Genomic DNA, 70962 nt, shown 5'->3' on the forward strand with positions numbered 1-70962 from the left:
GTGGTTTGATCGGGTGTTAAGCAAGTGTGAGCCAAACAATTATTCAAGTTCAATTAAGAGCAAGTCTAGAACTCGGATCACTCAAATAGAACAGTCCACTGTCGTGGTACTGCTCCCTATGCTGATCGATCTTGATACCTAAACTCTCGTTTGGATCAAGACGCGACAGCAAGCAATAGAGATCAAGTCCGATATGTTCACAAAACACCCTAACATCTACTTTCGCTGGTTAGGGATGCAATGCTCATTCATAACAGATCTAGCAACCTATTACACGGTTAATGAACAGGTTAAACCTAGGATCTAACATTAAGCGGCCAGTTTAATGCAAGCATTAAGAACAATTATGAATGAAGACAATCAATGGTTTCACCTATCTATGTTTAACTCACGGATCTAACACCCAAACACCCTAGACTAAGCAAGTTGACTACTCAGCCATGAACAGAGAAAACACAGAGACAGAGACTGAATAAAACATGTGTAGATAAAATAGAATAAGGGTTCAGGGGGTTCTTCTCTGTGGTGAGAGAGATGGAGCCTTCTCCCTTTATAAAGTATCAAATCACAAATCTCTAAAAGCTCAAGTCTGGTTCCCTGTGTAAAAAGTAGCGTAGAATGTAAAAAGAAAGAGAAAAATATGATATATCAAAGCCACAGACGGCTGGGAGAAAAAGATGGGATAATTAGGGCAAATCCCGTAATGACTTGTAGTTTCCTTAAAAATCTCTGCCGCTGGAACATGCACTTGGGTTGCTCCGCTCTATCCGGAACAGTCACTCGGGTTGCTCCGCTATCGGGAACAGTCACTCAGACTGTTCCGCGTGAAAATCTTCAGATTGCATTCTTTTCTGCATCTTTTGTTCCAACTGGTGCATCTCTCATCCAATGCAACTCCAGGCATGTAATGACTCGAAAAAGACTAGAAAGACTCGATAAAGACTTGAAAACCAATTATAAAACATATATCAATTCTCCCAGACTTAGATCCTTGTTTGTCCTCAAACAATGTCAAGTATCAAGAACAGGGAGAAAGGTTTGAAAGTGTGGAAAATCTCCTATTCTCAGCAACCATACTTTGACCACGAATCTCTGAACCATATAAACAGTAAAACTAGGACAATACACCCTTACCGGAACCCCACTGACTGCTGTTCAAAAATCGGCTCCATACTCTACATCTCAAACCAGAAAAAGCAACATTATCGAGACAGAACTCCCTACATTCATTTAAGAGTAGCGTGAGATTCTCATCACATGCACTATTCAGGGTAGACGGGCTAGGTGTTAAACAGGCTATTTAATGGTGGAGTTAAAAGTGTTTAGGGGCTACCATTTCATTGTAGAGGATGCAGGATATCGCACAAAATGGCAAGAGAGGATAGATCCATTTGATGTCCACAGCCTCTACTCGTTTTTGCTCTATCTGGTGAGACTGTTCTGATGACGGAACAGGCGACTGATTGTTCTGCTTTCTACTTTCCTCTACACACTCTTCAATACTTGGTACCAACTTCTTGCTCGACCTTCCCAGTGGCTCATGTTTCTTTGATTTCTTCCCATTCTCCATCTCCTTATTTTCGTTTTTTTTTTTTTTGGTGATATGACGGAGAAGGAGGTAATACATGATGGTTCTGAGTGCCACTAGTGGTTCTGATTTCGCAACCATTCTGGTTCTCCACCCCTGCTCTTTTGCAGTTCATTGGTTTTGGAGCGGTTGCTCCCTAAATCTGTTTGTTCTTCTTTCTGAATGAATTTCTGCAGCAGTAATGAGTAAGAGGTTGTATTGATCCTTTCCTCTCCGACCTTTTTGCACATATCTGCACATATGACACTGAAAAACAAATGCATGAATGTGGAATAAAGGCTAAGGTGCAGGGTGGGAACTAGCTAAAGATGAACTAGCCACTCAAGATCAGCAAGATGGATAAAAATGATAAGAAGGCCTGAGTGTGTTCTCGTTTCCCTGATCTAATGCTCATAACAAGAAGAATTTTAGTCAAGATTAGGTTCAAGTTAGGTGGAGTTAAGTCTACCCAGTGTAACATGATCGGCTGAGAACTTCTGGAGAATCAAGTGAGATATGTCAGGGTGTTCCAGGTCCACATGTGTGTCTTTCGCCACTGCTAAGGTCACTGAATAAGATAATTAAAACACGAGGTCAGTGATCAACACGGAATAATGTCATAATTCCCACAAAGTTTTGACTGACTCGATCATAAAATCTGACTCAAACTGACTCAAAAGAAAAACAAAAGAAAGAAATGAGTTAGTAAACGACGAAAACCCTCCCCCAGACTTACTTCACACCGTCCCTGGTGTGAAAATAAATCAGAAAGAAGGTGAAAACAAGAATAAAGGTTTTTTTTGTGTGAGATACTTACCTGAGTGGAGCGGGCACTCCAAGAAAATTCTGGGTGTTCCATCGCAAGATCTCCGCCTAGAGTAGTCGCTGCTTCAGCAACCCAGAATTTTTAATTATCTCGGATTTTTCTGCTTTTTGACCTGAGACTCAATAAACTAAAACGAAAAATAAGCAAACAAAAAACAAAACCAAGTTATATTTACATTTACCAGTGGGTTGCCTCCCACCAAGCGTTTGGTTTAAGTCGCTAGCTTGACTTGGTGACTGGGATCAGTCGGGTTGAGCATGAGGGCTTGTTCCAAAACAAGCTCCACAATAATACATGTTCAGCTTCAAGACTCTGCTCAACAACTCTTTTACAGCAACTTCCCCTTTCTCTTTTAGCTCATGTGTGAAAATAGCTCTGACTTTGGAGAAAGGTTTAGAGGTATCCTTGCACTTTACCTCATACTCAATGGATTTCTCATCACACAACCGAGGTATCAAAGTCATCATAGGGTCACCCTTAATCCTTTTCTTTTGGACCTTTTCATTCGCCTTTGCATTCCCACTGAGTTTCTTGGTATCAGTGTGAGGATCTCCATCCATGACTTTTTTGATCTCACCTTTTTTACCAAGCTCCTTCTTAGGAACAATTTCCGGCTGTTCTCCACTAACCACTGAGATACAAGAGGCGTATCGAATTTGTGATCTGGTTGGGACAGCCTTGTAGAAAACCTTCTTGTTGATGTTGGAGAAGGAGACTCTCTTATTACGCATGTCGACGATCGCTCCCTCAGTAGCCATAAATGACCTTTGAAGATCAAAGGCATCTCATGATCCTTGCTCATCTCAACAACCTGAAATTCGGTATGGAGCACACAGTCCTCAACCTGAAAACAGGAAGATTGCGAATTGTTCCATAAGGGACTGCCATGGAAGAGTTTGCAAAAGCCAGCTTCACCTGAGAAGGCTCAACATCAACAATGCCCAGCTAGTCTACAATCGCTTTTGATACAAGGTTCACACTAGACCCAGAATCACAAAGAGCTTCCTTGAATTCCACTCCAGCAATGGAACAAGGAAAAACAAACTTTCCAGGGTCATCAACCTTAGGAAGTACCTTCAGCGATGGTGTTTGTGCTTCAGTAAAGAGTGCCTTGATTTCCTCCTGAGATTCTCTGAAATTTTTGAAGAACATGTGCAATGGCCGAATCTCCCAAGCATGTTCAAATGAGATCTTTTGAGAAAGTCTTCTTACCATCTTCCTAAACCCAGCCAGCTGCTCTACACTAATATGATCCATCAGATGTTTAGGTAGAATTGGACAGGGAACCTTAGGAACATAGACTCGCACTGGTGGAGTCTCAGCAGGTTCGCTAGGACCAGTCACTCCAGAGCTAGCAGACTGCTCTGTGTTCTCTTCTGCGCCTAGAACAGTCTCAGCGAACGGCTACTCTATTGCATTACAGTGCTCATTCCAAGGATTTTTATCAGTTTTTCTAGGGAGCGTCCCTTGTTGCCTCTTAACACTCTCAGCTGTTTGAGCAAGCTGAACATCGATCTTTCTTATGTGGCTCGTAAGAGTGTCATACTTGGCATTCAGCTCAGTGAACATGTTGCCCATCCTGGTGTCCATTTCCATGGTTACCTGATTCAACACTTTGGCCTGAACCTGCTGACCCTGCAACAGCTGTTGCGTCATCATACCCACACCCGTCAGCTCATCTGATTGACTATTCCCGGTAGCTGGAACAGCTTGTCGATTGCTCTGCGGTTGTCGCTGGTTCTAGTTCTGAATATGCTCGGCCGTAGCTTGCTCCATGCTGAAGACGTGACCTTTGTTGTATTTCAGTAGCTGATCAACCTTGGCAGTCAGCTCATCTATCTTCTGGGTGTCAGAACTGTTCCCTTTCTTGGAGCAATCACTCTCCTGCGATATTCTCTGCGATAGTCATTAAAGCGCTCCCATGCGTCGCAGAAAGGCTCATCAGTGAGCTGTCTGAAGGAGGTGATCTTGTTCCTCAATGCAGTTGTTCTCGCCTTAGAGTAGAAATGGTTGAGGAACGCTGATCAGACATGTTCCCATGAAGTGAGAGAGCCGGTAAGGAGAGAGTTCAACCACCGTGCAGCTTTTCCATCAAGAGAGAATGGGAATAACATGCACCTGATGTAGTCTGGTGGAACACCATTCGCGCGAGTGAAACTGCAGACTTTTTCGAAGCTCTCAATATGCTCCATTGGAATTTCTGTAGAGAGACCAGAGAACACCTTTCTCTGTACTAGACCGATCAAAGCAGGCTTGATCTCGAAGTCCTGCCTGGTGCAGGGTGGGGGAACAATGGCAGAGTGCGTAGTAGGGATGTTATGCGGAAGGTTTCTCGTCCCGATCGGAACAGTCTGCGCCTGCTGTTCTTGATGTTGCTGAGCAGCTTGTTCATGCGCTTGAATGGTATGCTGCAACTGTTGCATCTGCTGATGCATGAGTGCCATTGCAGCTGTGAGATCATTCTGATTGGCGTGATCACCCATAGTGGTGTCGGTTTGCCTTGGTTGTTGACGATTTGTTATTTCTAACCTTGCTAGCTCTTGTTTGGTAAATGTAACAAATTCTCCTTGTGCGTTTCTCCGAGTATGTCTACTGGTCATGCACCTGGAACATTAGTTACAACAAAAAGGATATACCAAGTTAGATGTCTTAGACTAAATAAATAACCGAAAAATAAAGGTAAAAAGATGGTCCCCGACAACGGCGCCAAATTGGTATTACGTGTATACGCACACCAATTAACCTAATGTGCACACTACTACAATCGAATGGTATGTCGATGTAGCACTTTAGGATCGAATCCACAGAGACCAACGATTACACTTTATCTTTATGGGATCAATACTTAGCTAAAACAATATGGGGGTTTTAAGATATGAGGGTTTCGTGAGAAACAAGTAACAAAATTAATTAAAGTATTCAGATAATTAAAATGCTAGTCTGGGGTGGTTTGATCGGGTGTTAAGCAAGTGTGAGCCAAACAATTGTTCAAGTTCAATTAAGAGCAAGTCTAGAACTCGGATCACTCAAATAGAACAGTCCACTGTCGTGGTACTGCTCCCTATGCTGATCGATCTTGATACCTAAACTCTCGTTTGGATCAAGACGCGACAGCAAGCAATAGAGATCAAGTCTGATATGTTCACAAAACACCCTAACATCTACTTTCGCTGGTTAGGGATGCAATGCTCATTCATAACAGATCTAGCAACCTATTACACGGTTAATGAACAGGTTAAACCTAGGATCTAACATTAAGCGGCCAGTTTAATGCAAACATTAAGAACAATTATGAAAGAAGACAATCAATGGTTTCACTTATCTATGTTTAACTCACGGATTCAACACCCAAACACCCTAGACTAAGCAAGTTGACTACTCAGCCATGAACAGAGAAAACACAGAGACAGAGACTGAATAAAACATGTGTAGATAAAATAGAATAAGGGTTCAGGGGGTTCTTCTCTATGGTGAGAGAGATGGAGCCTTCTCCCTTTATAAAGTATCAAATCACAAATCTCTAAAAGCTCAAGTCTGGTTCCTTGTGTAAAAAGTAGCGTAGAATATAAAAAGAAAGAGAAAAATATGATATATCAAAGCCACAGGCGGCTGGGAGAAAAAGATGGGATAATTAGGGCAAATCCCGTAATGACTTGTAGTTTCCTTAAAAATCTCTGCCGCTGGAACATGCACTTGGGTTGCTCCGCTCTATCCGGAACAGTCACTCGGGTTGCTCCGCTATCGGGAACAGTAACTCAGACTGTTCCGCGTGAAAATCTTCAGATTGCATTCTTTTCTGCATCTTTTGTTCCAACTGGTGCATCTCCCATCCAATGCAACTCCAGACCTGTAATGACTCGAAAAGAACTAGGAAGACTCGATAAAGACTTGAAAACCAATTAGAAAACATATATACAAGATGCCAAAAACACCATATATCAGGCATCCCACAATCCGGTTAGTCAGATCTCTTCAGTATCAGATCACTCCTAGGCTCGAATAGCCGAGTATACATGATCTGTTGTATGCGTTTGCTCATGCCTAGGCCTGGGCATAAAATCCGGAACCCGAAATCCGAACCGAACCCGAACCGAAAAACCCGACCCATTATCCGACCCAAAACGTAAAAATACCCGAACGGGTCTTGTAGGGTGGTACAAAAAATATCCGAACCCGAAGTGTTATTAACCGAACCCGAACGGGTAACCCGAAAAATCCGAAATTAATAGTCAATATAAATATTTTGAAATATATACAAGTATTCCAATTATTAAATTCAATATTTGTGGTAATATTATATATAATAATAAATATTAAAATTCTAATAAATGCTTTAAGTACACAATTAGTTATAAATAAGTATTTTATAATTTGCTCATTGAAATAAAAAGTTTACTCTCTATAAGGCAATACATATTGTTTACAAATGATGTTTGTTTTCATGCTTGATTTAACATTTTATTGTTATTTTATCAATTTTATATGTGATAGATTAATTTTTATTTAATTTAGATGTTTTTCTTTATGTTTTACTTCAAAAAATTTGTTTTTTTACTTTGGTTATATCCGAACCGAACCGATATAACCCGAATCCGTACGATATATGATTACTTTATGGGTTTTATGATGCAATACAATTTTGAACCGAACCCGACCCGTACTAATAAAATTTAAGTATGGGACCTAGAAGCGTAAACCCAAAAATCCGAAAACCCGAAAACCCCGATCCGAATGCCAACGGGTACCCGAACGCCCAGGCCTACTCATGCCCTCAGTTCATCCGAACAGACTGATAGCATATGCTATCGCACACATCACACCCAAATCCGTACTCAGTATTCGATCGGGATTGATCAGATCAGGACATCGAACCCAACAGAAACGTTGTCTCCAGTCCCGCAGCGATTGCCTCTCGATCTTAACCACCGCAGGCTCTAGTATGCGTCGCGATCCATCAGTACACGGCCCTCGTCAGTACAGACTAAGCCGCCGGTCCCTTTCCCACGGCTTGCGCACCGTCCCATGGACTGTAACCACCGTATACCGCAGTAAGTACATCGCGAACCATTGCTCAGTCTGCAGTCTGTCTGGCACGACTCAGACCACACCGAACACACCATCGCTCGACTCTAGGAAAGTCGGATCAGAATCCGATCGATCCTTTTCGGCGATCTCCGTCTCTCTCCATCAGTTTCTCTCTCTCTCTCTGTTCTGTATCCCCCCAACCGTGTCCCCCTTTATGATCCGCGAAATCCCACTTAAGGGAAACACATGGGCGGTTTCTCCACAGTCATAACCGCTCATGCGCCCAAAACCGTCTGTAACTGTAACTGCTCTCGGCAGTTCCTAGTTAACTTCTCGGCAGTTCCATATCTATCTCGGTAACCGACCCGATAACCATTCCAAACTGAGTTGCTAACTGCTCTCGCAACTGTTCTGGAACTGCCTCTGTAACTGTCTTATAACCGTTTGACAGTTCACAATTCCAGTAACCGCCAGATAACCGTTCCCACCATTTTACTCGGCCTATCAATACATGATTGGCTCAGTTTCAGTTCCCGCCAGAACGTATGTCCAGTCAGTCTGTACATAGACTAACTGATCTCAGAAGACAAGTCCAACTACTTTGTATGAATCCGACCAGCTCAGTTTGACATGCTCAACTACCATGTCCGGACCTACAGTATTGTCTTAACTGACCAACACTGTTCTACACGACGAGTCTAATCCTGACTAAGTCGTCTGATCGATTTAACTGACTCGTCCTTAGACTGATTCAGCTCAGACCGCGGAACGGGGATGCTACGCTCGGGTATTTTCTATAATATTTATTTTTAATTCTATTTTTTATTTATTTCAGTATTATATATACATATATATACTAATATTATTAAAACATAAATCATTAGACAATTTTCAAAAAATGTAGGTTTTAATTAATATTTTTTGTCTAACAGATTTGAACTTTTCCAACTCAAAATTTGTTTTTTTTATTGAAAATCATGTATCTCATGATGAAAAACATAAAATAATTGAAGCTTAGTTTAATCTGAATATTTTTATCTTACTTATATAAGTTTATGTAAAATAAAACGTTACATGTACATTTTGTTTGAATTTTATTTTGGCTTTAGAACTATTAAATTTATAACTTTCAAAGATATTAGGAAATTTATCTTTCAAATTTTTTCAAGTGGTTGCTTACTGAGAAAATATAAATAACTATGCTAAAACAACACACGATTATACCTGAGTCTATGTATTGCTCCTTAGGGATGGTCTGCAGTGTATCCAATTTGGAGAGGTAAGTAAGAGACAGCCATGGACGGTGATTATTGTCAAGGAGAGCGTTGGCTGAAACAGATGCTTCTGAAGGGATGCGAACATTGGTGTTTATGGAGTCAGTATATATATATAATTAAGAACAATTTTTCAGACTGATCGATGTACCCAGGGCCGATCCTGGGCAAAGCCTAACGAAACATTGGTTTTAGGCTCCCAAAAATTTTGGAAAACATTACATAGAAAAAAGTCCCCAAAATTTTTTTTTTAGGTCCCTAAATTTACCAAAAAAAAATTTTTAGCTGTAATTTTTAAAAAACCGCCTACAGCCCCCTAAATCTCGGGGCCGGCCCTGGATGTACCTGAAATAATACACGGTCTTCCTCTTCCAAGTTTTTTCATTAGTTGCTTGTTAGCTAAAGAACGAAATAATGAGTTAATCTACTATGTATCTGATAATCAAAAAAAAAATCTGATTAGAATATGACAGTGACTAACCTAATGGGATTGGCTGCTTCAGTTTTGTTGATCGTCTGAGCATACGGGCTTGTCGAGATGCTCTTGCTGAAACTGCTGTATGATCACAAAAATGTAATAAGCATGTACAGGAATGTTGAACGGATGATACAAACTCAACTATGCAACATGATGTTGTGGTATAAATTGTTATAAATAATTTGTAAGACTTTCTTTGACAAACCTATTTTCTAAAAGAATATAAATAAGCTACACGAATCTGAGCTACAGACTTTCGTGACATCGGGAACGTTAGTTGTGTCAGCGTCGGCGCCCAAACCTCTTCCCGTGTTAACACCCAGATCGCCAGTATCAGATTCTGCGACACTTCTAGATGTATTATTCATCATTACTGAAAGCAGTTCTGACGAAATCAAGATATATATATTTATATATATATGCAAAGGAATGTACGACTGCAATGGGTCTGATTATATACATAAGACTGATGGTTGAGGTGCATTTACTTGACAGTTACAGAATAAGTAGCTTGGAAATGTGAGAGGTCAAATCATATCTTCTAGACAACATGCCAAACTAATTAACTTTTTTTTTTCCAAACTAATTAATTGTTTTACGTACTACATAGAATGGATGGATCCGTAATTGGTGTAGTTTCTTTGGATGGAAAGAAAGCTAAAGGACGCTATAGGATCCCAAGCGAACTGAATAGTCAGGCCGAGTAAACAAAATATGTATCCAAGATGGCTGAGGACGAAAACGGTGAGAAAACCTAACTGGCGATGAATGCGTGCTCAGAAGAGGAGCTTTGTTCGCCAGGGGCTTGGCAATAGTGTAACAGAAAGCTCAAAAATAGATAAAGCCTGACTCAATTGATTTCCAGATTAATGAAATGCAGTGCTCTACCTGCCGGGACACGTGTCGCAACGTCAGAGCTCAATTTTCTTAGGTGGAATCCTATGTGGCGCAAGGAGGAGAAAGCAAAACACTATTTTATAATAATAGATAGATAGATAGACTAGGATTGGCACGGGCTACGCTCGGGATTTTTCTATAATATTTATTTTAATTAAATTTTCTATTGAGTTCAGTATTATATATATAATATATATTAATCTTAATAAAACATGAATCATTAGAAATTTCCAAAAATGTAGGTTTTATTTTTTTTGTTTAACAGATTTAAACTTTTACCACTCAGAATTTTTTATTTTTTTTATAAATGAAAATTATGTATTGAGTGATGAAAAACATATAAAATAATTAAAGAGTAGTTTAATCTGAATATTTTTATCTTACTTATTTAATTTTATGTAAAATAAATTTTACATGTACATTTTCTTTGAATTTTATTTTGGTTTTGAGCCATTAAATTTATAACTTTTAAGGGTACTAGAGATTTTACCGCGCTACGCGCGGTTTGTTTGTCTATAAACATTAAACCTTAGATTTAAAAAAAAATTAAGTTTTTTTTAATATTATATCATTTATTTGTTTCGATATATTTTTTTGTTTGAAATATCATTAATTTATGTTAACATATTAAATGTCTCTATTAATTTTTTCGTAACCATGTTTAAATCTTTCTTAAAATTTAAAATACTCTACATTTAATAAAATAATATAAAAATTCTATCATCTTACGTATATTATATATTTTCTTATATATCGTCTAATTGTTTTTGAATTATTTTTTGAAATATAGGTAAATAAACTTTATTTCATATAAATATATAATTTTATAAATGTGCAATAATTTTGAATACTTAAATCTGTAAATTTTGATAACCAATAAAATGATTCAGCAATTCTTTGAGTTTTGAAGCCATAATTTATTTTCAATATTAAACTTTTGGTATTTATTATTTTGTAAATAATTATTTGTTATAAAAATGTGAAATATGTAGTAGATTTCAATATGAACAATTCTGTATTTAGTTACTACATAAAAAGATATTGAGAACCATTAACATATTCACAGATGGTCACTTATTTAACTAATCTTAAAAATTATCTCTTAACGTTAAAAATTCTTAAGTGTTGAGTTTCAGGATAGAATCTTGTTAACATATTCTCTCTCTGTTAGAAAAAATCAGAGACGTGTATGAAATCGGAAGCATAATATTGAAATATGGACATGTACCTCTTCATCAATCATCAACATCTCAAGGCCGAGAAGGATGCCTCCTTTAGAATTATTGCGAGCTTTCCAGAAATAGATTAGCTTAAAAAGCAACTGGGAATCTCCAGGTCTTGATGAAACCTAACTGAAGAAAAGTGGAGAATGAACTTGGGTGGTGGTGACTGCCGTTTGATTTGCCATAAAGCTAGGAATGAATTTCAGGATTTGAGCAATAGATTTTTGGCTTGAGGAGGCATCGTTATGATTGAGTAAGAGGAGGGATGTGGAGAGTTAGACGCCGATTTGTCTGAAGGAGTAATTAAGTAGCTTTGTTTCGTCATTATAGCCGTCGCAAGCGTTATACGGAGGAGATAGGAAGACAGTGAGTTCTGGAAGGTTTTCTGTAGACGTCGTAACAAAATTAGGTTGAAGTAAGAAGATGGCAAAACAAATGGGCCATTAAAGCTAAATGGTCTATTACGCAGCACAGATTCGTGGCCCAACAACTTAACATCCATGATGACATGGACAAATGATTGGTTGCGAATTTTTTCGCTGACGTGGACAGCTTAAGAGGGCTTCATATTCTCCTTTTAATAGTGTAAGATTTATTTGTTTCGATATATTTATTTGTTTGAAATATCATTAATTTATGTTAACATATTAAATGTCTCTATTAATCTTTTCGTAACCAGGTTAAAATCTTTCTTAAAATTTAAAATACTCTACATTTAATAATAATAAAAAAATTCTATCATCTTATGTATATTATATATTTTCTTATATATCGTCTGATTGATTTTGAATTATTTTTTGAAGTATAGGTAAATAACCTTTATTTCATATAAATATATAATTTTATAAATGTGTAATAATTTTGAATACTTAAATCTGTAAATTTTGATAACCAATAAAATGATTCAGCAATTCTTTAAGTTTTGAAGCCATAATTTATTTTCAATATTAAACTTTTTGGTATTTATTATTTTGTAAATAATTATTTGTTATAAAAATGTGAAATATGTAGTAGATTTCAATGTGAACAATTCTGTATTTAGTTACTACATAAAAGGATATTGAGAACCATTAACGTATTCACAGATGGTCACTTATTTAGCTAATCTTAAAAATTATCTCTTAACGTTAAAAAATTCTTAGGTGTTGAGTTTCAGGATATAATTTTGTTAACATATTCTCTCTCTATTAGAAAAAATCAGAGACGTGTATGAAATCGGAAGCATAATATTGAAATATAGACATGTACCTCTTCATCCATCATCAGCATCTCAAGGCCGAGAAGGATGCCTCCTTTGGAATTATTGCGAGCTTTCCAGAAATAGATTAGCTTAAAAAGCAACTGGGAATCTCCCGCTCCTGATGAAACCTAACTGAAGAAAAGTGGAGAATGAACTTGGGTGGTGGTAACTGCCGTTTGATTTGCCATAAAGCTAGGAATGAATTTGAGGATCTGAGCAATAGATTTTTGCCTTGAGGAGGCATCGTTATGATTGAGTAAGAGGAGGGATGTGGAGAGTTAGACGCCGATTTGTCTGAAGGAGTAATTAAGTAGCTTTAATTCGTCATTATAGCCGTCGCAGGCGTTATACGGAGGAGATAGGAAGACAGTGAGTTCTGGAAGGTTTTCTGTAGACGTCGTAACAAAATTAGGTTGGAATAAGAAGATGGCAAAACAAATGGGTCATTAAAGCTAAATGGCCTATTACGCAGCACAGATTTGTGGCCCAACAACTTAACATCCATGATGACATGGACAAATGATTGGTTGCGAATTTTTTCGCTGACGTGGACAGCTTAAGAGGGCTTCATATTCTCTTTTTAATAGTGTAAGATTAGGAAATTTATCTTTCAAAAAAATTTGTTCCTCCTTTTCCTACATCTTCTTTGCAAATGTATAACTAAATAATTATTTTCGAATCACATAATCGTATTTGCACAATACTGTAATTTTCAGAATTGGTTGGTGATCTAAATAATTATTAACAAAGTACAACAAATTTGTATTGTGGTTAAAAAAACGATATTATAGTTGTCTTTGGAAGTTTTTCACACATGATCTACGAAATAGACTTGCATGATCATTATATCATCAATCTATTACAAATGCCTTTTGTTTTTATGTATATACTAACAATGCTTCTTGGTGAGAAAATACCGAGTTGCTGAAAACAATGACTCTCGCCTTGTAAAGAGATTGAAAGTCTCAACGAAGTGTCACCCTCCCTCTTGAGATTAAGTTTTTTAATGCAATCAAATGTTAGATTTCTTCCATCTAATAGATCGAAAGAATCAACGAAGTGCATGCGTAACAAATAAAAGGATACTGAAAGTATCAACGAAGTGCAAGCGTAACATATAAAAGGATACTGAACCTCAGATAGATTAAAAACTCCTAGCTTTATAATATGAATGATAAGATGTGGAGTCCTAACACAATGTTGCTTAATGTCTTGCAAAGATTAATTCTTGCAAACACCTAAATTGTCATATAGTACAAAGTTCTCTACTGATATCTAAATAAGCTTCAGTTGAAGGTTAAATATGAGTAAGAAAGTGAAGCAAAGCCATACTGTTAGGTCGTGGTTTGTTATTTGCCGACTTCATATGTATTTCTGACATGTTGAACGTACCGGTATACTACAGTGGTGATTTGATATCTTTCGAACATCTAAAGATGTGGTTAAGGTGAGTATATGATGTTTTTTCATCACCTCGTTCATAGTGCCCATTTATTTACTCGTCTTAGATTGATTAACGCGCTCCTTGACTAATTCACTTTAGTGTAAAACATTACTTACATAATACAGCTGTTTGAGAGATTGTGTTGTATCTATAATCTGTTAAATGGTTACGAATAAACTTCACCTTACTGTACCTCTATTTATGGGATGCTCTGTTTTAGGTGTCCTACTAATATATTTGTCGCATAACCATGGCTGGTTGTCGTCATATCCGGCTATAGGTTCAGGTGGACAAAAAAAGTGATAAAATCTCTTATATATTAAAAGAGAAGCATTGTAATAAATGCATTCACACTATAATAAACACGTGACAGCTTCACAGTGATTTGATAATAAGTATGCTAACGCGTTCACACTGTATTTACTTTGCGTTTTTTTTAAATATAAAACTCACATACATTGTTCCAATAAAACTTTGGATTTTTTTTGTTCGAATAAAAATAGATAACGAATCAAAAGCCAAACTATATATATATATTATTTTTATTGTTTACGGATAAAGTTGAGCAAAATATTCATAAATTTTGATTCGATTCGATTCGTTTTCCGTTTTGATTTGAACCAAAAAATCTGGATATCCGTAACTCTACGAAACAAATCAAATACTAAAATACAATATCCAAAAAAAAAGCAAATCACAATACCAATAATTCGTTCGTTTTAGTGTTAATAATTATTAAGTTGATGTTTTTGGACCCATCATCAAATTTATTTAAAATATCTGCTTTTCGTAACAAAAGGAGTCTATAAATTTGAAATCTGCTTTTATTGATTAAATAAGTTGCGTACCTGAAATTAAATTATATTCAAATTATGTTATTTCTTTGTTATTAAAAAGTGAAACTAAAAACATACATGTTTTCGGAAAAAAACAATGGAAACAAAGATTTAGAAAATGACAATTCTCTCGAATAGATATTTTTAAGTTTTTGTCACAAAAATAGATCTCAAAAACTAAAATGACAAAAATAGCATTTTTTATTTTGAATTTAAAAAAAAAAAAATTCGAAATCCTATCCCAAAAACCCACTCATCAACTCTAAACCCTAAACTCTAAACCATAAACCTTAAACCCTAAAGCACACCCCTTAACTAGGCCTGGGCATAAAATCCATAATCCGAAATCTGAACCGAACCCGAACCGAAAAATCCGATCCGTACCCGGTCCGAAATATAAAAAATACCCGAATGGATCTCGTAAAGTGGTACAAAACATATCCGAACCCGAAGTGTTATTAACCGAACCCGAACGGGTAACCCGAAAACCCGAAAAAACCAAAAAATCCGAAAAGATATCCGAAGAAACCGGTTAGAATGTCCAAACTAATATACAATGTAATTATATGAAACATGAATATATACTTCAAATATTCAATTTCATATTTATTTTTATATGGTATCTAACAATAAGTATTTAAAATTTAAATAACTACTTTAAATACTTAATTATATATAAATAAGTATATATTTCTTATGTTTTGCTTTTAAATTTTAGATTTTATTTCGGGTATATCCGAACCGATCTGATATAACCCGAATCCGAATGATATATGGTTACTTTATGGGTTCTATGATGTGATACAAAACTGATCCGAACCCAATGTGTTATATCCGAACCCGACCCGTACTTGCAAATTTACTAGAATGGGACCTAGGAGGTGTTATCAAAAAGAACTGAAATCCAAAAAACCCGACCCGAACGCCAACGGGTACCCGAACGCTCATGCCTACCCTTAACTATAAACCATAATGTCTAGATTAATTAACCCTAAGGTATAAGTATATATTTACTTTTTCGATAAAATATTTAAGTCTATTTTGGTCATTTTTATTTTTAAGGTCTATATTTGTGACAAAAATATTTTTAGGTCTATCCTAGACAATTTCTCTATAGAAATCAAGAAAACTATTTATATGGGTAACTTAGACCATCTCCAATGGGGGTTCTTCCCAGTGGGGTTCTTAATATATGTATTATGTATATATATATGTATGTATATATTATATATGTATAAGTAATTGTGGGGTCCATAATTATTGTGGAACCCCATAAATAAGGGTTCTTAAAAATTCTTAAAACCCTCTTTTAAGACCATGTTTATCGGGGGGAGTTTAGGAGTTTCTTAGAGGGGAGGGACCCACAAAACACACAAAAACCAGTGACAGAAGTCACCAAACAATAGTCGACTTTACTTGGGTTCTTGTACTGTTTGCGGACCCCACTGACACGTGGCGGCCCACGATTGGTTCATTTTTAATTTATTTTTTTTAATCAGACAAAAAGAAAAAATAAAAAAATAAATTTAAGAAACCCAAAACCCAAATCACCGATAATCATGTTCTAAGAACCCTTAGAGCACCATTAACCCATGTTCTAAAAATCGGCCGCTTAGCCGTCTGGGCGCTACGCGTCACTCTTCCACCCCAATTTATACCAAATCGGTGTAGAAAATCAGATATTCTGATTTTCTCCGCCTAGACTGCTTAAATGACTGCCTAGCCGCCTAGGCGACCGCCTAATCTATTTTTTTATTGCTTTTTTTTAATAATATTTTGTTTATTTGTTTGATCTAAAATTTTATAAATATCATTTATATTCATAATTTTGATGAAAATTACACTATATTAAGTTTATATATTCTATTTGTGTGTTTTATACAATCTTAAACATGAAAATGTATTAATGTTATACACAATTAAAGATTAACATGTTTTATAACATAGTAAACACTCTAAAAATTCTGCCCCGTATAATTTTCGATTAATCCCCGATTCCCGACCGCCCGATTAGCGTCTAGCGCGTTCCCGAACAGGGCCATTAACCCATGCACGGTTTCATAGGTAGGTTTTTTTTTGTCTGATAAAAAAAAATTAATTAAAATGGAACCAATCGCGGGCCACCACGTGTCGGTGGGACCCGCGAATAGTCCAAAAAACACCCAAGATTCGGCCCTCACAGAAGAGGAGGAAAAGGCTGTTCTTAAAAAGTGAGTGGAATCCACTGATTTTTTAATTATTCTTTTGCTAAAACTCATGGCTAAGAACTAGGGTTAATGGTGCTCTTATCTATGACCCCAAAGTTACTTATACATATATAATATATACATATATATATACATATATATATATACATAACACACATATTAAGAACCCCGATGGGAAAAATCCCCATTGGAGGTGCTCTTATATATCTAAGCATTGCGTGATTTTTTTAGTGCACTCTCCATTGATGCAACATGTGGTTCCCATGCCAAGGTCCTTCCAAGAGTTGATTGAGCAACTGTTGTGGTTTCATTGATTGTTGGTGTTTGGTTCACTGGGGCCTCACCACTCCCGGTAGCACTGTTGGTGTTTGGTTCACTGGGGCCTCACCACTCCCGCTAACTTGTCACAATCTGAGCAGATGCAGGGCACACATGTAAGCTCCATCCATTGCTTGTCTCAATGCTCTCAATTTTGTTCATGCAGAGAAACTCATCAATCTATTGCGCAATGCAGCTAGAGACGTTACAAACTCAAAAGATATATTAACTTATAGAAGGGTGGACCAGAAACGGTTTATACATACCGAGGAGAATTGAGGACATATGCATTTAGCTCAGACACCATTATGGACTCGATTTTCTTCACACCAACATATTATGTGGCACTCGTGGATGAGTTAGCTCTAGACTCACCCAAACTGTGATTGGTCAAACCATCATCCCTTTACTTGCAAGTTCCAAAGAATGTAAACTTAACCACCTCACTTGCGCTCACTGTACAGTAAAATCTATATGATTTACTGTGTGGTCGTTCTGACACCGCTGTTGCAGTCTCCACTGCCTGACAGTTCCCCATTTCACGGCGGAGAAAAGTAGAAGATAGAGAAGTTAGAATAAGCTAAATGAAAGCTACTGAAGAAATAAACAAAAGAAAGCTACTGGGGAAAAAATAAGATAATCAAGACCAGAACAAATGGTCTTACAGAAATATTTGGATAAAAAGTTTAATAATCAATTCCTGAACAAAGTGAAACAGAATCAACAAACCAAACAATAATCATCTCTCGAATATTTAAAGATTTAAACGCTGGAGTTACCTTTTCGTCGAGGAGGAGCATTCACATTCCTGAACCTTAGGAGGCGGACCTTGATGGTGGAGATACAATAACCATACTTCAATTCAGTGAGGAGGACAGAGGAATTAGCAATTTTCCAGGACAGATTTCTTTAAAAGATAATTAATGAGGAGAAACAACTGATGAATCTCACAGGACAAAACATACTCTTTATATTAAATGGAAACCTTTATCATTATTCAAATCAAGAATTTAAAACTTTTCAAGAAATAGATTGAAGATCATGAGTTTTGTACCTTTGCATTAGTATGAGCATGTCTATACACATAAGCTCAATCCTCGCTTCACGTACCTCGGCTCCCAAAATAGGCGGACCTCCACGGTGGTGGTCCAACCATCCCTCAAGTCGGCAAGGAAGAGAGCGTAGTTAGTCAGAACGTGTAGAAATCTATATGATGGAGAGGAATGAATAATATGAGTTTTGATGCAATGAGATAACCTATTTATAGTGGATGATTCACACAATAGCAATAATGGGGATACATTGAATGACAGATTGAGGAGTGGTGAGATGTTGTTGATGAGGTCGTTGAAGACGACGATTGGATGAATCTGATTCTCGTAACGTTTCCAAGAATTTATTTGTCGGTGAGTTGGAAGTCAATCGAAAGACACCACCGTCGGGTTCTAACAGGCTATCGCTGGAAACAATGGCTTCATGTATTACTGATGGAGGTTCGACGCTGGTTAGATGAACGGTCTAAGCATTCGTCGGAAAAAAAAAACATTTTTAGGCGACGCGAAGAGAAGATGAAAACGAAGTGTCGTTTTTTGAAAAAGGAAGCCCAACAAATAACAATATCACAAAGCCCATATATCCTAAGAAAAAAGCCCATCTGAATTCAGATTAATAAAGCTCAGCGTTTTGGAAGAAGCAGGACACGTGTCGTCACTACGGAACACGACTTTGCGACGTAGATAATGATTAAACAATACTTTATATAAATAGATTTGATGTTTTGTTTTAAAGATAAGTGCAATAACTACACTCTAAAACATTAATCTTTCAAATACAATAGCAAAATCTAAAACATCAATCATTCAGTATATAAACTAATAAACAAATACTTTTTTTGTTTCATTTTAATGGTTGTTCTAGGTTTATGCACATAAATTAAAAAAACATATGATTTTGTATATTTCTAAAATAAAAACACAATTACTTATATACTTAACCATATTTGAACTAATAGAAAAATAAAGTGAAAAATCTTATTAATAGATTTTGCATTGAAATTTTAAAACGACATTTTGAAACGATAATTTTTCCCTATATTGATAATTAAATAGAAACGCATAGTCATATACAAGTTACAAGAAAGAAACTGATGATAATCTTCCGAAAAGTCCAATGCCAAAGATCTTTCGTTTCATCTTCTTTTTTATAAAGGTTTAAGAACTTACAACATCACCATATTGGGAAAAAAAACTAGAAAAAAAACAAAACTACAAACTATTCTACAGCTTGCGAGACACTCATGTGATTTTCATTTTTCTCTTTTACCACTAAAAATATGGATGTTCCAACAATCTGTACAATAGAGATGCGTGTCCCTTATATTTTCATGTCACAACAAATAGGCCATGACCTTTCCCACAAGTGATTTTCATCCCTGAAAATACATTGGCTGAGATAGCCTTTGGAAAGTGCCTCTTTCTTTTTCTCATCCTTCGTCTTCCAAAGAGATCCATTCATCTTCTCATAGCTGTAATGCCAGATCAGGATGCTGCGACGAGGACGAACTAGTCTGCTGGTTGGCCCCGGGAGAGTTTGGCGATACAATCCTAGCGTTAAGGTCCGGTGGAAACCGGTGGAACTCCTGTTTGTTATAAGGAAACAACAACCCTTGCTGTTGGGAGCCCGGTACGGCCTCGGTGGTTGAGTTTGGTTGCTGCTGACTCGTGACACCGATCATCGGACTTGGACTATGGCTGAATCCACTGAATCTGCGGTTGCTGCTCTCAGGTTTGATCAGCGGTCCTGCCTGTCGGGAGGAGGACGATGATGGGAACTCAGAAACCAAGACACGAGAAGGTGCAGTCTCTTCGATTCCTTGAGCAGAAGAAGAATGTCTGTTTCCTATGAAAGCGCTCGAGACTGAAGCGGCTGGAGAAAGGATTCTGTTCGAATGATCATCAGATGCTAAGTCATTAGAACACTTTTGCTTTCCCAGCAAGGTTTGTTTTTGATGATCATCATCCTCTTCAGTTCCTGAAGGGTTGTCTCCAACCCAACCTAGACCAAATTTAACTCCAGAGGGCAACGCGGTTCCGATTCTCTTTGATGCAATTTTCCAAGCAACAGGACCAAGATTCGCAGCGTATCGTGCTAGACTCCTCGCGTAACCGTACTCAGTGTTCAGCCCAACCTAATGAATAAGGAAAACAAACGGTCAGACTCCTGTTTCACCGTGCAGAAGGGTATTATAATATTGATTGGGAATAGCGTACTGGAATCAACTGTTTCAACTCGTCTTCAAGCGTTGTTAAAACCGAGGGCTCCTGTGTACAAGTTGATAAGTGGTTGTAGGTATCGCGTCTGTTATCATCGACATTGAAATGTTTCATTCCATACTTGTTAACCGCCTTCACAACCGAAGCTGCAGAGAAACCGAAAAGATAATTTATATTTGGCACAAAAAAAAGAAAAATCTGAAAGAAGGTAAGAGGGCAAAGGTAGAGATGTTTTACGTGGAAACTCATTCTCCCAATCTACAGACCAGCCACTTTGGGTTTCGCTGTTATGATTGATCCTAACCGATGTTTCTGCCTGACGGAACTTGTTTGAAGGAGGAGTCTTTCTTAGATTGTAAGCACCAGAAAACTTATTAGAGCTATCTCCTCCAGGAATGAGCGCATCAGCTGAAATTTCGGAAGCAGTACGGTCAATGGAAGATGGTTCAGGCTGTTTCTTGGGAGGACGGCCTCTTCTGGCAACTTTTGGCTGCTGCTGCTGCTGCTGCTGTTGTTCTTGTTGGCTTTGTGGTTCTTCATCATCACTCTCTTGCCTTAAATTCTCAAAATCCTTTTTAGCCAGTTCTTGTATAGCCCTCGCCTACAAGCCAAAATGAAGCGCTTTTTCAGAAACATGGAACCACACGATATATCAGAAGGAAAAAACAGGAGATAAAAATTTAAGACATACCTGTCGATAATATACAGTGTCTGATGAATTGTATTCCATTGCATTTGAACATATTAAAAACACATCTCCCTGCAAACAGGAACAGGGCCAGAAGGGACACTCGTCAGGAAAAGGAAACAAAAGAGCTGTTCCAACACCAATCTCCACACGAATTTCACATGTAATCAATATAGGAGGCAAATTTGAATCTAAACAGATTAATAGTTACTACGAGTGGAACACAAATTTTGAAACATCCTTAGGTCTGTACCCTACGGTACATATAACATGCACGCCAAACAACATCATGCATTGGCTCTCCATAAACCATAAGAAGCTATAAGAAAATTTTAAAATGACGATGCCACAACATAATCTTTAGCACAAGCCAAAAACAAACTAACTCGAAAGAATCAAAGATAGGACCCTATTGGAAGTTAGAAGTATCAAAGAGTCGTCCAATGCTCTCAGAGTACAAGACTGACCTCAAATTGTTCTAAACTGGCATATGCTCCAGAGTCTAATTTCTTCCGCACTGTGCTAAAGTCCATTGGATTCGTGATAATCTCATGATAATCAGGAAGCTGTAACACATACCAAACAGATATAAGACAAACAGAACATTAGCGAGCTTAAACATCAACATAAGGGACAGACAGTCACCTCCTCAGGATCAACCGGATCTGAGTAAACGCCGTAAGTATCTTTCCTACAAGTGTTTGTAAAACAACATAGATCAAACAAAAGCATTAACCCAGCTTTAACCAAAATACAAAATAATGAGACTTATGTCAGAGAGAAAGGAAATGAAAATACTTTTGAAGTCTATCGAGGATGAACACCAACAACTTTTTGTCCGGCAAAGGAGTAGTGGGACCAGACTCCACGGGAGACCCTGTCCACATGTCAATCAAGTTTTAAAATTAATCATCAGCAAAATCTCCCCTTTTTATCCTCGTACGTACGTACGAATCATCAGATAAATTAAATAAACGAAAATAAAAAAAAAGGGGGTCTTTATACGGGTACCTTGAAGAATGTCTGTCGCTTTCGAAGCCTTTTCTCCCTGCAGAGAATTAGAGAATTACCAAACAGATCATCATCATCATCATCATCAACTCCAAGAATCCACTAAAAATGTGAGCTTTTTCCCGCAAATCATAGAAAAAACAAGTAGATATGCTCCGTGTAAATTGAAAGTATAACTAAGAGACACATGAAGGTTTCAGTGCAGAGGCATCTTTAATTCGATAAAATACCATAAATCAGAGAATTTAAAATATATAATATTCATATTAAATCGAGGATAAAAACTGATAAACACAGCAACACACAAAAAAAAAAAAGGAAAATAATTTAGGGATAAAGCTGAAATACGAATTATCTACCAATCAAAATCAAGACACAGTCAAACTCATCTCTTTATACTTCAAGCAGAAGACGAACGAACACTCACAATATAAACGCGCGAAATCCCCAACTATATAATTTAAACCTAATTTCGACTCTCTTTTTTTTAAATTATAATTAAATCCATAGCTTTAACGACTCGAATTAGAAAACGAACCGTGAATCCAGATCCGCCGCCGCCACCACCGATCTTCCGTCTATTAAAGGAAGCCTCAGGAGTCTCGTCGAGGTTCAGATCGGAACCGCCTGATTGGGAATTAGGAGAATGTCGATGAGAGTGGGAGTTTAATCCGTGCAAGAGCCTGTGTTTCTTCTCCCGCCGCTCGTCGTCGTCTTCCTCATCGTCGTCCTTGGTCCAAGGGGCATCGGAAGAAGAGACTCCGTTGGGATTAGGGTTCCGGCGCTTGGATCGGGTGCCGGAGTTGGGAGAATTAGGGTTTTGGGAAGCGGATCTAGGGTCATCGTGGTTGTTTCTGTGGTGTTGCTGCTGCTGCTGCTGTAACTGTTGCTGTTTGATAGCTCGCTTCTGAAGGTCTAGAAGAGATGGCCTCCCTTTCTTCTTCTTCTTCGTCATTGTATCAGCTACCTCACCCATTCTCTCTCTCTCTCTCTCCTCTCTTTCTCCTCTCCTGTACAGGCGTTTGGTTTCGTGTTTTCTTACGTTTTTTTTTTTTAATTAAAAATGAAATTAAAACTAGAGAATTACTTGGCTGAACTCGCACGTGCCGAAAGGGTAATGTAACCTAAGTGGGTATTTGGGCCTTAACAGGCTTGAGGACGGTTTTCTGTTATGTGTCATGTCATGCTCATGGTTGTGCGCGCGCTATACACCTTTCTGATAGAAATTGATAAGGAACTTTGTAGTTCCGGTGGTGAATCGTATTTTAAAACTCTCTCTCTCTAATCTTCTATTGAGTCATATGCTAGCTAGCTAGTTGTTTAATCGAGTGTTTCTCTAATCGTATAACAACCAATGACGTGTCATTGGAGATTTTGGTAGTGTTTTAGCCTGTTATAAATTTTATTGAGCTTTGACTACCTTTTAGTTTCAATTTGTTGGGATTGTTAAAGCCAATGTTCAACTCTACTCTATATTGTCTGATTAGTACGATTAGGTATGTTAACATGGGTAATTATCCATGGGTTTACCCAAACCCACTAATAATGGGTTGGGTTTTTACCCATCTAAGATTTATTGGGTCGACCATGGGTATAATTTTAAAATCCATATTTATATTGGGTAAATACAAAAGGGCAATGGTGTACCCATGGGTTTTCAGTTATATTATTATTATATTTTCATCATTTTAGTTAAATTATATAAAATTTGCAAAAACTTTTTTCCATCAAAACCAAAAAATGAATTTTTCCGCCAAAACCGTAAAAATAAATTATCTCACATAAACCAAAATATGAGTTTTCCCGCCGAAACCGAAAAATCGATTTTTCCTGCCGAAACCGCAAAACCGAGTTTTCCCGCCAAAACCGAAAACCGAATTTTTCGCCAAAACCGCAAAACTGAATTTTCCCGCAAAACCGAATTTTCTCGCCAAAATCCCAAAACCGCAAAACCGAGTTTTTCTGCCAAAACCTTAAAATCGAGTTTTCCGACTGAAAACCGTAAAATCGAGTTTTCCCGCCAAAACCGCAAAACCGCAAAACCGAGTTTTCTCGCCAAAACCGCAAAAACAAGTTTTTCCGCCAAAACCGCAAAACCAAATTTTTCCGCCAAAACCAAAAAACCGAGTTTTCCCGCCGAAACCAAAAAATCGAGTTTTCCTGCCAAAACCGAAAAACTGAGTTTTCCCGCCAAAACCGAAAAAGGAGTTTTTTCGCCAAAACCGAAAAAGAGTTTTTTCGCCAAAACCGCAAAACCGAATTTTTCCGCCAAAACTACAAAAAGAGTTTCTCCGCCGAAACCACAAAATTGAGTTTTCCCGCCAAAACCACAAAATGAGTTTTCCCGCCAAAACCGGAAAATCGAATTTTCCTGCCGAAACCGCAAAACCGAGTTTTTCCGCCAAAATCGAAAACGAGTTTTTGCGCTAAACACAAGTTTTTCTATAAAATTGTGAAATCTTGTTTATATATTAAAGCTTACATTAATGATATTAATATTTTACATGATCTTTTTAGAATAAATAAAATAATACTTTGGGTTTGGATTTCAACCTTGATGTTTCTGGGTTTTTGCAGGTTGGGTATAAACTTGGTTGGGTTATCTGTGGGTTGGGCTGGGATGGGTTATTTTACCCTACGTTAACATCCCTAAGTACGATATTGTCCACTTTGTGTTTAAGAGGCAAGCCCGCATGGATTTACTTTTGGTTTCTTTTCCAAAAGGCATCATACTAATTAGAGTTGGATTTACTTTTGGTTTCCTTTCCAAAACCAAAAAGTTAGAAATTTATAGTGGAGCAGTGTACGATAAGAAGATGCCATTGTATTTTTGGTGTGATTCCAAATTTATAAGAGTCTGGATTTCTTAAAGGAAGAGGTGATGAATGGTTAAGATTTTTAATTAATTCTGGTTTTAGTAATATTATTGAATTGACGTTTGTTTCGTTAACTACTACCTACTACGTACGGTTTGGTTAGTTATTTAAATTAGATTTAAATGGTTTGATTTAAGTGTTAAACATGGTTTAAGCTAGTGGCATAAACTTGTAATATTTAAAGAAAACTGAAGGTTAATTTCAATTTGTACTCCAGTTTTAATAGATTTAATATGATTAAAAATATACATGTTAAACTATTAAAAGTAATTGATTTTCTCCTATGTTCACTTACATTTCCATCTGATTAAGTTCAATTACTTGGTCTTGACTGATCTGTTAGTAGTTTCGATTTCACACAGATTTGGTCTTGATGCGTGTTTTTCTTTTTTTGCCAAATCGGGTAAGAACCCTTAGCCATAGTTGAGAAAGTAAAAAAGTAGAGTAGACACAACTTTGAAACAAAGATAAATAAACATATTAAAACTGTGACACCCCGGTTTATTGTATATGAAAATGTTTAACAGAATTGATTTGATTATATAAGTCATGAAAAGTGTGGTTATCTTTTCGGGGACATAACCATTTAGAACTCCAGAGTTAGTGTGCTTGAGCTGGAATAGTAAAAGGATGGGTGACCTACCAAGAAGTGATTCGCGGTATTGTGTGAGTGATTGCAGAGTTACTAAACAATGATATCGAGCCTTCGGGAAAAATAACGCACTGCCTGTCGGATGGAATGTGGCCCACATGCCGAGTGAGCGGGCGTGAGTGTCCCATTAGCTTTTGGCGGTCGGGAAGTGGTATCAGAACCGAATCCATACAAGTGTGGAGTCAGTAAAGGCTCATACTAACGTGGGTAACAATCTTGGGGCGCATCGAGGGCGTTGCGTTCTTTGAGAGGACATGAATTATAACATATGGGTTTGTGGTATATGAAAAACTTAAGAGAACTGATTTGGCTCCCTAAGTCACCAAAAGTGCGCTTACCTTTTCGGGCACACATCCATTAGAACTCTAGAATTAAGTTTGCTTGAGCTGGATTAGTGAAAAGATTGGTGACATGCCGGAAAGTGATTTGTGATACCGTGTGAGTGAGGCCAAAGCATGAGGAAATGTCATGTGGTGATTGAAAGGTCAGTAAACAATTATATCGAGCCTTTGGAAAATTAATGCACCACCCGTTGAATGGAATGGAGCCCACGGGGTGAGTAAGCGGATGTGTCTGGCCCATTACCTGTGGGCGGTCGGACGTTACAAGTGGTATCAGAGCCGAACCCAGACAAGTGAAGAGTCAATGAAGGCTCACACTAACATGGATAACGATCTTAGGGTGCAAAGAGGGTGTTGCATTCTTTATGAATGGGTGAATTGTAACATCCCGGCTTGTGGTATTTGAAAAAGCTTAAGAAAATTGATTTGGCTACCTATGTCACCAAAGAGCACTTACAATTTCCGTCACACATCTGTTTAGAACTCCAGAGTTAAGTGTGTTTGATCTGGAGTAGTGGAATGATGGGTGATCTATCGGGAAGTGATTTGCGATATCGTGTGAGTGAGGCCAAAGCACGGGTAAAGGGTCATGTGGTGATTGCAGGGTTTGTAAACAATGATTTTGAGCCTTCGAAAAATTAACGCACCGTCTGTCGTACATAATGGGACCCACGGACCGAGTGAACGAGAGTTGGTAGTCCATTAGCTGTGGATTGTCTGGGCGTTACAAAAACATTAGACAAAGATTCAATAGCACATGTTTGAAATTAACCATAGCTAGGCGACATGGATATTCAATTCTCATTGCGAACAATCAGATCAGCCTAACATGAACAAGTCTTGAGAAGATTAATCGGTTGGATCTCAGCCTAAATAGTATTTCGTCAAACAAAGAAAAAGGGGGACAGTCAGATTTAAATGGAGTAAAAGCGGCAGTCTTACCTTGTTTCAAAAAATCTTATTATGTAATTTATCTTGAACTCGATTGGAGATATAAGAGCATCTGCAACCCTAATTCATTTTCTGCTCCAAACATCATTTTGGAGTAAAATATACTCCAGTCTCACTTCGTTTTCAACTCCAAAATTGAGTGATGACTAGGGTTACTATGGTCATTACTCAATTTTGGAGTTGAGATTTTTTTAACTTATGTGATGGTTCTTTAATTTTTAATTTTTTTATTTCATACTAAAATAATTTAAAAATAATACTATAACATGAAAAGAAATATGATTTCCACAAGAGATTATTTAATAATTTTACATAAAGAAGTATAAACTAATAAAAATGCCAAAACTAAACATAACATATAAAATAAATAAACATAAAATAAGTGATCTAATAATCTATTAAATCATTTTTGGAACTGCTACAATATGAAAATGACCGTTTTAAATTGTTTTGTTCGATTTAAAAAAATCAAAGATAAAAAAGCTCATTATTCATCATGGATGCATTAGTTGACCATTTGCGAAAAATAATATTCCAATGCTCATTATTGAACCAAAATATGCTATCTTATGTATATGTATATATATATGATTATTTTACTTTTTAATAATAACTGTTTATTTTAAATAAATTATATTTTATGAAAGTTTTATAAAAAAATAAATTATATTTTATGAAAGTTTTATAAACATAAGATAGTTGGGGTTAATTGATAATTTTTTATAAGTAGAAGGTGCTACTAACAATGATTAATTAAATAAAAGTGAAATTATTTTCAAATATTACATTTGAAGTAAAAAATGAACTAATACATTGGAGTGAAACCCAACTTCAATTTAGTGTTGCATCATTTTAGGGTAAAAATGGAGTAATATATTGGAGATGCTCTAACTAGAGTAAAGAATTAAAAGAACTTTTGAAGGGGAAAATAATGTTTTCAAAATTTCTTGTTTCTCCAATTAGTTCTAAAAGAAATTTAGAATAATTTTCCTCAAAAAAATAGAAATAAACAAATAAAAAGTATTTTATTATTCAATTATGATAATATCTACCTATTTTATAAAAAAAAATAAAGTTCATTTTAGTTCATTTATTTGGATTTTGTTAATTTGAAAATTCATTCTTCTAATAGTCATCAGCTAATCTAAAATAAATTGCATAAAATATACTAATTTACGATTCATTAAAGTCATTTTATTGTGTATTTTGACTGTAGCACCTTTTTTATATTTCTTGATTTTATGCTTGCTATTTTTATCGTACGTGTTTGCACTTTTCACAAACAGATATTGCATTCATTAACCCAAAAAGAAAACAAATTCACTAACTAACCAAAATCTGATAAACCAAGTGGTGATCGACCCATATCAGGTCCAAACCGTCCGGTCCATCAGGTATCCATCCGGCCCATACGCTAATGACTTAGACGAATAAGAGTTTACATTTATCTATACTTGATGTTTATCTTTTTCCATATGTATTTAGGATAAGTACTATTTCCTATTCCTATTAGGAATAAGATTTCTTTTTCTCTTATGACGGTCTAAATAAAACGGTCTAATACTTGTATAAATATAGACCTCTGGTCATGAGTAATAAGAAGCTTACATAGCATCTCTTTTATAACACGTTATCAGCACGATAGCCTCTAACCCTAAGCCCCCACGAAATTCCTTAAACTCAGCCGAATATCACAAAACCCTAATTCCGGCGGAACTTCAAAGAGATCATTCTCCCAAACCGTGAGGAACCAGATGACGAGCAATATATCAAATTGAAGCTCTCGCCGAGACGAATCATACACTGCAAACCGCTTGTCGATCCGATCACTGGCGCGCCGTCACGCTCTGCTACAGTACGCGTCGCCGATTTGCTTTGGAACCCTAATCGTTTTCCTAACCCAAATCCGAGCTCTATCTCTCTCTTTAAGTTAGCTCTTTCCAGACGTGATCAAGTAAACCAGACGTTCTCCTTCTTCTCTGTTCGTGATCCGACCAAGCAGGCAGCCCGTCCGCGACCCGACTTGAAGAACGATCAGCTCGCGGCCTCCTTCTCTCTTTGGTGGTCCAGATCTACACTCCATAAGTTTCTAAAGGTAAAACTCGAAACTTAAAAGAACCTACACTGAATTTGGTTGATTGATAAAGATCTGAACCATTAAAATTTGAAGAGCCCTAATCTAGGATAATAGAAATCCTAACATATGGAACTAAGTTTTGGTTAGATTGTTTTTCTGCTAAGTTGATAGATCAATGGCTGTTAGGGTTGCTAGAACATTGATTGATCAGTAAGGGCATTGAAACCCTAAATCTAAATTATATGATCTGTTTCCTTTATGATGTTTTGAAAATCTGAAATATCAAAAACCTAAATTGATCCGACTGTTTTGATTGATTGATTTTGATGTATCTGAGGTTTAGGTTGCTAGATAAAAACCTTGAATTATCTTTGATGATTGTTTGAGTAAATAGAACTGTTTAGAATCGAATTTGATCTTAAAATTGTTAAATTGCTGAAAACCCTAATTTTCCTTTTTGCATAAATCGATTGATAAATAAGTTTCCATATTGTGATTAATTGTTTGAATATCGAATGAACTGATTAGGAAAATGGCTAGTTTTGATTAAAACCATAATCTATCCAGAATTGTGAATTTCTTTTTTTGCTAGAAGTAGAAAATTTCATTTTTCCTGAAATTTCATTTTCTACTTGCTGAAAATTTTCTTTTACTGTTAGGATTGCTAGAGAATTGCTAAAATTGACTGATTGATCTGATTTAATTCTTTTGTAAAACTTGATATTGATAAAATCAAACTGAAAAAATGGGCCTTGAAACCCTAATATGATCAGATGATACTTGCATTATTATTTTGATTGCTTGATCATACTAAATGTTTTAAAAAAAGTAAAACATAAGAATTATTGACCTGGTCTCACATTGATTAAAAATCGGCCTGAATATGGTTGTTGTTATGATTGATGCTTTGATTGCATTCAGATATAAAATCCGACCTCTAGGGTTGTTGCATCACAATTTTATAAGGCCATGTGGCCTAAAGCATCATATAGACCTCGCATACTTGTTTTCTCCCACTATAGTCGAGTAGTTAATTGTTTGGTCGAGAGACTTGTGAAACCGTATGCATTGATTTTATTGACTCGGTTGCATCTTGAACTGATTAATAATATGTTTTAGATGTCGAAATTTGAGCTTTCGGATTATGTTGCCCTAAATCTCTCTGGAGATAATTATCTAGAATGGGTAATGAACACTTCAGTTGCCCTGAAGTCTAGAGGACTCGGGAAATGTATCATTGATGGCAATAATGCAATTGAAAGTGAAAAGCATAGAGCCATAACAATTATACGCTATCATCTCACTGAGGATCTGAGAGATCAGTACTTAAATATTGAGGATCGTTATGACCTTTGGACAAAACTAAATTCCAGATACTCAATGGCATTATGGCGAAAAACCATGAATGAATGGAAGATTCTCAGGTTCCAGGATTTTGAATCCGTGGACGAATATAATTCTGCTCTGATGAAAATCGCCTATAGTCTTGAATTATGTGGTGAAGTGGTAACAAATGAGGATTTACTATATAAAACCTATTCCACATCCCATCCTAAGGATATGTTGTTATCACATAAGGCTAAGGGTTTCACCACCTATAATGACCTATTGTCATGCCTATTGGCAACTGAGCAAAGAGAGCAAAAAGTTATAGATATCATTAGCAGATTTGAAAAACTTCAGAAAAGATACATTGAGCAACGAAACAGTGAGATGAGACCTCCTGAAGCCAATGAGGCTAAAAATGATAAGGAGGAATCCAAAGAAGCCGTGTGGAAATATATGGATTGTGAGGCCGACTTATACATTGACTAAAGAAACGAGATTTCGACATTCTGATTTTATGTTTTATGTTTTGCTTTGATTTACTTGTCATTTACAATTTTATAGCAATAATAAGAGTTGTTTTTAGTTATCATGTTTGATTTTCTTGATGATTTCTTGATTGATAAATGACAATGAAAACTTAATAAAGGATAGTCAATCTATTATAGACCACGGCATTGCCTAAAGGGGCACGAATTTATTCACCCAATAAAAGACCCACTGAGTTATAAAGACTTGAGCATGAATGGTTTCCACATTGAACCAATGGGCAAAGGAAACAAAAGTTCCTTTCAGATTATAAGAAAATCACCTAATGCCTTATAAGAAAGTGGTCAAGACTATACCTACATACTCTACTGATCTAGACTATGCCAAGGATCAGTATGATAAAGGCAAAAGCCATGGTAACATGTATACCCACGAAATTTTATACACTTTATGGCATGACTGGATTAACCATCCAGGTCTTTAAAAATTGATGCACATATTGCAAAAAACACAAAGAGTTATCCCATAAAATCTCACGTTGTATAACATGTACACAAGGGAAACTCATTAGGCTCTATTGTCCCAAGTACCATGTGATTATAGTATGTCCATGAGGGGGAGTGAGGACAAACTATGATCCATGAACATACTACAAATCCGTGTGACATGGTCTATGACCATAGTAAGACTTGGCCGAATTCTTTATACTACAAAGGCCACTACCTAATGCTTGGGGACACAAGGATTACATGTGTAAGGTTAATATGCATCAGGCCATATAAGTGAGCATAGATAATCTCATCTCATAATGAATACGGGTCATAAACCAGACATATACCATCCTAAGAGATTTTGAATAAACCACCACATACATATGTGCCGTCTAGGATGGAACCTCAGAAGAGGATGAGAAAAAGATTGGAAATATATGTTGGATAGGAACATGTCTTTCTCCCACGTTTTTTAAGAGACCTTGTGCCAAATATGAGTGATCAAATTATGGCCAGGTACACGGATCGCATGACTGATGAATCTGACTATCCAACATCAGGGGGAAAAAGAAATAAGCTGGTAAAAGAGAATAAGAGAAATAGAATGGTATTTATCATCATAGTCTTGGCAAGATCCCCATACTAGAAAATATGATTTAAGACGTCCAAAGAATGTGATCAAATGATACAAAAGCTAGCAGAACTAGATGCCAGACACATTGACCCGAAAAGAAAAGAATGACTAAGTCATACCAGCTTAGCACCACGAATTTGATGTCCTAAGAGACACAATCAAGTTGCTACAGTGTCTACACAAGATAGACCAATAAGTTCCAAAAGATAAGAAACCTCGGAAAGAAATGAAAAGTGCATAGAATGATACAAATCCGAGTTCAAAAGAAACCAGTCCAGATAGAGAGATAAGGCTGGCCAGCTAAACATCTAAGGTACCAAACCATGCAGTTTGGGACGCCAAACTGCAAGGTAGTAAAGGTCCTGGATAATAAGATCTCAAATCTATTAGATCATGTCTGGAATACTATGGAACTACATAAGAGTGTTAACACCAATGATGTATTTATATATAAGAGAGCTCATAAAAGAAAGTAGCACTTGAGTATAAAGATATAAAGCAAGGATCATGAACCCACGTAAGAGTACTCATAAAGAATAAAGATCAAACTAAAATAAAACGTGAGGTTTAAAGAGTTTAAAGAAGAGATGGGCGTATTGGCCAAATATATAGAAACGCCATCTGATGATATAGACCAGTGGATAAATGGGTCTTGTGAGGGAAAGAAAATCGTGAGATGTGGAACGTGACCAAGTATTCAAGAGGTCGTTCACATTACTACTTACAACATTCAAAGAATGGCTTGTTACACAAGGATACTCATAGAGACCAAAGGAACATATTATAAGGAAATATGCTCCTATGTGGTGGATGCTACTACACAAACTCGAAATTGATGAAGTCTAGAAACAAAAGAAATAATGATGTAGTAAGCAGTATATTGATCACTGGATAAAGAAAATAAAGGTACCAGAAAGATGAGAAAAGAAGTTCTCAAAGAACAGCATTGTTCCTAAGCTGTTCATGGACTGAAGCAAAAGCAGTTGCATTGAATATGATAAGACTAAGTAAAACTCAGTGAAGGAGTTCGATAAAGAACAATCCAAATCAGTCCATATTTTCTTATAAAAGAAATATCTTGTGTTTATAATAAATCAGCACTGCAAGTAGGTCATGGGATGCCATCAAAGAAAGTGTGGACTGCGATGTTTTTCAAGTAATAAGATTATAGTATGGGACTGCAATGTAAGCACAAGCCATTATGTTTATATCAGTGGATAAAAGGAAACAATAATGGTCCAAGAGAGTGACTAAAAGTATGTCTGGTTGAGGTCAAATGGATATGGCATTGCTGAAGGCAAGAAAGATCGATAACCATGTATAAAGGTCCTTGAGTGTACTTGACAGCAGATCCATAGTTTGATGAGATTATAAAACTCATTGCAGCAATGATTATTAATGATATGACCTTATACACTCATGGGGTATGGACGAGTATAGACAAGGTCTATAACTCAACTGGATCGACCAATGAAGAAAGATCGGCTATAATGGATAAGCCATTAGCACATACGGGTGATGTATGTCCGAATGGACGAAGGCATGTCCGTGAGAAGCCAAGTGATTTGTATGTGTTTGGGTCGATGACTCAGTATATATTAAAGTGTCCACGGTATGGCAAAGCCATGTGACTAGAGGATCCGTGGGACATGAGAGGACTTGCGAGTAAAGTTTGATCGCAGATTAGAGGTCCATCCGAGTACTGGTCGAGTGCCATCCGTCCGACCAGGACATAGAGTGCTCAGCTGCAAAGATGCACGTCTTGACCATGTCTTAATGAAGTTCCAGAAGATATGTGAGTTACAAGATAACTCAAGTTACAATTCGGCAAGAGCTATTCCTACATCAACGTTCAAGAAGCTCAAAGGACTACAAGTTCAGTCATATGATATGTCAGCCGACTTCTTCACCATGTCTACACCAACCACACTTCCATGAAATTTATCTATCAGTTTGGGACGTGCCAATTAAAGGACCAGTCCAAGACTTGGCGCCCATGAAGCTAAACTATCAAATTGTCCATGCGCCAACTTGAAGAACATACACAGGGGTACAAGTCAGGGGGAGTTCATGTGTTGTACTCTTTTTCCTTATCCATGGTTTTGTCCCACTGGGTTTTCCTGGAAATGTTTAAATGAGGCAACATTAAGCATGTTACAAGCCCTGAACCGGATGTGTCGATCAAGGGGGAGTGTTATAAACCAAGTGGTGATCGACCCATATCAGGTTCAAACCGTCTGGCCCATCAGCTATCCATCCGGCTCATTCGCTAATGACTTAGGCGAATGAGAGTTTACATTTATCTATACTTGATGTTTATCCTTTTCAATATGTATTTATGATAAGTACTATTTCCTAGGATTTTCTTTTTTCTTAGGACGGTCTAAATAAGACGGTCTAATACTTGTATAAATATAGACCTCTGGTCATGAGTAATAAAAAGCTTACGTAGCATCTCTTTTATAACAAAATCACATTTTTCTTCACTCTTTTCACTTTTCTATTCTTATCTTTTTACGACTCTCTCTCTCTAAAATAACCATATCATAAATCCATATAAAAAATCATGTTCGAAAACGCCTGATTCGCGCCGGTGAAGCACTCAGCAGAATTCCACTGTCACGATTATGGTATACTCAGTCAAAAACACTAACCATAACCACTAGATAAACTTTAAATAATTGCACTTCTGGTCCATTGAACCCGGGACGAGAACTCAAACTAACTTTAAATAACCACTAGACTACGGCAATATTTACGATATTTCTGGTATGTATAGTTTTAAAAGGTATATTACATTACAAATATTAAATTAGTAAGAAATTTCTGTTCCGCGTATTCCCCGCATTTTCAATGATTCACTAGGTCCAGACTCGCCGCACGCGTAGTAACATAGTTTTTAAAGGTATTAATTTAATTTTGAAATTAACATATTTATATATTTTTATAGTATATAACTTAATTTAAATGATATTAACATATATATATATATAATATGAATTTCTAATAATGAGACTGCATATTCATACGATATATGATCATTTGTATCTTGTTTGAACAAAAAAAATTAAACCATTGATCACAAAATTTTCAATGCGAGACTTTTACTCTTTTTAGTAATTTATATTCGTTTTAAAAAATTCAAAATATAATATATAAGAAAAAATCTAATTTTTTATTATATGCTTAATGTGATTATTTAATTTCTTTTAATAGTATAAACTTAAGCAAAAACAAGAGAGGATACAAAAATTGTTATCAAATATGTATTATTCATAATCATTAATTGTCTTATATATATTTTTTGGTAAAATGTAAAGATATTATTACCAATTTTTTTTTGGCATAATTACAGAGGATAACACGAAGCAGAAAACAAGAATATAAACTAAACAACGACTCAATCTAGAAACAAAAGCAGGACAAACACACTACCATAACCGCAGTCCCATGGCTCGACTAAATCCACAACAATAACTTACCGTAAAAATATGAACCAAGTTCAACCGAAAGTCGGAACCCGATAATTTTGACCTCCCTGATGAATCCACTCTTAAAGATAATTGCCCACCTGAGAACACCTCGTCGATAGCGTCAAAGCACCTGCCCACAAAACAAACAGCAACATCAACAACCAAACCGAGCTTTTATTTTGCCCATATGCGACCTGTACAAGATGCCGATCTGAGGTAAAAAGGCCACAACCTCCGTACTCCATAATCTGAGCCCAACATGCAAACAATTGATTCACATCATACCACAAGAAGCTTAACTAAGCCCATGTAGTGCTGGGATGTGAGCGAAGACCGAACAATAACTGTGACAGTCAATGACATGAGAACCGCCACATGTTCGTATTCGTCGAGAACCGACCAACTGAAACTAGAGCTGCTAAAGCAATCGCTTACACCAGCAAAGACAAAATGAAGAACAAGGGCTAATTCCCAACCGATACCCACCGAGTTCGACATAACCTACAAGAGGTGCCGACTTCGGATAGAATCAAGCCGAGAAAACAGATCACAAACCAAAAAGAAGAGGTTCAAGGTGAGGAGACAAAGCATGCGGCCACTGAAATGGCATAGACGACCATCCTTTAAACCGCGAGCCAGCCACTGAGCTTGAGCTCCAATCCGACTGCGTGCTCAAACCCACAACCCGCCGCCGTGGTAGAAGGATCCATCGGCACACACCACACCATATTAGGTATTTCAGTAGTTTTTAGAGACTCTTGAAAGAATGTTAACGACGGTGAGATTTATCATATATATGTTAATCATATTAGATATTTCATTAGTTTTTATTTAAGAAAAGAATTGAAAATATTTGAAAATATTTTTCTATACACTACTAATCAATTTGATAGTTAGTTTAATAAAAAAATTTAACATATATATATATATATATATATATATATAAATCAACTTTATTTTTTAAAGATTCTAAAAATTATTATAGTAATATTACCCATGGTTACGACAACATGTTGGGGGTAGGTATCGTATGTGATTTGTTTATGCAGTCGTATACAGATATTTGTAATTAAAAAATCGTTTTAGGGAAGTGAAGATTCGAGCATTAGATCCGGCTCTTTCTCTCTCTAGAAAGTGCGATTACTAAGGAGATAAGGCTTCCGGCCCTAGATCCGCCGTCGGTGGGCAACACGCTCTCCGGCGAGAACTCTCTGCCCCCTCTCTTCTGTTTCCCTGTGATCCTCCTATGTCGCAATGCTCGTCAGGAAAAAGAAATCTCGTCCACCGTTTGCTCTGTCTTCCAAATCCCGCCGTCTAGCTTCGGCTGCGACAAAACGAGCAACTATGGTAAAGAAGAAGAACATGTCGATCTCTCTCGTCGATCTGGGCGTAGCTGCAATTGGGGCCTCAAACCCTTCGACATCGGTTTCCTCTTTGTTCGGTGCTCCCGTATTCTCCGGAGTCTCTCCGGTTTGTAGCTCTGGTTCTTATGATTCTTCTCTGCTGTCGAAGGAGGTTTCTCCCTCTATGGTGGTGGTTACTGTGCCTCCTCCTTCTGAGCCTGCAATTGTCTTGGTTGGTTCTGGATCTGCTTCTCCTGGCTCGAAACCCGATGACGGTGTTGTAGCGCCAGAGAGAAATTATGCTGCTTTACTCAAGAGCTCTGCTCAATTGCGGGAGCTGGGTACACCGACGGAACATGTTTCAGGAGCGCCTTTCGTCCTCATCCCAGATGAGAATATCGAGGCTGCGAAACTGGAATTCAAGGACTTCATTTATGCTAGCTTCCATGGAGACTATCCGTCCATGTGTAAGATTATCGGCGTGGTTAACGCTGTGTGGGCGAGAACGGGCCCTAGAATCTTTGTCCATAACATTGGACAAGGTAATTATCTCCTCCGAGTCACGAACCCCAAGACGCGTGAGGTTCTTCTGTCCAGGACGTGCTGGAACATAGGAGGTCTACCTATGTTTGTGGCTCCTTGGTCTCCTGACTACTCACCTGATGAGCCTCCACTCACAAGTGCCATTGTCCCGGTTGAGATGCGCAACGTTCCGTATCTGTTGTTCAACCAAGAAAGCCTGAGCCGTATTGCCACAGCCATTGGTAAGCCGGAATCTCTTGCTCCTGAAACTGAACGCAAGGATAATTTTGAGGTGGCTAAGTTGTACGTTAAGGTGGACCTTACTGCTCCTCTTCCACAAAAGATAGTTTCGGGGTTCTCCAACGGTACAGAGGTTCAAATTGATGTATCGTATCCTTGGCTTCCAGCTCAGTGTGAGGTTTGTAGGCGGTTTGGTCACAAGAAAGAAAAGTGCACGTTCGGTGTTGTACAAGGCGCAAGAGAGCATCAGACTGTTAGGAAAGCTGTCATTGAGACATCTAGGCGAAGATCACAGTCCCGGCCTAGTCGTTCAAGAGCCAAGATAGGTAAGAAAGAAGCTCCTCGTTATGTTCCAGTGATTCGCCCGCAGAACGGAGAGGTAACTGATGATTGTGCTGAGGTCGAGGTCGAGGTAGACCCTGTTATCACATCTCCAGCTGAGGGTGAGGTTGAGGTTATTTCGGAACCTACGCAGGCTGATGAGGTAACAGTACTGGAGGATGGTGAAATAAGCCAAGAAAAGGCTGAAGCTGCTCCACTCCCCGTCACTTTGGACGTTCAGGAGGTGCTTGTAAAGAGTAAGCATATATCATCACAGCCTGATCTCGCTGCATTAGTCGAGGTTTCTAAAGCACTAGAGGAAGGGTTGGAAGTGGTATCTCCAGTATCTGCAGTGGCTACGGATGGTTCAACGCCTACGTTGGGAGTGGATGCAAATCAGGCTCAGCAGGATATAGGAGCTATCAAACCAAAGGTTGTTGTAAACCCGCCAGACACTACATCGGCTGCTGATAAAGATACAACAGATTCAGAACCAGTTGCAGGTGATGAAGGTTTCTCTCAGCCTCTACCTGTTGTGCTGACTACAGATCAAGATAAAGACATTGATCCACCGGAGGATCATGAGAACCCTTTCTGCCTGGTTAAAAACAGGAAGAGTGGCCGCAAGGTCACCAAACACAACTAAATCTTTAGATATGTGTTTTTTTGCGTGGAATGTTTGTGGGCTGAATAGTGATAGACGCCACACTATGACCAAAGATTGGGTTAACATCCATAGGCCTTATTTTGGAGCTTTTTTGGAGACTCACATTTTGGAGAATAATAAAGAGCGAATTTTGCAGGCAATTCCGAGGGGGTGGAATTACTTTGGGAATTATGGAGATAACGATTCTGGACGTATTGTAGTTGTATGGGATCCGAGGGTTACTCTAGTTGTCTATAAGGCTTCAGCTCAATCAGTCACGTGCGGGATTAACATCTTGTTTGAAAACGTCTCCTTTACTGTCACTTTTGTGTATGGTTTCAACTTGGTAGAGGAACGGGGAAGTCTCTGGGTTCATCTTGCTGACCTTCAGGCCACAACTCCGGTCTCAGTCCATCCTTGGTGTGTTCTAGGAGACTTCAATCAGATGCTGCGATCTTCACATCACTCAAATCACCTGGTTGCTCACACTGATGACTCCGGTATGGATGAAGCTAATATCGGATTACAAGATGCTCAGCTTTTTGAAGCTCAGTCTAAAGGTTTACCGTTTACGTGGAGAAACTGTCAAGATAACAATCCAATATCCACGAAGATTGATCACGCCTTCATAAACCAACCTTGGTCATCATCTTTTCCTGACTCCTTTGCGGACTTCTTAGATCCTTCTCAGTCAGACCACGCGCCTTGCTTCTTTCGTATGCCAGCTATGAGGAGACAGATAATCAAACCGTTTAAATTCTTCCATCATGTCATAGACCACCCAGAATACGCTGAGACGGTTACTGAAGCTTGGAACTGTGGGCAGATTACTGGTACAGATCAATACAAACTGGTTCGATCAATGAAGCTGCTTAAGAGGCCGCTACATCGCCTTAATAAGCGTCATTTTAGTGGTATTTCGCAAAGAGTCAAGGCGCAGAAAGAGAAAGTGGATGAGCTTCAAAGGCGTTTGCTCACCTTACCTGATGGGGATACGGCCCGTGAAGAGCACCTCGAGAGAGATAAGCTGAATACTTTGCTCAAGGCGGAGGAAAAATACTATAAACAGAGGTCTAGAGTTCGCTGGGCTAGTGTTGGGGATCGCAATACCCCCTTCTATCACAGTATGGTTACTCACCACGCTTCAAAGAACCATATTCATTTTCTCAAGGATGCCAACGATAACTCGATCTATGGAGTGGAGGAAATAAAAGCTCACGCCGCAGACTATTTTAAAGGGATTCTTGGTTCTACTGATCTTCCGGTCTCATCGGCTACGTCTGAGGAGCTTAGGAACCTGCTACCTTTTCGTTGTACAGAGCTTCAACAGAACTATCTTAAGCGAGAAGTAACAGCAGTTGAGATTAAAGGTACATTATTCTCTATGCCACTGAACAAAAGTCCAGGGCCAGATGGTTACTCGGTGGAGTTTATTCGAGCTTCTTGGGATATCGTGGGGGTGGATATTATCAATGCAGTACGCGAGTTTTTCAAGAATGGTCGCTTTCTTAAAGACATGAACACTACTGCTATTGCTTTAATTCCTAAGAAATCTGAGGCCTGCTCTCTTGGTGACTACAGACCTATCAGTTGCTGCAATATTGTCTACAAGCTCATCTCAAAAATCATAGCCAATCGCCTTAAACCTATACTCTCGAAGTGTGTAAGTCCGAACCAAGCGGCTTTCTTGAAAGGTCGCAGTCTAGGGGAAAATGTTCTTCTTGCATCTGAGCTCATCAAGGATTACAATAAATCATCATGCCTCAAAAGTGTTATGCTGAAGGTAGACATCCGCAAAGCTTTTGATACTGTCTGTTGGGATTTTGTGATCAAGGTTCTAGAAGCGCAGCAGTTCCCTCCCATGTTTGTTGCTTGGATCAGTGAGTGCATTTCTTCTCCCAGATTTTCTGTTGCTATAAATGGTGAGCTGGCTGGGTTTTTTCAGGGTAAGAAGGGACTTCGGCAGAGAGATTCTATTTCTCCTTATTTGTTTATCATGCTGATGGAAGTTCTATCTCTACTATTGAACAAAGCTGAAAGCGATGGTGCCTTTTTTCTTCATGCTCTGCACATCTCCAAAGATCACTCACTTATTGTTTGCGGATGATCTCTTAGTCTTCTCCGATGGCTCCCGTGATTCTACAGCTGGTATAAAGAATGTATTGTGCAACTTCAAAGAGTGGTCCGGGCTTGATACTAACGAGTCAAAAACAGAGATCTTCTATCGGGGATATTCATCAATTCAAGCTTCAGACCTGAGTGTTCTTTCTGGTTTCAGGCGCGGTGAGTTCCCAACAAGGTATTTAGGCTTGCCATTAAGTCCCAAAAGAATCTCTGCAGTGACTTTGCAACCATTCCTGGATCGTATTACCTCCAAACTTCATTCATGGACTGTAAAGTTTTTATCTTTTGCTGGTAAGGTTCAGATGGTATCTTCGGTTATATATGGTATGGTGAACTTTTGGAGCTCTGTTTTCGTTCTGCTGAAATGGTTCTATACAAAAGTGGACTCGCTCTGCTCTGGTTTCCTATGGAAAAATAGTACCTCCTCAGCGGCTGGTGCAAGAGTTTCTTGGGCAGATATATGTCATCCCAAGAAGGAGGGAGGTCTTGGTCTTAGAAGGCTTGAGGACTTTGAGATGGTGTTTAGGTTGAAGAGAGTTTGGCTCTTTTTCACTGCCTCGGGTTCCTTATGGGTTCCTTGGGTGAAAAGTAATCGGTTCGGAGACAGAAGTATATGGCTAGTTAACGACTCGCCAAGGTTCTCCAAAACTGTCCGGAGCATGCTAGGGCTGAGAGAGCAGCTCCACACTTATCTCCGTTGCATTGTCCGCGATGGAAGAACAGCTCTGTTCTGGTTCGATTTCTGGACTGACCTTGGTCCTTTAATTCTCCTCTTCGGAAGCTCAGGGCATGTCTCGCTCAGGATTCCCCTTAATGCTACGGTTGCGCAAGCTGTACACAATGGTCACTGGAACCTACCTCCTGCTAGATCTGATTATGCAGAGACGCTACAAATTGTTTTATCAACAACTGACGTTCCAAGTGACTCCAACGGAAATGATGTCTATCTATGGCGAGCTCGTTCTGGTGGTTTTGGTGCGTCTTTCTCCTCTCCGGCTACGTGGGAGAGGCTTCGTACTCCTAAGCCCCAAGTCCAGTGGCACTCAACGGTGTGGTTTAGGGAGGAGATTCCCCGGTGTTCCTTTACCACTTGGACTGCCATTCTTGGTAGACTCCCAACTCGAGACAGACTGATCTCCTGGGGACTTTCTCTTCCTCCAGGTTGTGTTTTATGTTCAAATGCTATTGAATCTCACTCCCATCTTTTCTTTGAGTGCTCGTTTGCTGCTGTTGCTTGGAATCGTTTTCGTGGCAGGTTTTTGGCGTCTCCCCCTCCTTCTGTCGCAGCAGTGGTGGATCTCTGTCGTCATCTTCAAGGTCCGCATGCATCTAGGGTTGCAGTGGTGATGAAGCTTCTCAACCAAGTCATTATCTATAACCTGTGGCGTGAACGGAATGCCCGCATATTCAGAGACGTATCGATGACTCAGGAGGCATTCTACAAGGTGGTGGATCGTGGCATCAAGGATCGGTTGCTGTCTCTCCCGTCAGTCTCTGCTTCCTCTCCCTCGCTTCTCGAATTGTACTTTTGGATTGTCTCCCCCTACAGTTAATTCTCCTTCGGTGTTGTTATTGATGTTGTAGTTGCATCGCCTCGTTACTCTCTCTTCCCTTCGCTCTTTTTCTTCTCCTTTTTGTAATAAGTTGTGTCTCTTCACAACATTGTAAAACTCAGAAAATGGTTATAAATTTTAACATTTAGACCAAAAAAAAAGATTCGAGCATTATTTAAGCCTCGCGTTCGAATTTAACCTAACAAATCTATTTTTTCGCTTTCATATATATCGCTAAGTTAACACAAGAAAATTCATAGTGATAAAAGCGTGAGAGCCAATGAAATACAAATGACACGGATCGATGACATGGCAAAAAAGATTTGAAATCCCGCCTAAACCCCTAAGATATTTTAAGATAATGGTGCGAAATTGAAATTGAAATTGAGAAGATATTTTACAACCCAAGGCGTACAAATCACAAACACGTACCCTCTCTCTCTCTCTCTCTCTACGAATCTTAGGTAAATTTCCTCCGATTTTCTTCGTTTTTTTCCTCTCGATTTCTCAAATTCATCTCGATAGTGGATCTCTCTCTCTCTCTTTCGGTGATTGTTTTCTCTAGCTCTAAAAATCGAATATCATCTCCGCAGAGATTTTTCTCTGTTTGATTGCGTGTTTTCCCATGTGTATACTCTGTTCGCTGATCTTCTTATTTCGTCTGCAGAACCAAAGCATGAAGGGAGGTAAATCAAAGGCTGATACCAAGAGCTCCAAGTAAGTAGATCGATCCTTTTTTTTGTTTTGTTTTGTCGTCTAGTTAGCTCTCTAGATCTCGGAATTTCAAATCGTGTTGTTTATGCGTTGATAGGCTCGCGGTGAACAAGAAGCCTGCAAAGGCAAGCAAAGCGGCTGCGGCTGCTAAGGATCCTAACAAACCTAAGAGGCCTTCCAGTGCCTTCTTCGTTTTCATGTAACCATCCCTCTTTGGTTTATTATTGTCTCTCTTCTAAGAATCTCGCCGCCTTTCTTTCCTATCTTTTCGATTCAGAACATTACATCATACAAATTAATTTAGGTTTACTGATTCGTTCTCGATGTGATGCTTTTGCTATTACCTGCGTTGAGACTGTATGATCTTTTAAATCGATTTGGCTTTTTTTTTTTTTTTTTTTTTTTTGTTATCTGAAAGGGAGGATTTCCGTCAGACTTACAAGAAGGATCATCCCAATAACAAATCTGTTGCTGCTGTGAGTAGTGTTATCTGCTTTGCTTTAGATTCCATGTGTTAATAGTATGGTTGAAGCTATTTACTCAGAACTTCTATCGCTAACAGGTTGGGAAAGCTGGTGGACACAAGTGGAAATCCTTGTCTGACACTGTTCGTTCTCTAATCTATTAGTATCTTTTAAGTGTCCTGTTGCATGCTTTACGAGTATTTAATTAACCTTTTTGGGTTTTACAATGGTCTAGGAGAAGGCTCCCTACGTTGCTAAGGCTGACACGCGCAAGGTTGACTACGAGAAGAACATGAAAGCCTACAACAAGAAGCTGGTAATTTTTTACAACAATAAACTTATACTTACACCAGCAGGTGATGTTCTTCTTAGTTATTCAAGGGTTGTACTCGTTGACTGACCTTTTGTGTTGGTGTTTTTTCCAGGAGGAAGGTCCAAAGGAGGATGAGGAGGAATCTGACAAGTCCGTGTCTGAGGTTAATGATGAGGATGATGCCGATGATGGGAGTGATGAGGTTACTTCTTTATTCTTTCAAGTTATCGCATCATCTTTTATGAATTACAACTCTGTTTAGTTGCTTCTTTAGTTTATATGCATCACTATCGTTATTTGGTTGCATCTTTAGTTTATTTGCATCACTATCATTACTTGGTTGCTTCTTTTGTTTATCAGCCCACTATCCTCTATAAACCTCTGTGCTTTGCTCTGTTTTATGTGTAGGAGGAAGACGATGACTAAGAAGTTTATGTCCGGTAGCATAATATAGGACGCTGCAATGATCTCTTGGATGTTCTTTCTCATTTTCTCTTCAAAATGTTAACGAAGCTGTTTTAAATGTTTTTTTTTTACCAATTCTACGGGTAATGGAAAAACCGAATGTAATGAGAGATTTGCAGCTCAATATAAAATATTAAGCCTTTTTATAGCTCTACGTTTGTTATGATCTTAATGCTCTTTTTTAATCTCCTCCACCTCTAATGAAATGTTGACATGGTTGCTTATTAGAGTTTGGTTTAGAAAATTGTATTGTTAAATCTCTAATCAAATCTCAATATACATTCATTATCTACACGCAGTAATAACCTTTAGTGATCGTTTTTAACACGCTCTTAATCAAGGTGTTCCAAAAGTTTATTCCATGACTTTACTTTCTGTTTGGTTGAATTGACTTTAGCTACAAAGGTTGTTAAAATTGTCTGTAGGGGCCTTCTTTCCAGTGACCAAAGCCATGATGAGTTGGTGCTCTTTTCACAAATTTTTATAAAACTCATACATAGTTAGAGTTTTTAAGAATATCTAATTACTTGATTTTTATACAAGAAATATGCTAATTCTGATCATTCTTGAAACTAGTGGAGACTGAGAGCGGAATCCGCGTAACATATCTTTATATCAAAGAACCTTTTTGGTTGTTAATTCATACATTTTATTCTTTAATTACAACAATGAAAATGAAAGCATGCTCTTTAGTTCTATTATCTTGTAATTATTAGTCACAAAGATAATATTTTATATTGTGCTGTGATTAAGCCTTGCTTCCGGCTTTATGTAACCACTATATATAAAGTAAAATGCACAATTTGCGTTCTTCTACTCATACAAGCAAAGCTACTGATGAAATAATTACTGAAATTAATTTATGTTAGCTTTAATATGTCATCCACACGTAGGATTAAGATCATCTTATATCATTTTGGAATTTAACACTATTTTTAAATTCTCAAATGGTGGATTGACCCGTAAAACTCGAATAGAATGTTGAAATTCTAACACTAAATAGTGACGTGACACACGATTGACCAAAGATTAATCCTTGTGCTTTAATTTTCTAATCAAGCTAAAAATTACATTGAATATAAGATATACATCCACAGAAATCAGAATTAAGAATCTAATTCGATCAGTTATAATCAACTTGTGTCCCTAATTTCTCTCTAATTAACCGGTAATTAAATAGGTGATAACTAGTCAAGTTATCTTTTCAGAAAAGTGTTTTATATAACGGTAAGAAATAAATTAAAGATCCTTTATTCATAAAAAGATGTATAAATCAGTCACTTTCGTACAGTATATAGTCTTCATCATATATATGGTAAAAAAATGAAGAGAAGAAAGCAAAGTGGTGAAAGAGAGATGGAGAGAGAGAACCAAAACGGTGCGTATGTTGGAAGAGGAGTTATGACGGAGGAGCAGATGGAGACTCTCCGTAAGCAGATCGCCGTTTACGCCGTCATTTGTGAACAGCTAGCTCTCCTCCACAACTCTCTCTCTTCTTTCCAACCTCTCTCCTCAGGTACACTTGTTTTCTCTCTACATATAGTGTTTGTAAACGCGGCGCTGCTACTTTAGTGTAAACTGCGTTCGGAAACGATTGGTCTGAACTAGAGTTATTAGCGATTTGCAAACGCATTTTGCGATTAGGTTAATACATATTTATACATGGAAGAAACTTCTTAAGGCTCACGTGTAGGAATAAATCCGAACGGTGATGGATACTTTAATCCGATGGTGGCATCATCAAGCGCTCAGAGGATATCGACTAGGAACCGATGGACTCCGACGTCGACGCAGCTTCAAATACTTGAGAGCATTTACGAGGAAAAAAGCGGGACACCGAACCGACGTAGGATCAGAGAGATCGCAACGGAACTGTCTGAACACGGACAGATCACGGAGACAAATGTTTACAACTGGTTTCAGAACCGGCGGGCTCGGTCCAAACGTAAGCAACCTCAGACGATGGCAACGACTGATCAGGCTGAAGATGCGGCCGTGACGACAGATGAGAAGAGGAGTTGTGGAGATTCTGGAGGGTTTGAGTCTTACGAGCATATACTCTTCCCGAGTCCTGACTTAGGTAAACTTTGTTTGAGATGATTCCATATTTATTTTAGTCCAATGCTGCAATGCATTTCTTTTTAAAGTTTGGTTCGGTTTGAAATCTTTAAAGTTCGGTTCCCTCCGGTTTAATTTTTTTGGTATAATATTATAGTGAAATTTGATGATGAATTTCGGTTTTATTCAGTTTGATTTTGTTTTTAACCCTATATGATGATAAAATAATAGAAGAGGTGATTGACTTGTGGTGGTTTATTTTTGTGGTTTCAGGGATTGAGCATTTGTTGAGTAGAGGGGAGCTTTCCGGAGACTTCAATTCGTATACTATAGCTGACATAAAATACAAAGAATGAAGAAAATCTCTAGTCTCTTCTCCATGTTTCTAGAAGACTAAGCAATACATTTCGTTATCTTAATTAAAAGGACCTTGTTATGTCTGTGTTTGTGCGACTTTAACCAGTGCTTCACAAATTGATACGCCCACAACCTTAATCGGCCCATAACACTCTCGAAAACAGTGAGAAAAGTGTGTTAGCGTCAAAGCTGCATGTCATTTCCATTGTTCATCACCTCAGGTTTTCACGTCTCCCTCCAGACGTGCGTAGAATTTCGAGTAAATAACGTTTCCAACTTTTTGGTGTCAATGAAAACAACGTGAAATTCTTGATTTTTGCTAGTAGAAGTTCCATAACTAAAGAGTAATAAGAGATTCAATTATATAACCATTAGCGAGAGAAAAACTTATATTCATAAAGATGGAAAAATAAATCTAATAACCGAATAAATTGTGTTTTTTTTTGGTTGTCACAACCAAATAAATTATGTATGTTATGTATACGTGACCAATTCACGGTGAGTTGCGGGATTGCCAAGACCTAAACACAAGCTAATTTCCGAATAAAAAGCTGGCCATGTTCAGATGCAAAAAAGCCTAAATCTTTCTTCTTACCACAGGTGCAAAGTTCCTTGGTTGACATCAGCTGAGGACAGCTTAATGCCGGTTTGGCTTCTTAGACTACATTCTTTTTCTAGGCAGTTTTGCTTGTGCGTTTCGGTAGTCTCAACTGCACACAGATGAAGATAATGAATATTAAGGTTAGGGAACTAGAGTGCATGTTATTTTTCTTTCCCAGACCTTTGATTTTGTAGTCCTCCAGCCTCCTGAATCTTGCTGTTGCGTTGGGGAGTATGCAAATCTCTCTATTGACTTAAACACATCACTCTTGTCCGCATCTGTATTGCTGACATCAGGAGATTTCTACAAAAACAAAAAGTAAGGTTGCTGTTTATTCCTACAATGAAATCGATCTAAAACTATATTTTGACACATCAAATAAGATGTTAGACTTTGGCTTGAAAGCATTAAACTCATCTTAGTTCAATCTCAATTTGTTCCCAACTGAAACATCAGATTGATTCTCTTATATAAGAGTGAGGCGTGCAAGAATACCTCATGCTTTAACGCTGTTTCCTTGCTTGCATCATCTTCTGTGACATCTACTTGATCAGCAAAGAACAAAATCTGCCAACACGTAAGGATCCTGATATAAGCAAAGTTCAAGACAATGGACCAAATCATTATGAAGAAGAATCACTACTAAAGTCGGCTTACTTTGCTGAGAAACTGGACATTTGATGAATCAGTAGCCTTAACTTGCACTCCGAGACACCTATTTGGGATACTACAGAAAGGGCAAAAGATAGTATTGAAAACACATCCATCTCGCTGGCACCAAACTCCCTGACCTATTGCGCTTTCAGAACTTCTGCAGAGTCTCTGATTAACTAATGCGCAATCTGTCATGACAACTGAAACACTTGTTGCCATTTCTTCAGGACCGGTTCCTAATGTTTCCTTCAGAAGAGACAGCAGGTACGTTTTGGACGACGAAGTCAACACGCATCTGGGATGTGAGTGGTTCTCAGGGTGACCTAAAGAACTTCTGCAGAGGGAACAAGATATCTTCATCACCCTCTGATTCACTTCTGGAAAAGCATATACATTGTCGTTTTGGGATCTTGATTCCGTACTCCCTAACCCAAATTCAATTCTTCTGGTGAAACTTGTGTGATCTGTGGGTCTGGTACTAGTACTAGGAGCATTGCTGTTTTCTTCTTCAAGGTCAATGACTGGAGAGCTTGTAAATTTTCTTCTCTTCAAAGCATGGGAATTTACACTCATGTTCAAAGGTGACTCTGCTCCAAGAGGAGATTTTCTTAAATTTCCAGTAGATTTACGCTGCTTCAGGAATTCATCAGGAGACCTCGGAGATCTCAAACCTGTTGCTGGGCTAGAGCTCTCATTCTTCGAGCAAGAACATGGACTGGCTCCAGAAATGCCTTTGAACATACCAGAGATTTCCTTAACAAATGCTGTTTCTGGATCTTCATCACAATTGGTTACAGAAGACACCTCACAATACCTGCACATAGCAGTTTTTAAGTTTGCAGAAACATATATGTATAATATAAAAACTTGCATTCTGCAGTATTTTAATAAAAAAATTCGCATGACATGCTAGTTCTTAAGTTGAAGCTAGCTACCTCTAACAATCATGCCACTTTAGGGCAATTATTCCTCATTATACTTATATGGTGTGAATCTAATAAAATCTCGGCAAGTATTAAGCAAAACTTGTCAGATATATTTACCCAGGCTCAGGTTGGACCTCACACTCAAGGTCAATGACTTCTTCCTCTTTAACTTGAATGAATGTTTGAGAAGGTATGTCACCTACAGATGATAACTGAGAAATGGAGGTTCCATAGTTCACACCAGAAAGCCGCATGGATCTCGAGCCTCCGGCTATTTTTGGTTTCCAGTCTTCATTCATAAAATCATATTTTGGATTCGAACTTGTATTGTCCTCTACTTTCACCACCTTCTTACCCTGCACAAAAATTCATGATCAATAAGGATTTTTTTTATGAGAAAACACCACAAACCAGAAAACATATTTGCTTTTAGAATGTACTTTTGGCTCTTCATGATTGCATTCCATCTGAATCTGATTTTCCTTCTTTATGCATTCCTTTCTTAGGTATTCCGAAGAAAAGTTTTGCTCAACAGTATGATCTTGGGACCCTAACATCTTACTGTCGACTCGTTCCTGCATGCAATTCTCGAACTTTAATGGTTATGTAATAAAGTTTCTCGGAAGGGACTGAGATGGTTTGAACCTTGGCACTGTTGAAAAAAGATCTTAACCCTTCCATAGATTCTTCAAAATTATCATACAGTTTGATAGACTGCCTTAGCCACTTTGAAATAGACGCTCTGTTCCGTTGTTCTCTGTATCGCTCATCTGGACACCAAAACAAAGAAAAGTTCTCATAGCTGAAACAGAACAAAATGTTTTAATAGTGTTGAGCAGTGACTATATGAAATCTTATAAGTACCTAAGAATATGATGGCCCCATAATCAAACCTATGCCGGATACACCGCCCTGTAAAGAAACATACCATGATGAATAGCCTGTTACAGAGTTAAAATTAACTGGAAGTAAGTGACAGAAAGCAAGTTATCACATCAAACCTGCTGCTTGATTCAAAGCACGATAGGCTTGTTGGCAATACCAGTCACTCCCTCCAAGAAGGTTCTTAGATGATTTATACATATCATTATATTTTTTCTTTAGTCCGACTTGAAGATCATGCCTGTCAATAAAGCGACTCGTTAGAAAACAGTACTCTGAAGAAGATCAGAAACAAGGCTGACGATTTTAAAAGAGATAGAAATCTTACAAGTTTGGAAATGGAATGCCAACAATTATCTGTGTTTAATCATCAAGGTTAACAGGCCATTCATTAACCAAATTGACCAGTACAAATCCCATTTGTCCTAAAGCCGCAGCAAAGGGTTACTATGAATGACTAAACAAAATACCAAGACAATGCAGTTGAAAAGGATACAACCGCCCTGGCGTTGTCATCAGCAAAGTCAATTCCTTCTGAAACCTGTGAGAAACATGTAGACTAACTCAAATCTCGAATCCATTTACACCTATATCTTAGGATCGTATTGCTCCCTTTAATTGTACACCAATTACAGAAACCAAGAAAAAAAAATGACAAACCTTTCCTCTACAAACTGCAAAAAATGCAGCTCCTTTCTTGGAATCATCCTGAAACTCAGTTTTAACCAGCCCTGCTTTCTTTAATCTTCTATTTCTTCCAATCAATCTGTTCTTCCCGCGGATAGAATCATAATAACCCTTCAGAACAGAATCGAAGTCATCCTGGGCTCCTCCTCTCGGCTCTGCAACAAAGGACAAATTTATTTGCGGTTTTTAACAATAAAACAAAATGCATCACTATATGATTTTTCTGGAACAGTTTCTACATGATCATAGAAGGTAAAAGTGACCCACCAACAAAGAGGTCTTTCTTCAAGCAGAGCCGAGACCATTGCCCAGTTTCACGCCAACGAGTGCAGAGTTTTTCCATCAACTTATAGCTTGGAAAGAATACAAGCGAGCCTCCTGGAACAATAGTGCAAACTTCTTCCAACGATTTCCCTAGCGCATCCTTCAAAGAAAAGTAGAGGATCGTGTCAATAGACGAAAACAATGCATCTCAGTACAAATCAACAGATTTACACAGTACCTGGAATGAGTATGAATCAGCTGTTTTATAACTTCCATTTAGGGGATAATTACCAGGACCATTGGAGATTGCACCAGCCCACACCTGGAACGAAGAGGCGTTAAATCGTACATTCAGTTCTGGAAACCGTTGCTAAGTGGAGAGATTAGTCACAACCTGCAGATTAATATCAATCACATGTGGAGCTTCTAAACAAGTGCCAAACTGCATCCCAAGTTCAGATGAGAAAGAATTCATCGGTGACAAAGTCCTACAATTCACAATAAAAAACAAACTCAAAAACTTAATCACTACTGAAAGAGATGGCACAATGAAACGATGAAAATTTAGCAAACTCCTAGCCCTGGGGGTAAGGTGAAGACTAGAATGCTATGCATAGATCTAAAGTAGAAACACATATGTTACCGCAACATAAAATGTGATCAAATTAAACTTAACAAAAAAAAAAGATAAGGATGATTCATTGTAAATTGATGATGTCGTTTTTAACAAAGCCATATTCTTTGCAGAAATTAACAAGAAGTTCTCACTTGAAAAAAGAAAAAGGTGTACGTGAATTTGAAAAGGGTGACTAAATATTTTGCAGAAGCAATAGTCAGGATAGTACTTACCCGGATGTTAAAATGATGGATAAAGAAAGATCAGCTAAGTCTTTGAAAACAACGGACGGATTCATACACCATAAGCTGAAAGTATGCGTCCAGGTACCAGAAGAATCTCCTACATCCCAGCAGACCAAAAATGAACACCATTTGTTTCTACAGACGGGTAAAAATTCAAAAAATTCCACTAAATAGATCTCTCGGAGAGTCACTTCTACCTCTTTTTGTAGAGCGTTGTAAACCCAGTTGGTAATCTAAGATGTGACTTCCATTTCTTGAAAAGAAGTATGTAAGTGAAGCGAACAACTCTGCATGAAAGTTGGGCAATAAGCTCTCCCATCCTTAAAATGATAATACAAAGAACAATGCCTAATAAAGTTAGTAAGACGAAAAAACCTTCTAGTGTCAAAACAGAGATCCCACTTAAATGAAGCATATCTGATTCCATTTCTGCCTCCTTTGATGTTCTGATCGCCTTGAGCAGTGTAAGCACAATGTCACATTCAAGTATCGTATAAAGGCCTGTGAGCCAAGCCAGATAACAGCGAAGAACTGACTTACCTTTGTAAAGCAATTCAATAAGATTGGGAAGCATTCCCGAGTAATATTAGATTCCTCGAGCTCTTTTAAAGCTTTATCTCCAGTCCAGCTGTTAAATGATAAACAACCAAAAGTTTTATGAAGAGTAATGCACTAATGCATATAAATATGCCCACTTCTAACAAATTACACTTGCAACAAAACAACTCTCATGGAAAATAAGAAACCAAGAATATAGATACAGTTGGAACCTTTTCAAATTAAAAAGTAAAGAGATGATTGGAAGAAGACTTTCAACCTACCTAGAGAAATAGTGCTGAAAATCACGTTTTTCTAGAGAATCCTTTTTTCTTCCAATCCAGCTTATCAATCCCTATATCCATAGAACACTCAATATTAAAAAGTAGTCATTAATTGTACCTCTGAATATTATCTTGCCGCTACTGAATTACCTCTACTACTTCACATAAAGGTTGATATATCATTGGCTGGGCCACGCTCATCTGTTCCAGTTCACTCTGCAATTCTGTATAACATAAAGCCAACATTAGTAAAGTAAAAGTCAGTGAACAGAACCATGAATAATAGCAGAGATAGTTTGAGTTGTATATACTGAAAAGAGTCTCTTCGTCCAAGTTAATGCTTCCTGCTTCACGAGCAATGTCTTCCATATTGCTGTGTACAGAGAAAGTATTTAGTCCATGGACTTAACCACCAACATCAGAAACTTGTTGCCAACTAATGTTTCATATATAAGTGCAAATCCATTAAACCTACACAAAAGGTTATGAAGCTTACTGTGCTTCATCAAATATTATAATCGCTCCTTTCAGATCTACTTCAACTCCTGCTCGAATGACAGGATTAACTATGTATGAATAAGGGCAAAAAACCAGTTCTGCATTCTCCGCCAATGACCAGGCAGCATAATATGGACAGCCTACAAAAAAATATTATTTGAGATTAAGATATAGAAAAAAAAAAATAAACTGAAAAATGAAACCAAGTCTCACCTCTTACACTTTTCCCAACTTTGACAAGATCTTCAATATCGTGAATCTCATTATGACCTCTCTGTTGAAGCGAAGGGTGAGATGTGATTTTACTGACGTTCCTGGAAGTTAAGGAAAACGATTACATAACTTAGCCAGCTAACAACAAAAGAGGAAAAAACAAAGAACTTAGATCAACAGCAAAAAAAAGAAACTCACTTAAACTCAGAACATTGTATGTTTGTCTTATCCTTTAGGAGCAACCGACTGTGCAAAGAATACATGTTAGCATACAGGCTACGCAGCAACTAAAAAAATGGTGCGATGATACGAATGTGGATGAAGATTTACCATTCTTCATCTACATTCTCCTTCCCATGTACATGACGATTAGTACAGTAATGCTTTCTTGAAGCCTTACATAACGAAGATGGATCCATGAATGTAAAAAAAACAACAACTTCGATGAGTGTCAGAAAACACAAATCATCTTGATTAACCAAAGTAAAAAAAATTCCTAAAAGAGAGATCAAAATAAAAAATTGACATACCAAGACAGCCATGGGAACTCTGTAACCAGTCTTCTTATACTCACGAATGACTTGAGTAATCTGAGAATGAGTTCGTCTACAAAACAAACAATCAATTATTAATTAGCAAAACAAAGTTTTATACAGCAAACATTTAGTAATATGAAGCTGCTTACGAAGCATAGTATATTGTAGGAACTTTGGGTTTCTTCTTAGTTGCAGTCTCAGCTGGCTCCTTATTATTGCTAGCCAAAGGAGTATCTACTCACACATTAACCAGAAAAAAAAAAAAAAAAAAACCGGTTCATCTTCCCCAATCAATAAATGCAATTAGCAATAGATCAGAGCTTAACCGGAAAATTGTAAACAAATACCGGTTCATCTTCCCAATCAATAGATGCAATTAACAATAAACCAGAGCTTAACCGGAAATTGTAAATCAATACCGGTTAATCTTCCCCAATCTAAAACCCTAACCAATACATGCGATCGATCAATAAACCACGAACCTGCGGGCTGAGTTTCGGGTATGAATCCACCTCCGTGATTCAACGGATCGGTCGCTGCCTCAGGCGCAGCTTTCGATGAATGCGTCAGGTTCCCTTTCAGAAGCCGCGATTTGTGGTTTTGCTGCCAAGCGAGCACCGAGCAGAGCAGGGAGAGAGATTTGCCAGTACCAGTGGGAGACTCGAGCAGCGCGTGGCAGTGGCCGTCTCTCTGGGCGCGATCGAGCGTGGATATGACGCGGCTCATGAAGGCGAGCTGGGTTCCGTAGGGCTGGTAAGGGAATTCGACTTGGAGGCCTCCGATTTGGTAGACGTTTTTAGGGGTTTGTTTCGATTCCGATTTGGCGGTTGTGGAAACCATCTTTGGTCGTCGAGATCCTTCGGAGGGTCGGTGATGGGAAGAAGATGAGAACTGAGGTTTGAGGATTAAGCGTTGGTGGTTTAAATGGGCGGGAAAATTTGACGACTATTTCGAGTTTCTCTTGTGTTTGGCGCTCGTTGGTTTTGATAGGGGAAGCTAAGATTTGAACACGACGTGCAGTTCAGGTCGTTTAAGAGAGAACGGTAATACTTTTGTAAGTGGGCTTATTTAATGTGCAAATCTCCAAAATAGCACCTTTATAAGTTTATATCACAAAAATAGCACTCCAAAACTAAAATGACCAAAATAGCACCTTTCTAAGTTTATCCTTTGAAATTTTTAATTTTTTTATTTTTCAAAATTTGAAATCTTATCCCCAAAATCTCATTTCTCAACTCTAAACCCTAAACCTTAAACTCTAAACCCTAAACCCTAAACCCTAAACCCTAAACTCTAAACCCTAAACCCTAAACTCTAAACCCTAAACCCTAAATCCTAAACCACACCCTTTAACTCTAAACCCTAAGTTTGTGACTTTTGATAAAACATTAAGTGCTATTTTTGTGACTTTTGACCTTGAGTGCTAGTTTGAGAACAAAAACTTGATTTAGTGTTATTTTTGTCTTTTTCTCTTATTTAAACCCATTTTCTTTTATGTTGTTATTCTTTTAAAAGCCCAATTATTTTTCGTACGTACAGTAAATACAAATTAACATTCTATAAAACTTAAATCTTGGCAGAGATAATAGTTGTTCTTGCGTTTAAACATGATGCGGAACTCTCTAAAAACATTGGTTTTTATTTAAAAACTCTTACATGAAGAACACAAACTTTAAAATCTGACTTAATCCCTGATTAAAACAGAAAAGAGGTATAACAATACCTTATTATAAAGTTTCTAACCTAATATTTGGGTCCCATCCACCTTTTCCTGTCCCATTTTTGCATCACCCAACTAAGCACCTTTTCACATAGCAATTTGATCGATTCAAAGCTCTCAAGTCTTGGGGGTCTGTTGCGATGAAGTTATAAGTGAATGAGAGTAGATTACACGGGTTACCAGAGATAGTTAATTCAACTGGAATTTTTTTTGCCAATACGGAGGTTCCTAGTTCGAATGATTGCTGAAACAAAATGTTATTGGATGAATTCCCCTTGAGGGGTTCATTATATTAGATAGGCTATATAAAGCCAAAGTTGTTACACATATCACGTTATACAGTTGAGATATTAACGAGATAGATACTAGAGAATGAGAAATATTCTCTTATATTCTTTCACCCTCCCGCAGTCGAAGCATCGTATGGTAAGATGGTGAGACTGGAGCGGAACTGTTCAAAGAGTGTTGTCAGGAGTCCTTTTGTGAAGATGTACGCATATTGGAGTGATGTTGGGACGTGTAACACTTTCACTTCACCAATGGCCACCTTCTCGCGTACGAAATGGATATCCAACTCCACGTGTTTTGTCCTTTGATGTTTGACGGGGTTAGAAGAGAGGTATACTAATCCAATGTTGTCGCAGTAGATGAGAGAGGCTTTGGTGATCTTGTAGTGGAGTTAAAGCATTAGGTTGCGTATCCAGCAGAGTTCTGCAACCGTGTTGGCAACACCTCTGTATTCAGCTTCAGAGCTCGATCTTGAAACCGTTGGTTGTCTCTTAGCTGACCAGGAGACAAGACTTGGGCCGAGAAAGACACAGAACCCTGAGGTTGATCTTCGAGTATCAGGACAACCTCCCCAGTCCGCATCTGTATAGGCTGTCAATGTGTCGATGTTACCTCTATAGAGCTGTTGTCCATGTGAAATTGTACCCTTGACATATCATATGATGCGCTTCAATGCTTGAAAATGTGGAACGCGAGGGTCATGCATATAGAGACAAATTTGATGGACTGCGTAGGAGATGTCGGGGCGTGTGAATGTGAGGTACTGTAAGGCTCCTGCTAAGCTGTGATATTCTTTGGGGTTCTCAAGCTTGTCTCCTTCCTCTGCTGAAAGTTTGGATTTGATGTCTACGGGCGTGGTGACCGGTTTTGATGTTCCCATGTTTGCGCGATCGATTATGTCCTGAGCATACGCGCTTTGACTGAGGAAGAGGCCTTCTTTGTTGAAGTCCGCCTTTATTCCTAGGAAGTGCTGAAGACGACCAAGATCAGTCATGGGAAATTCGGTTTTGAGTACCGCAATGATCTTGTTTAGGAGTGTCGTTGATGATGCTGTTAAGACAATGTCATCAACGTATAACAGAATGTATGCGAGTTCAGCTCCTTTCCCGAAAACAAATAAAGATGTATCCGCCCTGCTAATGACAAAGCTAAGTTTCATTAGAAATTTTGCAAAGCGCGCATTCCAGGCCCGTGGAGCTTGCTTTAGACCATAGATAGCCTTTCGAAGCTTGCAGACATGGTTGGGATGTTCTTTGCTGACAAAACCTGGCGGCTGATGCATGTAGACTGTCTACTCTAGGTCACCATGGAGGAAGGCGTTTTGTACATCCAATTGATGCATCGGCCAGTTGTTTGCGACACCCATGTGGAGTACAGTCCGAATGGTTGCTGGTTTCACCACCGGGCTAAAGGTTTCGTCGAAGTCAATACCTGCCTCCAGTGATTTACCATTCGCGACTATACGAGACTTGTGCTTCTTGAGCTTCCCATTTCCATCGTATTTGTGTCTGTGGAGCCACATTGACCTGATAATATTGACATTTTTCGGACGTGGTACCAAGTCCCAAGTCCTAGTCTTAAGCATAGCACCATATTCATCAAACATTGATGGGTTCCAGTTTGGGTCGGCTAAGGCTTGGATATGGCTCTTTGGTAGGGGCGATTTGGTAGTGGTAAGAAGAGAAACAATAGGTTTAGGTTTTGTGATTCCAGACCGTGCTCTCGTTGTCATTGGGTGACGAGATGGAGCCGTCTGAATGGGGTTAATGGGTGGGTTGGGTTGTGGTGGCTGAGGCGCAGGTAGAGGTTTGGTAAGTATGGTTTTGAAAATGGGTGCGGGTTCATCTTGATGGTCAAGAAAGTGATACTTTGAACCACCATTTTTTGTTTCTGCATCAGGGAATTTGTCCTCATCAAAGTAGACGTGTCTGGAAAGGATTATTTTGTTGGTTTTTAGGTTTAGACAACGGTAACCACGGTGTTGAGATGGGTAGCCAAGAAATAGGCAAGGTGTAGAGCGAGGTGAGAGTTTAAAGAGATGGGAATGGTTGAGGTTTGGAAAGCATAATCAACCAAACACTCTTAAGTGGTCATAAGTCGGGGTTTGATGAAAGAGGACAGTATGTGGTATTTGGTTTTGGATTGCTGCAGAAGGAATGATGTTGATGAGATGAACCGCGACATGGAGGGCTTCAACCCAATAACTCGGTGAGAGTTTAGCCTGAGCAAGTAAAGACCGGATAGCACTGTTGATCGTGCGGATCATGCGTTCGGACTTACCGTTTTGCTGAGACGTATGGGGATAGGAAAATCTAACTTGTATTCCATTCTTATCAAGGTATTTTCGAAATTGAATGTTGTTAAATTCCTCTCCATTGTCACATTGGAAGTTTTTGATTAAGGCAGAGAAGTGAAGGAATTTTGAGAAGACCTCACTATTCTTTCTTATGGGATATACCCAGACATAATGAGAGAATTGATCCATGAATAAAACATAGTAGCGAACGCCACTTATGCTTAATTTAGGAGAGGACCAAACGTCCGAATGGACGATTTCAAAAGGGCCGTAGTTTGAGTAGATGATTTGTGAAATGGTAATTTTGTTTGTTTGGAAATTAGGCAAGGTTCACACGAAGATGGAAACAAAGTCTTATTGATTTAATAGAATTTGAAGAACAAAGGGAATTTAAAACAGCTTTATTTGTATGGCCAAGTCGTTTGTGCCATAAAAAAGGAGAAGACGCTAAAAGAGCAGCGAAAGAAATAAAGATGTATCCGCCCTGCTAATGACAAAGCTAAGTTTCATTAGAAATTTTGAAAAGCGCGCATTCCAGGCCCGTGGAACTTGCTTTAGGCCATATATAGCCTTTCGAAGCTTGCAGACATGGTTGGGATGTTCTTTGCTGACAAAACCTGGCGGCTGATGCATGTAGACTGTCTACTCTAGGTCACCTTGGAGGAAGGCGTTTTGTACATCCAATTGATGTATCGGCCAGTTGTTTGCGACACCCATGTGGAGTACAGTCCGAATGGTTGCTGGTTTCACCACCAGGCTAAAGGTTTCGTCGAAGTCAATACCTACCTCCAGTGATTTACCAATCGCGACTATACGAGACTTGTGCTTCTTGAGCTTCCCATTTCCATCGTATTTGTGTCTGTGGAGCCACATTGACCTGATAATATTGACATTTTTGTATGACATAAAAAAGGAGAAGACGCTAAAAGAGAAACGAAAGTTACAGGCGATTGCGTTTTGATGGAAGCTGGAACAGAGTACAAATCGCCTGAGCTCTCACCGCGGAGCAGGGTTTTCTTGGTGAGAAGGTCTTTCACAGAAAAGCCAAAGGGGTCAAAATCAACAGAACACCATTTATCACGAGTAAATTTGCGAACAGAGATTAGGTTTTTCACAATCTGGGGAGTTACCAGAACATTGGATAAGGTTAGAGGACGAGTTGGTGTTTTAAGAAGAGAAGAACCAATAGAGGTTACAGGGATTTTGGAACCGTTACCCACAATGATCGATTTACCGGTGCTATTATTAAGATTGACGTGAGAGTACTTGCCGAGTTTGTGATGTGTGTTGTGGCACCGGAGTCCATGAACCAGTCCGCAATGATGTTGTCTGGCATCGTGTCTGTCGTGTAAGCTTCTCTGAATGGTTGGAGTTCCGTGAGTTGAGCTTGATGATTGTTGTTGAAGATTGGTCTCGGCGAAGGAGAAGCAGTTGCATACGGGCCTCGGTTTGTTGGTTGTTGATTGAATGGGCTTCAATTTGCAAGCTGGGCCGGCCAGTTGGTCATTGGGCCTTGAGTGGACCACATCTGTGGGGGAGCCCAGTAATTGAAGTTAGGGCGAGAGTTGTAGTTGCTTCGTCCTCGGTAGCGGTTGCCTCTGCGATTTCCCCGGTAATTGTTGGAGTTGTTCCGTGTTTTCTGGTTTCGGCGTGGCTGAGTGTTGTTGCTTTCGTTAGTAGCAGTCATGGTCGAGGTGGAGGAAGAAGATGTGTCCTTGTGAACCGGTAGAGGTTGCTTGTGAGCCTTCTTCAATCGTTCCTCCATCTCCAGCATCGAGGTTGCGTTGTCAAACGAAGGGAACAGCTCCTTATGTTTGATAACATTGATAATGTTATCATATTTCTCATTTAGACCATTTAGCAAGTACATGACAAGGGTCCTATCAGAGATCGGCGCATCCACATTGGTGAGAAGACCTGCAAGCGATTTGAGTTTCTGTGTGTACTCATGGATGGTTTGATCACCTATTTCAATTGTGCGTAGGTCGTTGTCGAGCTGTATGGCCCGTGCCTCCTTGTTGCTGTGAAATTGATTTTCGATGCGTAGCCACACATCTCGGGCCGTACCGCCGGTTTTGAAGCTTGATCGGAACAGGGGCTGCGTGAGGGTTCTGTAGATCCAGAGCTTTACAAGACCGTCTCGTTTTTGCCAGGCAACATCAGCATCGTCTTGTGGTTGAGTCGTGCCGTCAAGATGTCCTAGCACATCAAAGGCTAAGCAGTGGGGCATGAAAAGCTCTCTCCAGGCATCATAATTGTGGTCAACCAGATCAAGTGTGATCGGGATATGGGTTTTGATATTTGTAACGCCAAAGGCGCGTTCATGTGGTTGGGGTTGGGGTTGAGCCATTTTGCGAAGACAGAAAGATATTAGAAAAAAAGTGTGAGATAAGAGATAATAGAGAAGAGTTGGCGTAGAAAAAATTCAGATCATAAGCTATAGCTCTGATACCATGTTATTGATGAATTTTCCTTGAGGGGTTCTGTGATAACCCGCCCTTCGGGATTAAAAAAAAAAAAAAAAAAAAAGAATGTGGAGCCGAGCATTTGGGAGTCTAAGTATCAGGAGGAATGTTGAGTTTTGATCACATAAAACTTGACATGATTCGAAGAAAAGAGAAGACTGGTCGAACATCAACTTGGTGGTCGAACCGCGGGCGGTAAGGATCGATCAGCAAATTTCGAAGAACGAGGTGGTCGAAGAATTGTTTGCGAGGGAACTATGAGTCGAATAAGCTGCTCGACCATAGTTAGAAGATGTCTTAGATTGATCAGACGAAAGTTTTGGAAGCATAACATTTTTGGAAGCACGACGTTTCAGAAGCTCGACGTTTTGAAGACCGACGTTTCTTCATTACGAAGTTTTCTCGGAAAATCTTCGTATCAGTAAAATATTATTCTGGAGACATAATAAGTTGGAAGCAGGACGGAAATTAAGCAGGACGGGAAGCAAGCACGACGGGATCGAAGCACGACGGGGAAAACCCGAAATCGGGCAAAAACCCTAATTTCGGTATTATGGAATTCTTCGAGGAAGCCGGAGGCTCGGGAAATATTTTTACAGGATATCAGAATTCATCTGGAGTCTATTAAAAATATTTAGAGCATTAGAACGGGAGCGGAAAAATATTCGGGATTGATCACGGGTCAGAAATTTGTCGGAAGGGTAAAAAATCGCGTAAACCGACCGAGAAGCTCGAGGTGGCTCGTTGCATGGGTTCAGAACGTGGTGTCAAGCATCTAACAAGCTGAGTGTCTCCAGAAGCTCGAGGTGTCGCCGTGCATGGAAGCTGTACATGGAGCCTGACATGTAGAAGCACGAGGTGGATCGACCAAGCACGAGGTGTCTCCGCGCATGCAACCGAAGCATGCTGATCGACATGTGTGTACTGGTGTGGCTTCTTGCATGCACTCCAGGCATGCATCCTGACATGTGGGAGGAGTGGTGGCGTCCTGCATGTGTCCTGGACATGTAGCCTGACATGTGGAGCACGAGGTGCCGCCGCGCATGCGTCCGGAGCCATGCGAAGCGACACACGGGCTGCCACCAACCTGAAGCTGATTGGCTGGTGTCTCCTATAAATACCCCACGACCCCAGCTCATTTATTCACATCCAGACCTGTCCAAACCAAGTTAAAAACGTGAGAGAGAAGTAGAAAAAGAAAGGAAGTGATTCCGAGCTATTTCGAGAATTTTAGAGAGTTTTCGAGGTCAGTTCTCTACTGATTTCGAGTCAGCGCCTAGGGACGGTTCTGTCCAACTGAATTCGTCCAGGGCACTCAGTTCCTTTTATGATCAAGTGGAGATGCTGTCCGGAGTTAGTTCAGTTCTACGGGTTCAGATCAGTCGAAGTTCTGCTCGATACTCCGCCGGGAAGTCCGAAGAACTGTCCAGAAGCTAAAGGAGGTTCTGTCCGAGTCAAGATCAGTTTGTCGAGGCCTGTCAGTTTCTTCATGGTGAAGCCGAGGTTCTTTCCAAGTCAAGATCAGTCCAAGTCGAGATCAGTCCAGTCCACTCCATTCAAGTCGTCCCTTGGGTTTTGGCCAAGTCCTCTCCGATCAACCAGCTACTTCTCGCCTAGAACACTGTGAGTTGGCTTGTTTGAGTTCCACTTGGAACTTAGGGAAGATCGAGTATTCATATAGAGTAGAATGCTCACATTCTTGCATGGTAGAGTCCTTGGGGTTATTTATTAAACCGGGCTCGGTTTAGCACGGGCTAGCTGAGATGAAATGGAATTAAGACTGAGATAATAACCTGACTAGGACTAGGATGCATCATGGTTTATATTCTTTCGTGTTGATATGGTTGAGTGCAGATTCCCGTTATCTTTAAAGATAGTGTCGTAGCATGAGGCCGAACTATCTGGGTAACGGTTTGATTGAGTAGATTGATTGAGTAGATTTAATTAAATGCTTGCTCGTTTAATTAATCTTGTTGATTGAGGTTAGTCAACTGTTGGTAAGGGAGTGACTAACTGGTTGAGTTGTTTAGTGATAATGTTGTTGTTTAGGGATCTTGGCCATATAGGCCGATCTCCTGGTTGTGATGTTGATACTACGGGTCCTATGCCATATAGGCTGGACAACGAGTATTGGTTGATATTTTCGTAGACTCCTATATATTGTTTAGTTTTGGGTTGGAGTCTTGTCCCTTAGGTCTTTCCTAGGGATAATTGTGTCGAGTGTGTGTTATGCCGACAGCAGGTGCGAAACCCGCCCATGCTAGGTATGTTTTGGGGTGGACTAGTGTTTCCTCGCCCTCGTATTCAGCGGGTTCAAGGAAACCCCTTATTCGCTGGATCGGGAAGACTCAGATAGACGGGGTCATGGCCTATGGCTGAGTGATTACACGACGGTGTAATGTGGCAGTGACCCGAAGGACTGTGGGCTGTCGCGCGGTGACCCGAAGGACTGTGGGCCGCGGTCGGTTGAAAGTTCCTTCTTTTGGCCTTTGTGGTAGGGAGATAGGATATTGCCGATAGAGAGGAGGAACACGAAGTCACCAGGGCCCAGGTTAGAGTGTTGTGTTAGTGTGTCGTAGAGGGTTATGGAACCCTCGAGTTAATGTAGCACCGATATACGGTGTTACGAGTAAGATCGAGTCATTGGTAGTTACTATCTTGTTATTATTGTGATTGTGTTTGGTTGTTGATTGTTTGCTTGCAGGTTCTGACATTAAGTCCTAAGTCTGGTTTAGGTACCAGATTAGGCTTGTGTGTATTTTGTTAGTGTAGGCCTGACGTTGGCCTGTATGTGTTTGAGGGATTGCTTGTGAAGGGTGGTGGATATTAAAGCTATGCGGTATCATTGGTTGGCCGATCATGTTCTTGTTTGATTGTTGGTCGACCGGCTCATGATACTTGTATAGTCTAAGTGTCTAACACTACATGAGTACTGAACTCAAGCGTATATATGGTTAACTAGGGATTGGTTGTTGACTTGTTTTAATGCAGGTTCCCGTTACTTGGAAGTTGGATTATGGCAGGAGGCCAAGTCTAACTTAGTAACGGTTTGCTTAGCCTTAGCTTATATTGCATGCTAGGGCTAGATTGATTGTTATTTTGGGTTGTCTGGGTTAGAGTCTAGGTTGCGGGTAAAGGCCGCCAGCTCACTGAGTAATACTAGATTACTCATCCAACTCCGTTGTCCTTTTTGCAGGTCGCTTTAGGTAAGGATGATTGGATAGCATGGTGCTGGACGTTAGGACCGCCGGTGTAGATTTTCATGCCTTTTGTAAACGGTATTGTGAATTGTGTTATGTTGACTCGATTTGGCATTAGGCCGGGCCCAGTCTTGAATTATTCAATGTATGAATATTTCTTAAATCAATAAAAGTAATTGTTTTATATGCTCTTCATGAGTACTCTGATATTTGACTAGTCCGGTCTAACACAACGTTAGGTCGTGGTACGGGTTGAAAAGCTTTAGGCCTCGATCTAACGGAAAACGCTAACTCTAGGTACAGGTTGCAAAGCCTTGTGCCTTGACGCAGCGGGACGTGTTAGTAGACGAACTGGTCGAGGTCGTGGAGTAAATTTTGTGACTCTGGCCGGATCGTCCCTAACCCGTCACGTAGCGCTTCCGGACCATGGTGTTGGGTTGGACGGTCAGTCATGTTCTTGTTTGATTGTTGGCTGGCCGGTTGGCCTTTCATCTCCAACTCTTGGTGTGGGTAGTCCGTCGGTCATGTTCTTGTTTGATTGTTGGCCGGTGGGTTGACCTATGCCTAGGACGGTTTGGGGGTGTTACAGGTTCATTATATTAGATATGCTATATAAAGCCAAAGTTGTTACACATATTACGTTATACAATTGAGATATTAACGAGATAGATACTAGAGAATTAGGAATATTCTTCTATATTCTTTCACAAAACTAATATCAAAATGTTGTTATTTGAAGCATAAGGTATTAGGGAATTTGTGTCCGAACTTTTTGATATTAAAATAAAAATTCAAGGATTCATTTTATTTTAATCTTGGATGCATGGGAATCTCACTGTATTTTGGAAGAGTTGTTTTGCTATAGGTGTGAGTATTCGGATGTTCTAGGAATTATTAGAGCTTCATTAGTATAATTGAAAATGAATTTGACTATTGTGTTAAAGATTTCCGATTTGAGTCACAATTGAAACAAAACTAATACTGAATTTTGTTTTCGGCATGAGGGATTATAGACTTCGGCCCTGAAATTACTCGTATTCAGAAAAAAAAAAAAATTATTCCAGAGGTTCATTTTATATTTTATCTTGGATGCCTAGAATCTCATTGCAGTTTCGTAGAATTGTTTTGCTGTTTTTGTGAGCTTTTTTCCGTGAGACTATTCCTCGGTGAAACTAGCGAATCGCATGGAACCAGAAATTCTAAAACAACCTTTAGACTCCATGTTCAGTATCGATGTTAAGCTTTTCAAGTAGATACCAAAATATTTTTTTTAAATTGTTTTATCTTGGACTTTAACTAGTAAATCTGACAACAACATGCATCAGTAGTACATATGGCATAGTAATAACCATGATCTCTACACCAAAAATGGCAGGCGCCTGCTCCTCCACGACGACATATTTCTTCGTCGAAACACTGTTTATCCATCTCCTTTACTCCATAACCTGTTTTATAAAATAAATATTACTGACCCTTAATCTAGGGGTTTTTGCCAAAACTAACCCACAACTTGATTTTAACCCCAAACATATACCCAAACTTGAATCAAATGCAAAATTAACCTAAAAGCCTAGTGAAATTACAGTTCAGCCCCTTGTGACCAAACAAAAAAACAGAAGCCATTTTTACGAATATAGCCCTAGTAAATCGTCTGAGTCGTCTGAGATGTTGGAAGTCGTATGGACGACTGAAGTGTAAGTCGTCTGGTACCGGTTTATTTTAAAAATAATTTATAAATCTTGTAAAAAAATATTTCGATGCGTGAAAAATAAAAATCAAGTAATTATAAACAGTTTTAAGTGATATAAATTAAGATATGATAAAATTGATTTGTTTTGAAGATAGATGAGTGGAAGTAGTGAATCATGAAATACTTTGGTTTAGGAGTTTGGCAAACATATGTTGTAGTATTGTATGTATTGTTAGGGTTAGATTTTGGAAAACTAAAATGTTTTTTTCAAAAATTAGTTTTCACCTATATGTGTTTATTTATGTGTATAGTAAACACTTTTCAAGTTTGATTTGATTTTATGAAGTCTTTAATTAGATAATTAAGTTTAGGGGTTATGTTTAGGGTGTGGACGACTTATATTTCAGTTGTCTGTTGAATAATTTACTCGGACGACGTATATTTCAGTCGTCCACATCGTACCGAACCTTTAATTTTACCAATGTACGTTTTAACCTAACCGGATCATTTTACTCGGACGACTTACATTTCAGTCGTCTGGTGAAGAAATTAAAACAGACGACTTACATGTAAGTCGTCCAAATATTCCCGCCTAAAATTTTTTAAAAAATTATTTTCCCGCTTAAATAATTTAAACCAGACGACTTACTTGTAAGTCGTCTGGAAAGTCTTTTATTTTAGTTCCCCGCTAAAAATATTTAATTTCCCGCTAAAAATATTAAACTCTTCTGGACGACTTACATGTAAGTCGTCTGTTTTAATTTCTTCACCAGACGACTGAAATGTAAGTCGTCTGAGTCAAAAATATTTAACCTAATTGGATTTTTTGTCTCCCTATATAAAGAAAAATTTACACATTCTCTCACCTCCTCTCAAATGGCTGCAACAAAAATGTAATGTTCATCATTCTAAAACTCTCTAACCTCTCTCTAATCTCTTTGACTTGAAAACACCAAACTTTATATGAATTTTTCAGTTTTGTCTCATGTATTTCTTACTAATCTATCTCTTTTGCAGGTTTTTAATCAAATGGTACTCATCTTCCACTAATTTAAAGGTAAATCTATTAATTTTAGATATGTATTTTGTGTGTTCTATAAATGTAGATTTATCTAATCTTCCACTCATTTTCTCTATTTTTAAGTCATTTGAACGTTTTTGGATATGCATGTTTTTCAGATCTGGATTTGATATGCAGGTTTTTCAGATCTGGAAGACTTCTTGGACGACTTACATGTTTGTCGTCTGGAAGTCGTCTGGAAATCGTCTGGACTTCTTAGAAGTCTTATGACAAAGTCGTCTGGACTTCCAGGAAGTCGTCTGGACTTCCAGGAAGTCGTCTGGACTTCCAGGAAGTCGTCTGGACTTCCAGGAAGTCGTCTGGACTTCCAGGAAGTCGTCTGGACTTCCAGGAAGTCGTCTGGACTTCCAGGAAGTCGTCTGGACTTCCAGGAAGTCGTCTGGATTTCATGGAAGTCTTCTGACGAAGTCTCCCTTTCATAATAGATCTGAGCGTTTTGGTAAGTTCTTATGTCTGATTTTTCTTCATTTGGTAACTTCTTGTTGTATAAAGTTCTTACCTTTTTCCCAAACTAAAACTCTCCAAACCCACTCTAATCTCTTTGACTTGAAAACACCAAACTTTATATGAATTTTCCAGTTTTGTCTCATGTCTTTCTTACTAATCTATCTTTTTTGCAGGTTTTTAATTAGATGGTACTCATCTTCCACTAATTTAAAGGTAGATCTATTATTTTTAGATATGTATTTTTGTGTGTTCTGTAAAGGTAGATTTATCTAATCTTTCACTCATTTTTTCTGTTTTTAAGCCATTTGAACGTTTTTGGATATGCAGGTTTTTCAGATCTGGATTTAATATGCAGGTTTTTCAGATCTGGAAGACTTCTGGGACGACTTACCTGTTAGTCGTCTGGAAGTCGTCTGGAAGTCGTCTGGACTTCTTGGAAGTCTTCTGACAAAGTCGTCTGAACTTCCTGTAAAGTCGTCTGGACTTCCTGTAAAGTCGTCTGGAAGTCGTCTGAACTTCCTAAAAGTCTTCTGACAAAGTTGTCTGAACTTCCTGGAAGTCGTCTGGACTTCTTAGAAGTCGTCTGGACTTCTTAAAAGTCGTGTGGTCTTGTCTACTCAAGTGGAATCCAAGCTTGTCTTTGTAGATGAATGATCTATAATAGTTTTGTTTGTGGTCTGTTTTGTGAATTGCATGTCTACTCTTTTAGTTGTGAATTTTTTGCAAAATCAGTAATAATGTTTTCCAAGATGTATTAAATGTGCTAACAATGTGTTTACACATTTACAAATCAATGAAATAATAGACTTCAGTAGCCTTTTTCTTATCTTTGGATCTCTCATATGCAATAATAAACTCCAATGGCCTTTTTCTCATCTTAATAAACAAGAATGTTGGTAGCTTTATATTGATACAACATTTTAAGAAGCATTTTAACCCTTCTTCCAACTCATAACAATAGTCATCATTATTGTCTATAACAATAATACTTAAGAGATGGAAACAAACAATAGTAACTAGTCAAAACATATCATATTTTATTATAAGTTTGCGTTGAAAAACTTAGTCAAATTTAGTAAAACTAAGGGAGAGAACATATTTTGTAAATATGAGTTTTACATATCTTGAAGTTACTTATCACTCTTAAAAATACAAGTTATTCAAAAACTAACGTAGAAGACTTAAAAAATAGCGGAGAAGACGCGGATGACTTCAATCTAAGTTGTCCAGACGACTAAACTATACGTCGTCTGGTCAACGCATAGGTTATTTTTGCAATTGACTTTGAAATATGTTATTTCGGATGACTGAAAAATAAGTCGTCTACTATTGTTTGGCTAAAAAAAAAACTCCAAAAAAGCTAGACGACTTACATTTCAGTCGTCATAGGTTAGTTTTGCATTTGACTGGATTATTTCAGAAGTTTGACTTTTCTGGACGACTTACATTTCAGCCGTCTAGTGAAAATTAAAATAATAATATTTTTTTTAAAGTAGACGACTTACAATTAAGTCGTCATAGGTTAGTTTTGCAATTGAAAAAAAAAACTTCAAGATTTAATTATATACAGACGACTTATAATTCAGTCGTCCACGAGACGACTGAAATGTAAGTCGTCCAGGATTTACGAGGTTTGACCAGAATCTCGGAAAAAAATCTTTGACGACTTACAAGTAAGTCGTCTCGTGGACGACTGAATTATAAGTCGTCTGTGTATAATTAAATTTTGAAGTTTTTTTTTTCAATTGCAAAACTAACCTATGAAGACTTAACTGTAAGTCGTCTACTTTTAAAAAAATATTATTATTTTAATTTTCGCCAGACGACTGAAATGTAAGTCGTGTGGGGAAGTCAAACTTCTGAAATTATCCAGTCAAATGCAAAACTAACGTATGACGACTGAAATGTAAGTCGTCTAGGTTCTTTGGAAATTTTTTTGAAACCAAACAAAAACAGACGACTTAACTTTCAGTCGTCTCAGGTTACAGATTTCAAAGTCAATTGCAAAAATAACCTCTGCGTTGATCAGACGACTTCCAGGTAAGTTGTCTACAGCCAGACGACTTCCAACGAACAGATCTGAAAAAAAACTCGATGTCATACCTTAAATTGGTGAGATAAGTTCCTTAGCATACATAAGGCTCCTCCAAGCACACAGAATCACAAACGAAAGTAACCCACCCAGAATCGTTAGCTTCTATGACTCTATGAACCATAAAAAATTTAGAATCAAAATCTTGGGTTTTTTTAGTTCATTGTGGAGAGAAAGTGAGAGATATGTTGTGTTTAGTTCACAAGAATGGAAAAAGAAAAAGGGTAAATCGATTTTGGGAGCATTAAGAGCTTCAAATTGGTTGTTCATGGTGGTTGTGGTATTGATGACAATGATAATCTTGTAATTACTTGAAGATGATGAGGGTGAGAGAGTAAAAATGTCGTTTTCGAAAAAAAAAGAAAAAAAAAATTGATGGCATTTTCGTAAATTATATGAACTTGTGGGATGAATAGGGCAAAACCAATTTAAAAAAAAAAAGGAGGTTATTTTTGTGTTTGACTTTAAATTATAGGTCAATTCTGCAAAAAACCCATCTATCAAATCATAGTTTTTCTTATCAACTATTTTTGGACTACCATTTAAATTAGAATGGTCAAACTAAAATATGTATTCTAATATTTAACATAATCTTATTTGATTTTCAATATACTATCTACTATATATATATATGTTATTATTGACTGGTAGAGCTAATTACAAAACAGTACCAATATGCTATATAAATTTATTCATTAAAAACAGTACAAAATCTTGTTCCTCTAAGAAAAAAACACTGTACAAAACATTCTTAGTAATTATAAAATGAAGAGTAACCAATACCTGGAATATTTATAGCAGTCGGTCGACAATGAACGGTAGATACGATGAAAAGGGCAGTGAAAAGAAATGCTGCTAAACTTTTTAAGGTGATAGCCTTTTTTATAATAATCTCCTAACTTTTTTTGTTCTGTTTTGTCTTCTGTATTTGTATTGTATTATATATATATATATATATATATATATATATATATATATAGTGAGACAACTATACGTAACGTTTTAGTCAAAAAAGAAAAAGAAAAAGACAATTATATGTAACTATGGTCGGTCCGCGTTACGCGCGGGATATGATTTTCTAGTTATTATGGTTTGTATATATTTTGTTGTTTGTGTGTTTATATTTTCTTAATTTTTGAGTTGTTGGATGTTTATGTCAAAATTAGAGGGTTAATTGTTGTCTATTATGTTTGGGCTTAGAATGATTGCTATGTGGGCAATGTGGACATGTGTCAATTTTTTTTTTCTATTTTGGTTTTTGATTATTTGTGGTGCACAGTAATATAATGTATCATAGTAACTGTTCTATTTCATGCTTTGCGTGATAATTTATATACGTAATTAATATCTTAAAATGTTTGTTTAAACTCTATAAGGCTCCAAAGAGTTTATTATGTTTTGCTAATCCATTCGTGCCTGATATCAAACTGGTTGAGTATGGTTATAGTTTGGCAATTTGTTGGAGTTATAGTTTTGCTGTTTTTTGTTATGTTTGTAATGGATGGGCTCATGCGGCGACGTGTTAAGTTGTGGTATGCTAGGTTACGATGTTAACCTTAGGGTTGTTCAAGGCGAAGTATTGCTTAACTTCTTTTCTATTTAGTGTACTTTACCATTATTGTGTTTGGGGCAAGCTTGCATGACTGACTTATAACAATAGAGTGTTCTAGCTAATAGACGGAGTCGAGCAATTCATACAACTATTTCATTTGTTTTGTTTGTTTGAAGTAATAGTAAAGATGAAGCTATTCTACAAATCATATATAACTATGTATAATATTTTTTTAACTTTGGTTATGATAGCAAATAGAAATAAAATTTTAAAATATGGCCGACTGAGTTTGACATAAAAACATGACTTATATTTTATATATATTTGTTTTTCAAATTAGGTACCTTTTGTGCATTCTCTTGAATATCTTGTTTAGATGATACTATCAACTTTTTTTTTACAAAAAACCTCTTCAACTTAGATTGACATCATGTAAAACTTTGTCACTATTT

At 38.2% G+C, this 70962-nt stretch overlaps 5 protein-coding genes and 1 long non-coding RNA gene across 9 annotated transcripts; 2 read left to right on the forward strand and 4 right to left on the reverse strand.

Annotated features, from left to right (window-relative positions):
- Positions 1-17008: 17008 nt before the first annotated feature.
- LOC106421239 lies at positions 17009-18911 on the reverse strand. 2 transcript variants are annotated; one of them, XR_001284148.3, is made up of 5 exons: positions 18637-18911; positions 18390-18541; positions 18115-18190; positions 17602-17858; positions 17009-17515 (listed from the first exon to the last, which is right to left on the reverse strand). It is a non-coding gene; the product is annotated as an uncharacterized LOC106421239 (long non-coding RNA). The 2 variants fall into 2 exon arrangements; XR_001284147.3 differs by having other exon boundaries at positions 18390-18908.
- A 589-nt stretch (positions 18912-19500) lies between these two features.
- Positions 19501-23365, reverse strand: LOC125586901 (bromodomain-containing protein 9-like). The gene is made up of 9 exons (XM_048756750.1): positions 22845-23365; positions 22307-22343; positions 22094-22172; positions 21941-21986; positions 21763-21861; positions 21299-21367; positions 20845-21208; positions 20605-20753; positions 19501-20522 (listed from the first exon to the last, which is right to left on the reverse strand). Exons 1-9 carry the CDS (start codon positions 23280-23282, stop codon positions 19854-19856), a joined length of 1950 nt encoding a protein of 649 aa, XP_048612707.1. The 5' UTR covers positions 23283-23365; the 3' UTR covers positions 19501-19853.
- A 19359-nt stretch (positions 23366-42724) lies between these two features.
- On the forward strand, positions 42725-44469 carry LOC106421217 (high mobility group B protein 3). 2 transcript variants are annotated; one of them, XM_013862069.3, is made up of 8 exons: positions 42725-42829; positions 43033-43082; positions 43177-43278; positions 43498-43555; positions 43642-43686; positions 43779-43859; positions 43969-44058; positions 44265-44469. In XM_013862069.3, the coding sequence occupies exons 2-8, from the start codon at positions 43042-43044 to the stop codon at positions 44280-44282; spliced, it is 435 nt and encodes a 144-aa protein (XP_013717523.2). In that variant the 5' UTR covers positions 42725-42829; positions 43033-43041; the 3' UTR covers positions 44283-44469. The 2 variants fall into 2 exon arrangements, with proteins under 2 accessions (XP_013717523.2, XP_013717522.2); XM_013862068.3 differs by having other exon boundaries at positions 42748-42913.
- Positions 44470-45572: 1103 nt separating this feature from the next.
- LOC106421311 (WUSCHEL-related homeobox 14-like) lies at positions 45573-46853 on the forward strand. 2 transcript variants are annotated; one of them, XM_013862152.3, is made up of 3 exons: positions 45573-45837; positions 46003-46401; positions 46653-46853. In XM_013862152.3, exons 1-3 carry the CDS (start codon positions 45645-45647, stop codon positions 46733-46735), a joined length of 675 nt encoding a protein of 224 aa, XP_013717606.2. In that variant the 5' UTR covers positions 45573-45644; the 3' UTR covers positions 46736-46853. The 2 variants fall into 2 exon arrangements, with proteins under 2 accessions (XP_013717606.2, XP_013717605.1); XM_013862151.3 differs by having other exon boundaries at positions 45594-45837; positions 46015-46401.
- A 254-nt stretch (positions 46854-47107) lies between these two features.
- On the reverse strand, positions 47108-54808 carry LOC106421240 (Fanconi anemia group J protein homolog). Its single transcript, XM_013862091.3, has 29 exons — positions 54162-54808; positions 53829-53913; positions 53674-53749; positions 53474-53538; positions 53342-53389; positions 53144-53244; positions 52929-53070; positions 52744-52805; positions 52583-52656; positions 52433-52503; positions 52152-52239; positions 51987-52065; positions 51809-51898; positions 51600-51708; positions 51145-51238; positions 50989-51072; positions 50754-50910; positions 50460-50641; positions 50296-50340; positions 50128-50156; positions 49919-50040; positions 49782-49829; positions 49563-49687; positions 49358-49492; positions 49035-49273; positions 47995-48805; positions 47833-47904; positions 47518-47640; positions 47108-47446 (listed from the first exon to the last, which is right to left on the reverse strand). The coding sequence occupies exons 1-29, from the start codon at positions 54517-54519 to the stop codon at positions 47411-47413; spliced, it is 3750 nt and encodes a 1249-aa protein (XP_013717545.1). The 5' UTR covers positions 54520-54808; the 3' UTR covers positions 47108-47410.
- A 2170-nt stretch (positions 54809-56978) lies between these two features.
- On the reverse strand, positions 56979-57419 carry LOC106421280 (uncharacterized mitochondrial protein AtMg00820-like). The gene has a single exon (XM_013862125.1). The coding sequence runs from the start codon at positions 57417-57419 to the stop codon at positions 56979-56981; it is 441 nt and encodes a 146-aa protein (XP_013717579.1).
- Between the last annotated feature and the right edge of the window lie 13543 nt (positions 57420-70962).

This window comes from Brassica napus, chromosome C5, assembly GCF_020379485.1.
Source record: "Brassica napus cultivar Da-Ae chromosome C5, Da-Ae, whole genome shotgun sequence".
Taxonomy (NCBI): Eukaryota; Viridiplantae; Streptophyta; class Magnoliopsida; order Brassicales; family Brassicaceae; genus Brassica; species Brassica napus.

Excerpts from the sequence above, each read along its gene's own strand:
- LOC125586901 (XM_048756750.1), bottom strand. The coding sequence starts at position 23,282 with ATGGGTGAGGTAGCTGATACAATGACGAAGAAGAAGAAGAAAGGGAGG. Across the intron at positions 21,862-21,940 it reads ATCCGGTTGATCCTGAGGAG|CTTCCTGATTATCATGAGAT; the intron begins GTGACTGTCTGT and ends TATGTGTTACAG. Across the intron at positions 21,368-21,762 it reads CCAGTTTAGAACAATTTGAG|GGAGATGTGTTTTTAATATG; the intron begins GTCAGTCTTGTA and ends TCCTGTTTGCAG.
- LOC106421217 (XM_013862069.3), top strand. The coding sequence starts at position 43,042 with ATGAAGGGAGGTAAATCAAAGGCTGATACCAAGAGCTCCAA. Across the intron at positions 43,279-43,497 it reads AGTGCCTTCTTCGTTTTCAT|GGAGGATTTCCGTCAGACTT; the intron begins GTAACCATCCCT and ends GTTATCTGAAAG. Across the intron at positions 43,860-43,968 it reads AAGCCTACAACAAGAAGCTG|GAGGAAGGTCCAAAGGAGGA; the intron begins GTAATTTTTTAC and ends TGTTTTTTCCAG.
- LOC106421311 (XM_013862152.3), top strand. The coding sequence starts at position 45,645 with ATGAAGAGAAGAAAGCAAAGTGGTGAAAGAGAGATGGAGAGAGAGAAC. Across the intron at positions 45,838-46,002 it reads TTTCCAACCTCTCTCCTCAG|GCTCACGTGTAGGAATAAAT; the intron begins GTACACTTGTTT and ends AAACTTCTTAAG. Across the intron at positions 46,402-46,652 it reads CTTCCCGAGTCCTGACTTAG|GGATTGAGCATTTGTTGAGT; the intron begins GTAAACTTTGTT and ends TTGTGGTTTCAG.
- LOC106421240 (XM_013862091.3), bottom strand. The coding sequence starts at position 54,519 with ATGGTTTCCACAACCGCCAAATCGGAATCGAAACAAACCCCTAAAAAC. Across the intron at positions 50,157-50,295 it reads ATGACAACGCCAGGGCGGTT|ATAATTGTTGGCATTCCATT; the intron begins GTATCCTTTTCA and ends GATTAAACACAG. Across the intron at positions 48,806-49,034 it reads GAGGTCCAACCTGAGCCTGG|GTATTGTGAGGTGTCTTCTG; the intron begins GTAAATATATCT and ends TGCTATGTGCAG.
- LOC106421280 (XM_013862125.1), bottom strand. The coding sequence starts at position 57,419 with ATGACAACGAGAGCACGGTCTGGAATCACAAAACCTAAACCTATTGTT.